The sequence below is a fragment of the Colias philodice genome, chromosome 8 (assembly GCF_061535455.1).
Source record: "Colias philodice isolate Cphi_HAF_F1 chromosome 8, ilColPhil1 Martin Lab GWU primary, whole genome shotgun sequence".
In the NCBI taxonomy this organism is placed as follows: domain Eukaryota; kingdom Metazoa; phylum Arthropoda; class Insecta; order Lepidoptera; family Pieridae; genus Colias; species Colias philodice.
Genome location: NC_143093.1, coordinates 1,290,144 through 1,342,136, shown reverse-complemented (window position 1 = coordinate 1,342,136; position 51,993 = coordinate 1,290,144). Strand labels below are relative to the sequence as shown.

The 51,993-nt window shown below is 33.2% G+C and overlaps 2 protein-coding genes and 1 pseudogene across 3 annotated transcripts; 2 read left to right on the top strand and 1 right to left on the bottom strand.

Annotated features, from left to right (window-relative positions):
* The first annotated feature begins 6,469 nt into the window (after positions 1 to 6,469).
* LOC149486290 (uncharacterized) lies at positions 6,470 to 9,382 on the top strand. The gene is made up of 2 exons (XM_089697907.1): positions 6,470 to 7,877; positions 8,616 to 9,382. Exons 1-2 carry the CDS (start codon positions 6,470 to 6,472, stop codon positions 9,380 to 9,382), a joined length of 2,175 nt encoding a protein of 724 aa, XP_089554033.1.
* An 11,415-nt stretch (positions 9,383 to 20,797) lies between these two features.
* LOC149486289 (apolipoprotein D-like) lies at positions 20,798 to 25,997 on the top strand. Its single transcript, XM_089697945.1, has 4 exons — positions 20,798 to 20,954; positions 23,142 to 23,349; positions 25,102 to 25,191; positions 25,753 to 25,997. Exons 1-4 carry the CDS (start codon positions 20,838 to 20,840, stop codon positions 25,968 to 25,970), a joined length of 633 nt encoding a protein of 210 aa, XP_089554071.1. The 5' UTR covers positions 20,798 to 20,837; the 3' UTR covers positions 25,971 to 25,997.
* Positions 25,998 to 43,809: 17,812 nt separating this feature from the next.
* LOC149486288 (ionotropic receptor 75a-like) lies at positions 43,810 to 51,590 on the bottom strand (annotated as a pseudogene). Its single transcript, XR_016315937.1, has 11 exons — positions 51,582 to 51,590; positions 50,763 to 50,890; positions 50,210 to 50,267; positions 49,869 to 49,981; positions 49,207 to 49,415; positions 48,545 to 48,589; positions 47,918 to 48,102; positions 47,069 to 47,195; positions 44,661 to 44,823; positions 44,091 to 44,282; positions 43,810 to 43,855 (listed from the first exon to the last, which is right to left on the bottom strand). The product of XR_016315937.1 is annotated as an ionotropic receptor 75a-like (transcript).
* Between the last annotated feature and the right edge of the window lie 403 nt (positions 51,591 to 51,993).

The following is a 51,993-nucleotide window of genomic DNA, read 5'->3' as shown; positions in this document are numbered from 1 at the left end:
GAATGAGTATTCAAATGTACTAGAAATTGACTAGAAATAAATAATTTATATACCGCTTATTCCGAAACTGTTCTTGGGAAAAAAAGAAATCATTTATAGATACTTTTTTACATGTCATCACCACATAATAATAACGTTTCCAACAAAATTAATGCATTTCTATTATCTGAAGAACAAATTGAAATAACAATAATACCACAATATATTATATCTACGTAATAAGATAAAGTTTATGTAACTATAACGAATTTAAGGATGTGCTGTGAACGTGCCTGAATGGCCTGAACTAAAGCAGACAACTCAATTTCCATTTATTTATACGATTTAATGTGAAGTCACGATCAGGTATTGTTCCAAGGAAACTCAATCAGGCATTGCGACAGTGTTAGATAAGCAAGAGACAGATAATTTACCGACAAGACTGTAGTTTCTATATTATAGTTCAAACAGATTTATTTGTGGAAATATGGAAAATATTGATGGTATGTATGTGTTGTTTAAAAATTATACAAACGTGAGGGTATACAAGGTATTGTTAATATAAAAGGAGTAGAGTTGTGTGTGTGTTCTTTGTTTTAATGAATAGCTTCTGAAAGTGTCTACAGATGACAACTGATTAATCTTCTTATATATAAAAATGAATCGCAAAATGTGTTGGTAAGCGCATAACTCAAGAACGGCTGAACCGATTTCGATAATTCTTTTTTTATTATATTCCTTGAAGTACGAGGATGGTTCTTATGTAGAGAAAACGTAAACATGTACCACGGGCGAAGCCGGGGCGGACCGCTAGTTGTTAATATAAAAGGAGTAAATAGTTGTGTGTGTGTTCTTTGTTTTAATGAATAGCTTCTGAAAGTTTCTACAGATTATAACAACTGTTGAATTATTAATAACAAAATAAAGAACATACTTAATTCAATTATTTTGACATGAAGACACATTAAAATTTAATTATTATTTGTCAAGGTCATATAAAACCTAGAAATAACAATACATTCTAGTACTTATCTCTACTAATGTTATAAAGCTGAAGAGTTTGTTTGTTTGAACGCGCTAATCTCGGGAACTACTGGTTTGAAAAATTATTTCGGTGTTAGATGGCCCATTTATCGAGGAAGGCTATAGGCTACAGGCTATATATCATCTCGTTATGTTATTATATAATTATATACATAAACCTAACTTGTAATGCCTTCGCATTTGCATTATGGAAAGAAAAAAATGTCATCCCACACTACGCCTGAAACTAATGGAGTAACAGAAAAAGGCATATTTTCCTAAAGTGCCATAATTTTCCTCATTCACGCTTGCTAATGGAAGACGTAACGTATTTCATGCTTTTCAACGAAAAAAGTTATAGAAATCATTGTATACCTACTTAATGTACTACTAGTTCTTCCTGACTGCCTGGATTTGCTATCACCTATGGGTAAATATAGAAATAATAATATAGGGTAAGTAACTATATAATATTATGTCACTCGGAAATTATATAAATTTCTAACGAAGAGAAGTATTTCGAAATGGGTTAGTATTTTTTGATATTATTACAAACAAGGGCAGCATTCTTCTTTAAAATAAAGTAGTGTGAAAGTTTATATTAAAGTTATAGAGTAAGTAGTCTAGACATGTTTATATACAAAATGGAATAACTACTTTTATTTGATTTATCGACGCTTTCTTGGAGCATTATTAAAAATGAACAAAAGTACATGCAGTAGTTGCGTGATCACTACATAGTATAAAACAAAGTCGCTTTCTCTGTCCCTATGTCCCTTTGTATGCTTAAATCTTTAAAAATACGCAAGGGATTTTAATGCAGTTTTTTTTAATAGATAGAGTGATTCAAGAGGAAGGTTTTAGTATATAATTTATTAGGTTTTAGACAAAGCGGGCGAAGCCGCGGGCGGTAAGCTAGTTTTATATAAAAATTAGGTACATTCTTATTATTTATATAGGTACGTTTCTGTATATTTATTGGGCAAATACATCTATTTCAATGATTGATTTTCTTCTGCACATAGGAGATAAACTATCTTGACTTTTCATTATTTTCTTCTAGATTGATCTAGAAAATTTCGGCTGGGATATTTTCTTGCTGTTTACTGAACAGAAGCTGGAGTCTTTGAATTCGTAAGTATTATAGACAGGTGAGTAATATCTTTATTTGAATTTTACATAATATTGTTTTTATTAGAGACCATTGCGATGTTTATCAAAATTTTATCTTAAGAGTAAATAATCACTTTTATTTCACAGAGTTTCTTCTTTTGTCTATGTTTAACACATGACTATTTTAGATAATACTAGATTTCCGCCCGCGGCTTCGCCCGCGTTTTCAAAGGAAAACCCGCATAGTTCCCGTTCCCGTGGGATTTCCGGGATAAAACCTATCCTATGTGTTAATCCAAGTTACCCTCTATATGTGTGCTAAATTTCATTGTAATCGGTTCAGTAGTTTTTACGTGAAAGAGTAACAAACATCCATACATCCATACATCCATACATCCATACATCCATACATCCATACAAACTTTCGCCTTTATAATAGTATTAAGATATTGTGTAGGTCCTAAAGTAAACTTTACTAGCGACATAAATATTAAATATTATAAAATTATGTTATTATTAATAGTACTTGATAAAATATTTACAGTACATAATATATTCCCCAACGTAAAAAAAAATCAACCAAAGGGTTAAACATATCCTGCAATACAAACTAACTTACTAATTTTAATAGCTGCCATTAGTTCAAAATTTTATCTATTTCAATGCGGTTACTCAGCTAGATTGAGATATGTATCGGAACTCAGCATTCAACAGTATCTTATTTGCCGTTATATTAAACCCAGGAGAGATAAACATCCCACTGATCTATACTGATAGGCCGATTCAATTGAATATTTTGGGAATAGGGTTGTCAACAAATTAATTAAATAAAACTAAAAAATATTAAGAATAAAAACAGTTGACTGACCGGTTGGCTTGGTTGGTAGTGTTCCTGCCTTCCAAGCCAGAGGTCGTGGGTTCGATTCCCAACCGGGGCAAATATTTGTGTGATGAACATAGGTGTTTGCTCTGTGTCTGGGTGTTAATTATCTATATAATTTATAACTAAGTATTTATCAGCCATCTGGTATCCATAACACAAGCGAAAGCTTAGTATGGAATCAGATCGTGCCGTGTGTGAAAATTCGTCCTGAAATATTTATTTATTTATTTTGTGAATGTCTGATTTTGGTGAGTGATTCAAGCTCCATCTATAACTAAAAAATGTAATAATACATTTCTCATGTCACAGTGTCTGTAACCAAGCTGTAACCAAACTCCTACGAACGTTCTTTGTAAGTTTTTTTTGTGTATATGAGTAAAAATAGATTACAAACTGTTTTTTGTACCTCGAAAATTATAATATAACAAGTAACACCAATGTGTAGTTCAGCCAGTTTAATTATTTTTATCCGAGAAATTGTTTTAGAAGCGAACGTAAAATAATCTTAATCCTATCTTGTTCATTTCCATAATAAAACTATAACGAGTTTAATTCGCGAAATCATGAAAAAGTGTGTAGATACATAGAGCGAACATTGAAAAATATTACTTTTATTTTCATAATTCCGTGTTGATAGCCCTTCTCTGACTTCTTATTGATGGTGGCTCAGCTATTCGCGGCTGACATAACAAATAATCAGAGTTAGACTATTTTAGTACTGAAAATAACGCACATGCTGCTATAAAATATTAGAATAAGAGTGAAGACATTAAAATTATATTACAACTAGCGGTCCGCCCCGGCTTCGCCCGTGGTACATATGAAAAATAGATGTTGGCCGATTCTCAGACTTACCCGATATGCACAGAAAATTTCATGAGAATCGGTCCACCCGTTTCGGAGGAGTATGCAGACTAACATTGTGACACGAGAATTTTATATATAAGATAAGGTTGTATTATATTACAATAAGGTTGTTTCGTTACCGTGTAATTGATCGTGGTGTCTATTATCGATGTTTGGCACAGAGTATGCAAACAAAGGTTGTCAAATTATTTTGCAACTGTCATGCACCACGACAGTCGAGACCTTAATCTGTGGTCGACACTTGTACTTCCGTATTCGATCGAGCCGCTCCTCTGCTGTGCGCGCGCGGCGGCTATTGAAACACGTGTATCGCATCGGATGATTGGGCGCAAATTCATCGAGTGCTGCAGCATCTCCAAGGTACGTGGTGCATTGTTTTTGCTGCTCACTATTTCCGAACATCGATTTTGTGTTAACGTAATTTTCCCTAATGTAGTAGAAGCCACCCGCTATTTCGGCTTGGTGCGATTCTACATTATTTCTGGTGCCGAAACCAGGGATTTGCGTATCAATTATCATATTCAAAAGCTTATGGTATTACTGGTCACACGTAATTCATAATCTAAAATCAAATTCAATTCCGTTCGTATTAGGTTCTTTGTTTAACAAAGTAGGAAGTTGTTATAAGATCTATTTAAGCAAACACTTATTTTATCGGTGCTTAAATTCAACGGCTTAAAACAATTTCATATTCTAAAACTTAATACATATTCAGAAGTACAAGTCAAAAGTGTTTAATTATTGTAGGAACTAGTTAAGCAATCACATATTTCATCGGTGCTTAATTTTACTTCGGCCTATAGTAATTTCACATTCCAAAACATAATTCATTCACGTTACAGTTTATCCTAACTACATAACTAATATTAAAACGTAATATTAGGTTAAATCGTAATATAAAATAATTTCATTTTATATTAACACTCGGGGGTAAATTGACAATCGAACGTCGAACATTCCAGCGGCTCGCGCAGCGCATCATCACTTTAACTTGTTATTGAAAGTTATAATCTGTATTCATTCACATTACCGTTTCATGCGATTTTCATCCTTAACTTCATATGCGTAAAGGTGAAATAATAATTTCATTGTTTCATTTTATTTCATTGTTTGAAAAATTACATCGAAGATTAACTTTGTTATTTAATTGTTTGTGTTTAAACGTTTTTACATTTTGTTTATTCGATATATAAATTTAAATTTAACAAGATGTCTTCATTAACTAAACATTCAACTCGGAAGTTAGGTTCTTTGAAAAAATTAAAATCTAAATCGGTGGATGAATATTATACGACTAAGGACTTATCGACATTGCGTAGAAAACGTACTATAGCGCTTAAAAGATTATCGAAGGCGTTAGAAATAGGTAATGCAGCTTTGAGTGATCGTTCACAATACGACCTATTTTTATCGTATCATCAGGAAATTAAACAAATCGTTTCAAATTTCGAAAATGCTCATTTTAATATACTCGATCTGTCGGACGACGCGGATAATGAATCTGAAATTGAGGAACAATTCGATGAATTATATTTTCAGATACAGTCTATTTATATTAGTTTAACTAAACATGATACAAATAATTCGATTAACTCGAACATCAATTCATCGAATATCCGTTTACCTAAAATTACATTGCCACATTTTTCGGGCAATATCAAGCAGTGGCCTGTGTTTTATGATACGTTTAATTCTTTAATTCATAACTCAACGTCAATTTCGGACACGGAAAAGTTTCATTATTTAATTTCTTCTCTTAGCGGGGATGCGTTATCGGTGGTTAAGGCGTTCCCTATGACTCACGAATATTATCGCGACGCGTATGAAGCTCTTATTAATCGCTATAAATGTAAACGAACATTAGCTTTTACTTGTTGGCAAGATATTTTAAACACTAACTTCATGCATAACAACGCAACTGAGTTTCAAAAGTCACTCGACTTATTCGATGAAAATTTAAATATTTTAAAATCTATTGAGTTACCGATAGATCGTTGGGATTTTATTTTAGTTTACCATATTTTATCAAAATTAGACAAGAACTTACGCCGCGATTTTGAGGAGAAATATTCTAACGTGGAGTTGCCGTCTTATGATCAATTGAAGGGTTTTTTGCGTTCCAAATGCGAAGCCTTATTACGAGATACACATTTTTCTGGTGTGAACAAATCTTTAAAGCCTTCGACTACTCAAAATCAATCAACGAAACGTTTCAATTCAAATGCACTTGTTGCTATGAACAATAGATGTAATTCGAACGATAAGTCTAAAGTTTATTCAAGTAGCTGCGCGTATTGCCATAAGTCGCATTCTATTTTTTCTTGTCAAGATTTTATTAGTAAATCGATTGACGATCGTATGGCTATTGCCACTCAAAACAATTGGTGCTTTAATTGCCTGAAGCCATCACATCAATTAAAAAATTGCAAATCTATTTTTTCGTGTCGTATGTGTAAGCGTAAACATCACACCTTACTCCATCGCGATCATAACACTAAGATCGAATCAAATCAAATCGGGTCGTCGCTGGTGTCAAGGTCACATTCGAATCATACAGTGCTGTTAGCCACAGCTATCGTTCAGGTTAAGGATGCTTCAGGTAATATGCAATCGTTTCGTGCCCTGTTTGATACGGGCAGTCAGAGCAATTTCATAACAGAATCAGCAGTAAAACTTTTAAATTTAACGCCGGCTTCAACAACCGCGGCAATTAGTGGCATAGGGGAAGCGGATGCACCTATTATTGGTGACGTCACTTGTTCTATCGGCACTAACGGTCGAATTCTATTTAACTTGGATATGCACGTCATATCTAAAATATGTGGCGATCAACCTATCGCTCAACTTAATTCATCAAGTTGGTCCCATATTAAATCGTTGCCGTTAGCGGACCCTGGTTTCGATATACCTGGTCCCATTGACATTTTGCTTGCTGCTGATGTATTCGCTGACTCTGTTCTTAATCAACATATCAAGGGAGGTGTCAACCAACCTACCGCGTTTAATTCAATCTTTGGTTGGCTACTTCTAGGTAAAACTAATATTTCATGTAGTAGTCTGTTGCAGACTTTGCCTGTAATCGATAATGATTTAAATTCATTGGTTCATCGTTTTTGGGAATTAGATTCAGTACCGCAAACTTCAATGCTAACTCCAGATGAGTTATTATGCGAACGTAAATTCGTTGAAGAACACACACGTGATGAATCTGGGCGTTATATTGTTCGTATTCCATTTAAGAATAATTCAGAACCTACATTTGAGGGCTCTCGCGAAGTTGCTTTGCGTAGGTTCTATGCTATCGAACGTAGATTGTCACGTGACGCTTTGTTAAAATCGCAATATGTCGACTTTATGTCTGATTACATCGAAAATGGTCACATGACAGTCGTTCCTGTAGCACAAGTTGGCACAGGAAAATACTACATACCTCATCATTGCGTTCTACGCCCTGACTCTGCGACCACACGCCTCCGCGTTGTATTCGACGCTTCTGCGAAGGATATACATTCTAAGTCACTGAATGACACACAACTTATCGGCCCAAAGCTACAACCGAATATTTTAAATCTACTTTTACGCTTTAGGGAACACAACGTTGTCTTCATGGCTGATGCTCGTCAAATGTTTAGACAAATTGTAGTAGCGCAAGAACATCGTGATTACCAACGCATTTTCTGGAGGAGTTCTCCTGATGAGCCCCTCTTAGAATATCGTTTAAATACAGTCACATATGGATTAGCTTCGTCTCCGTTTCTCGCTTGCCGTACTCTTCGACAGCTTGCTGAAGATGAGGGAGATTCTTATCCACTCGCAAAACGAGTACTACTGTCTGATGTTTATTGTGATGTTTATTATGATTTGTGTTCGCGAGGTTTATTTCCGAGTGAGCTTGTGCACAATGCCTTATGGTGGGCGGGACCGTGCTGGTTAACCCAAAGTAGTTATACTTGGCCTACGGATACAGCTGTTGTCACATCAAATGAGAAGGTCGTTATGGAGAAGGAGCCACGTAAGGTAGCTCTTTCCGCTGAAGAGAGAGCTCCAATCGAACCAACAATAATTTACTCTTTACTTAATCGTTATTCCTCATTTCAAACAATCGTTAACATTTTGGCATTTGTATATCGTTTTATCAATAATTCTAGAAACCCAGCTCAAGCTAATCGTAATAATTTCATTAATAACGTTGAGAGACATAACGCATTATTAAAAATCGTTAAACATGTACAGAGTCAAGTCTTTTCGAACGAAATTGCTAGTCTTAAATCGAACAAACCTTTATCGAAACCTTTTCGAAAACTCAATCCATTTATCGATCGATTAGGTATTCTCAGGGTGGGCGGTAGAATTTCACGCGCAGGTTTAGAATACGAACAAAGGCATCCAGCCTTTCTACCGTCTGATCATCCATTAACGTTTTTAATTATCGACAACATTCATCGTAACTACTTGCATCCGGGCATCAATACTACGCATTTCTTACTTCTTCAACAATTTTGGATCATATCGGCAAAACGTACTGTACGCAATCGTTTAAGCAAATGTATACAATGCTATCGAACTAATCCAAAGCCATTACAACCGTTTATGAGTGATTTACCGTCATACCGTGTTAATCAAGTCAAACCATTTTCTATAGTAGGCGTAGATTTCGGCGGACCGTTTCGTATTAAATTAGGCCCACATCGAGGTGCTAAGATTGAAAAGGCTTACCTTTGTCTTTTTATTTGTCTTACAACAAAAGCAGTACACCTCGAGGTGGTGTCTACACTGTCCACTGACGCATTTATAGCTGCGTTACGACGCTTTGTGGCACGCCGTGGTCGATGTAACGTGATACACGCGGATTGTGGAACAAACTTTATCGGTGCAAGAAATCAATTATCGTCTCTTATGCATCAAGCTTCTAATTTAGAAAAGATCGAATTTAAGTTTAATCCTCCATCAGCTCCTCATTTCGGTGGTGTATGGGAAATTCAAATCAAGGCGGCTAAATCTCATTTACTTCGTGTAGTTGGTGATCAAGTTCTTACGTTTGAAGAACTTACAACGCTTTTCGTGCAAATCGAAGCAGTATTAAATTCGCGACCGCTTTGTCCAATCAGTTCGGATCCAAATGATCTATCGGTCTTAACTCCAGGCCATTTCCTTACCTTAGAGCCTTTGACAGCTGTCCCTGATGAAGATCTATCAAATGTTAATATAAGTCGGCTTCATCGGTGGCAGTTGTTACAATCATTTCACCAGAGTTTTTGGTCCAAATGGAAACACGAGTATCTTAATTCACTAACACAACGCGCCAAATGGACTAAGGATTCTAAACCGCTTCAGATAGGCTCAATGGTGATAATTAAGGATGAAAATCGTGCGCCACTACAATGGTCTCTTGCCAGAGTAGTGGATCTTTTACCCGGTTCTGATGGTGTAGCTCGGATTGCAGTAGTTAAAACAGCGAAAAATCATATAATTCAAAGACCGTTGGTTAAGTTATGCCCTCTACCAATCGAGGACTAGCTTAAATCGTTTATCTTTCTTTAGTATCGTAAGGTATCTAGACATTAAGTTATCGTTAGCAATAAGATATCGTGTCTGTGTAACATCTATCGTGTTATACAGAATCAATTAGTTAGGTGACTAGTTTTTTATCGTAATCAATAAGTATCATCAATAATTATGCGGATCATTCTTATCGTTCTCGTTCCCATTATGTTCTATTTATCGTCTGACCAGAAAATACCATAGGCATTTTGGTGGGCGGGATGTTTCGTTACCGTGTAATTGATCGTGGTGTCTATTATCGATGTTTGGCACAGAGTATGCAAACAAAGGTTGTCAAATTATTTTGCAACTGTCATGCACCACGACAGTCGAGACCTTAATCTGTGGTCGACACTTGTACTTCCGTATTCGATCGAGCCGCTCCTCTGCTGTGCGCGCGCGGCGGCTATTGAAACACGTGTATCGCATCGGATGATTGGGCGCAAATTCATCGAGTGCTGCAGCATCTCCAAGGTACGTGGTGCATTGTTTTTGCTGCTCACTATTTCCGAACATCGATTTTGTGTTAACGTAATTTTCCCTAATGTAGTAGAAGCCACCCGCTATTTCGGCTTGGTGCGATTCTACAAAGGTTGTATATCGTATAAATTTATTTCTATTTACTCAGGGATAATATTTTGTTAATTATACGGTTTGAAATTATTAGAATGTCTGTATTCCTATTCTATTAAGGGCCAATTTTTCAATGCTTGGATAAAACTTATCCGTCCAATAAAGTATTACACGATAATATTAAAATATCACGTAAACTGTGACATTTGTGTGTTATACGGGCAATTAGAATACGTTTTTAAAATGGTAGTTTTATACATTATTCGACGAATAAGTTTTAACCAAGGATTGAAAAATCAGCCCTACGTTAAATTAACTTTACTTATTATTAAGGTTTATTTGCATAATTATAATTTATAAATAACTACTTAACTAGAGTATAAACACACAACATCATTGATAGAGACTAAACCTTGTTAACTATGTATTTAGATGCCAGTTGTTATTTATTTGTATATAAAGACACTTGTGATTTTTGATAGAACAATAAAATAAAAAATAATTAAACCTTACCAGTTATTATCTAAAAATTAACACTAATCTTTCTTACCGCGCTTTCTATTACAGAAAACTGGATCTTAACTTCGTTAAGAAAACTTAATTTAATCTACAAACTGTTTGCTTCAAGTCATGTAGGTAATATTATCTATTATAAAGGGTATTTCATCAACTCATCAAAAAAATTGCATCCATAACACATAATCACACAATATAAGTGTTTATAATATCCTATCTCGGTGTGTGCGACATCCGAATTTAGGGTTCAGGATCTTTCACGAAATCCCGAAAGCCTATTCATGCAAGTCTTCCGTGGAATTGGGTTACGGATCCCATTTTACGAGACTCCGTTAACCAACGGAAAAGTATTGGAATCCCCTTTATGAGCTTATGAAAATATGGCGAATAGAAGGTAAGTACCTTATTTGCGAGATGAATGAAATTCCTGCGTAATTCAAGTATACGTTTAAATTAAATCAGCAATTAATCTGAAATACATTTAAAAATTTCACACGCCTAGCCATAATGTTAATCCAAATATATATAGACTGCATTTTTACTGTAACAAAAGTATCAGGCGAAATATTTCCTCCATTCACGATATTTATTTTGGAGAACGGAACTGTCAACTTAGCAATAAATATAAGGCTATAATCCAGACTGACTCTGCAGTTTAATTTTGTTTATTATTCGAAAGCAGTAGAGTCCATTATTCCTCGTAGCTTAATGACATATTGCCCGTTTGAGTCATTGGCTCGTGGTAGCACGAGGATTTGGCAACCGCCCAAAACGTTGTTCTCAACGTCAATACAACACTTAGAATTGTCGGCAGCTGATAACAATACTTAGGTATAGGAAACAAAGAATGGGGTAAACATTAAACTATGTAGATTGTAGATATAAGTCTATAATTTCCAACGTTCTTGTAACAACATTTAAAAACGCAGAGCTCTTTTACACTTCGTTAGATTTTTCTTTTAATTCCCTGACTTCATTGAACATTGATCCTAGGCATTCTTCAACTATCTTCAAACCTTCTCTGTAATTCCAAACCTTTTCTGTTCTTTCACTGAGCCCTTGAGCGACCTTAATAAAGCACTTGCAAACTTTACGCAAAGGAAAATTCAAGAACTCCCTACAAAGAGTTTCTCTTTAATTATGCGAAGGCAAAATAGACAATTCTTGAGCTCATTAATTACGCAGTAAGTAGGTAAAGTTGATACCCGATAATCTATTATAAAACAAAGTTTATCCTCATTGTAGTTTCAAATTGAATGCTTAATTCGTTTCGGATAAACTCTGGTTACAGCCGTGTTTAGTGTAAGCTGTAGCGATTTTGATAAATAATGATGTTCAAGCTTTAATTTTTAATAATAGATACGAACAATTTTAAATAGATTGTGTTTGCAATTTGACGGCGTTAATAAAGAAAATCGAGATGTTATTTTGTTCTCGCAACAGGAAATTTCTTTCATGAAATTTTTTGTGTTTTATTAGAAAATAATATACATTTTCTAGTAAAACACTGGTTTATGGCTGGAAAATATAAAAATTGGCCATTATTATTAGCAAGAAAAGCAGTAATCGTTTTAACAAAAATCATTGAACCATGTTATTATCAGCATAAAGTAAACTGATAAGTTCCTCTTTAAAGATGCAAAAAATATATCTCAAGGGAAATAATATGACTTCAAAAGACGTATTTTATTCCGATGGCAGGCTTGACCGGAATTTTTTTGATTTATGGCATAGCGCTTTCAACCAAATGAAATGCGTTTTAAATGCTTAAGTGCTTTTTAAATTTCTCACACCGCTGGGAATAAATATAGCATTAGACTGCATTTATTTGGACAGCGCTAGATTTTAACTATGGGCAAAAAGGGCTAGTGACTGGAGCAGAATTTTTTGACAGGAGCAGCAAAATTAAGGAGAGAAAATATTTTGTTAGTGTTAATTACAACTAAAATTTATTCACTTCATAATTTTTAGTTTGCCGATATAAATAAAATCTGTGAAAAATGGCGAATATAAAGAAAAACAGAGCAATGTTACGAAGTCAGTTAAAATCAGCACTGTGTACAGAAGTAAGTAAGTAAGGTGTGTAAGTGTGTGTGTGTGTGTGTGTGTGCACCTGCAGAATTCACTGATCACCCCTTTTTTAGAGATCCCTGATGTTGAAAAATGAAAGTTATACTTTCTCTTTATTCCATAAATATTCCACATAACTTATACTCTATCTTTATTTTGCGTAAAGAGTTAAACCATTAAAATATTATATCTAGGTATTTTATTTTTTTATTTATTACTCTTCAATAAAACTATACATATAAAACTTATTGCTAATATAAGTATATAAAAGAAAAAAAAACAGTATAGTTTATTAGGCGGCCTTATCACTTAGAAGTGATCTCTTCCAGGCAACCTGGGCAAAAGGTAACAAGCTTACTGAAATGACAATGGTAGGTGGTAGAAAAAAAGGTAAAGGTATGTTTATGAGGCAAGCGTACTACTCCTATATTTAATTGGTATACATAATTAAACATCAATCTTACAATTTAGATACATGTATTATGCAAGGATCGACATTTTCTTTCCTCAGATTAATTTTCACGGTTTTCGCCTTAGTATCCGCCTTTAACTTAATCACCGCTTCCTCATAATCCTACGGAACCCGTTCTCACCTCATTAATTAGGGTCCAGTGTAAATTTACTCAGCTATTCCACCCTTAGGCTGAAATAATTGCCCACCGTCAACTCTGAGGAAAATAAGATTTAGTAGTAATGTGTAAAGGTCTTTTGGGTGGACAGAAAACAATTCTGTGACCTTTTATTGCAGTATAGCTAGGTTAAATTACTTCTTTGAATTACTAAATAATTGATTTTGTATTTATTATATTATTTTTAACTGATCCCAAAAAATTTAATTATATAATTATGCTCTGTATTTACGTAGGTACGATCTATATTCATACTTTTAAATATTCATAATAAATTAATCTCAATTATGATGCTCATGATTATTATTCCTCAATTTTTAAAGTACATCCATTATTGAAATTACATCAAAAATTGGTCGGAAAGCTCTCACTTTTAACTTCACGATATAAAATCCTACCTAAGTAAACCCACCCGAAAAGTACTAATGTTTACCCAAAGCACTCCAATTCCCCTCTAAAAACCATTAAACTTTCACATGAGTACCATTAAATAGACTTCCTCGCTCACCATGGGTCACAGTGACCCGGCAAAAATATTCTATAGCTGTACATTAAGGACACAAAGGGCCAAAATTCCTTGTTTTGTGGGATGTGTGAAATATTTGAAGTGTTTGGGCTCTGGCATCTATCCTTTGGGCTAAAACTATTGGGTTTGAAGTAAAAATGTTGCGTATTTGTGTAAGTATGGGTTAATTATACCTGACTCGTAAGTTGACGTGATTTTGAAATCGTTATTTTTAATTATTAGATATAAGAAATCAACCCCTAAAAGTAACATATTTAAACAGTCTCTCTAGTAAAATAGTTAATGCATTAAAAGGACAAAAATTTAATTATGTGACTATACAAAGCTTCTATACAATGAAAATGAATCGCCAAATTTGTCGATAAGCGTAAAACTCGAGAATAACTCTACAAATTCGGCGATTTGTTTAATGTTTTTGTTAAGGCACAGGGAAGGTTCTTGTGGAGAGAAAACATAAAATGGCGGAAGAACAACGTCTTCTGGAACAGCAAGTCATAAATATTATACTTTAAATTACAATTTTCCTTTACACCTACTATCAGCACCTTTGTAGAGCGTCCAAGGAGGACATTATAATAAAAACTAATTAAAATCATAACACATCTTATTGTTATGTCAAATTGATTATTGTATCCATTATAATACACACATTATAAACAGAAATAGGAACCAATTTCGGTGTTATTTAGGGAATCAATTTCAATTAAAGAGAGATAAATAACCTGACCTCACAACCTACAACTTATATGTATGTTTGTATGTATGTACTTGCTACCTCCGTAATGACTGTTGACATTTAAACCCCACTTGACACGGGTTGTGTTTAACCAATTCCTGATTTGGAACCTTTAATTCATATCAAGATTCGCAATTTTGTTTCGACCGGTTAAAAACCTTCCTGTAAATAGAGTTAAAACCGAGTATTGCACGACTCATAATGCGAAGCATAAGAGAGTGTTTTACGATCGAAAAATTTGTTTTGACTTGGTTCCGCAACTACTTAATTAATTACACGATTGGATTACCACGTAATATCCTTAATCTGCACAACATTTTAAAGATAATCTAATGAAGGTTAATTCCGTAACTGGTAAAAATTGATTCAAGAAAATTAAACAGGAAAGAAATGTAGAAATAGAAGAAATAAAATTCCCGTCAATCAACACTTTTTTTCGGTAGAGAGTAGAGACACGATAGCTTGTGTAAAACTTAATTAATTTGATGGCATTATTTTTTATTAGCTATAGATCTACTATACAGAGATTGGTATTGAAAATGGTAATGTTATTAAGTATCATTTAATAGTTATCAACGAAAAACTAAAATCTTCTTTTCGGTGAAGGAATGAGCATGCATGGTCGTGCACTTTTGGATTTTCCAAACTTTTTTTCTATTATTATCAACGTCGTCATAAATTGTAATAAACTTATAAAAGTTAAAATAACTGCATAATGTAATTCAATATTGCTTGAATCAAAATGTTACCTAATTATTTTGTCGCTTACATTGTAGCAAAGAATTCAAATTTTTGCTTGTATAATAAATCGAAATAGCATTTACCGTACATAGATTTATAATAATTACGTCCTCATAAATATTTATATACAATGGAAATAAAAACAGCAAAGCTGTTTTTCTAGCTTTTCATTGGTATTGTCGGTGGTAAATGTTGAAAATATGTAATGACGTTTCAAAAGTGCTTCTAGAAGAAGTCTAATTGAATAAATATTGAGTTTGAGTTTGAGTTTGAGTATTTGCTACCAGGACTTCATAATTATCGTTCAGAAAAAAAAAAGTTGCAAACTGATTTCTTATTTTCGTACGAGTAGGTATAATATATTATTGTAGGGGGTTTTACCTGTTAGAAAATAATTAATTGGATGTCTTGACAAATAAAGTTCGACACTTGATATTCTAGGAAAATTCTACGTTAGATATCATATCAGTATGGCACTTGAGACATAGTTATTATTATTTAGCTAATTAGGTATAAATGAATTTTATTCTATACTATAGCTGCTCAGCGCGGTTTCACCCCCGTGGCTCCACTCCTGTAGGTCGTAGCTTGATGATATATATAGCCTATAGCCTTCCTCGATAAATGAGCTATCTGACACCGAAAGAATTTTTCAAATCGGATCAGTAGTTCCCGAGATTAGCGCGTTCAAACAAACAAACAAACTCTTCAGCTTTATAAATAATATTTGTATAGATACTTATGGTAAAATGTTAAACGGCATTCTTCTTCCTCTTCTGTAGATGTAAAAGAAACTTCACGACTAATAAAGAGAAACAGAGTTAGAGCTGGAGCAAGTGCATTATTTCGTGATCTTTTAGTGTATACGAAAACTCGTATTCAGTGTTGTTCAGTATTAGAACATTGCATAGAATCTTTTCGAACGCACTAAGAACAATGAAGGAATGCTCTACGCACTTTTACACTAAAAGAATTTGACATAGTGGGGTTAGAATAAGCATTCGCTCGTTTGCTCAAATGCAGCGTAACTAAATGATGCTATAAGATGGCTTCGGCGGTCGAGAGTCCCTATACAGCTTACTGCTTAACTCCGAAAGAGAAGAAAAAAATCAATTGCTGACAGAGATAAGCGAAAGTCGCGGGTTCGAATCCCTCTTCACAACATTTTCTTTTCTATTATTTAAAAGATTTTACTATACCTTTAATTGTATAAACATACATTTGCTTACGTGCGTATATTTGAACCAAATTTTGCGTATTATTTTTAATTATTAAAACATATCATGTTTGTTTAAAAGACATTGTCGCGGTAGAAAGCCATTCTTCCTGTATATAGGTTACAAAGTCGTGTTGACGCTTGAATATGTACTGAAAAGTGTATGTGTTGCGGCTAAACTAAAAACATTTATATAAATAATAATTTATATAATTGATATGGTGGGCAATTCTCAATTCACTCATAGAGTAGTCTTCATGTAAATGACGATATTATCATTTATTAATTAATGTTATCACATTTTATTTAAAAACATTGTATTTTACGTTATGTCATCATACATTACATAAGTATAATTATTAATTATGATAAATTCCCTGTTATTTTCCTTCTTCTATTTGCTCTCGGTTTTTAATTAGTACCTAGATAAAATAAGGATATAAATATGATTGGTAAATAAATTTAAATCAATAACTGTATTAAATTTTATTAAGACCAGCTCAACAATTATCGTATTAGCTTTATAATAATTATTAATAATTATTAGTAATTATTAGTACTTCCGTGAGTACACAATCTTTGCATAAAAATATAATTATTACGTAATAATACTTCATTTCTTTCTACATAATAAATTATCTATACTGAATCACTTAGGAAATTATTCAATTATTTTAGCGCCGCTTAAAATCATAAAATTTTTGACTTGACTCATTTTACAGTCGCTTATCTCTATGCTTGATAATAATTTCTTAAGAAAGACGGAATTTTGTTTGGTTGTTGTATGATTATTCTATTCGATAATTGTATGATTATATTCTATTCGATTATTATATTCGATAATCCTGATACAATTTAACCTTAATTATTTTAAGGAAACAATTAAACCTTACTTACCAATATTAATTTTTAAAGTGAAACTTTTATTACATCGTCTCAAACTGTTTGGTCTGTGTAGCGCATGTCGCGTGTATCGCGGCTGCCGAGTAGGTATAAAAGTGAAACTTTTATTACATCGTCTCAAACTGTTTGGTCTGTGTAGCGCATGTCGCGTGTATCGCGGCTGCCGAGTAGGTATACCTACTCGGCAGCCGACCGTCACGCGACATGCGCTACACAAAGCAGTGTTCGGAACCGTTCGAACAGTTTCACTTTTACCGTGGTTTCATAAAACCACACAACATTTTTTATTTATTTATATTGGTAAGTAGTTCCTTATGTCATTTCAGCATTGAGAATGACAAAGTTTTGTATATGATCCTAGAACATCTAACTTTTGTAAGAATGATTCTTATACACTTCTATAATGTATATTCAAAAAATCCTTTTCTAGCCGTGTAAGAAAACGCCTGTTTCCCCACTTTTCCTGCAACACACGTCGCATTGTTTTGAAACAAAAGGTAAAACCGTTTCAACTAATCCTCGGGAGGCTTTGCAAGGCTTCATTGTTCGAAGATCTCTTTTCGGTGCCTTACCGGGAGTATAATGTGGCTTTTGTTAAGCCGAGATTATTTTCAATTTTCACATTGTTGTTGGGAGGCGTGATGCGTTTCATTAGGTTGGATCGCTTTGGGTGTAAGGTTTTGTATGGTATGTACAGATTATTTTATTTTGGGGGTAGTCATATTTTAACTACAAAGTAAACTGGTAGAGTTACATTATCTTAGAATAAATATCTTTTGTAAATATAAAACTAAATGTACGGCTTAAATTGTTTTTTTCTGGAACTTTCCGGATATCGCGGAAAAATTATCACAGATCGATGTTTTTGTTTATGGGAAGTGCGAAATTCTGAAGTGGAAAAAATGCTCTCAGTAGATGTGACTACGGCCATGAAATTATTATCTTAGATACCACAGAACTATATCGAGATAGTTCTGTGTTAGATACCTATTATAAGTTCATAGCAATATAATACTATGGTTGTCTGGAAGACAGCTACCACCACTGTACCTCCATTTTTCTTGTTGCTGCATAACGATTAGAATAACACCATCATTTGAACATATTTTTATTTTATTTAGGTAATGTTCTTTCTCTATTTCTCTGTCTTTATGTATACATTCTGTGTGTGCAATAAAGTATTACATAAATAAACAAATAAATAAGTAATCTCCTTATCTAAAGCCAGATTATTTGCGTGTCATACCTACATACTTATTATTTTTATGCCTTGTGAACTCAGGTAAAGCCGGATGAGCTATTAGTTATAATTTTTATTGGTTTAGATGTTTTGAACAATTTACACCGAACGTGGTACGGGGCACAGTACATTCAATTTCTAAATGTATAAATTATAATACACATATAAAAAGAAGAATCTATAACCAACAGGAAAATCATTAATTATTACCTTTTATCAGCGACTTGTGTGACCTCAACTTTATTTCATTTAAGCATTTGCGTTATCCCGTACATATTTCCATCAGTATAAGTTCGCTCCCTATAAGTTTTATTTCATTAAAAATATTTTTATACCTATAAAATAATATAATAATTTGCTCTCTCTTTTCGCACCATGATAATTACATCCTTAAAAAACAAACGACGAACGAACTAATGCTTCTCTGAAAATACTAATCAATGACGTCACATTTAGGAAATTTCATTGACAATTATGTTTAACATTAATAACCTATATTAAACGACAAAGCACTTAAAAATTATTTATCTCTGTTGACAGTTATCTTGATTAACAATGCTTATATGATAGAGAAAGCCGGGGAATACTAATGATTTATATTATTTGATGTAGTGGATGTTATAGTGTTTTCGATATCTAGAGAATAAAATATATAATAATATATGAGGCTCTTGTCTTGGCTTCAGTTGAACTAAGATAAATGTTTCTATGTATTAAGTACAAAAGCGCTTCATAAAGGAGTTTTTTGAGTAAGTACCTAAATATTTAGGTTATATTTTCAGCCTAGACTCGAAAATTGTGTCATAAATGTGGGTGTTTGAAACCTCGTAGCTCTCGAACGGATGATCGATGTAATTTCCTTTAATTTTTAATCAAAAATCTTGCTTTTAAAAGTAATTTATGGTAATGGAAACATCCATATCCATAATAATATTATAAATGCGAAAGTAACTCTGTCTGTCTGTCTGTTACTCAATCACGCCTAAACTACTGAACCAATTTGCATGAAATTTGGTATGGAGATATTTTGATACCCGAGAAAGGACATAGGCTACCTTTTATTGCGAAATATGTACCACGGGCGAAGCCGGGGCGGACCTCTAGTCTAGAATAATCATAATCATATTCTGATAGATATTATTCATTATACTTTTAGAAAATTTTTCATTCATTTTCTGTACCTTCTATTTAAACGTCTGGAATCGCAGTAAACTGTAGTTATAACTATATTAGAATGGTAATACCGGTTAAACAAACTTCCCCATAGTTACTGAACGATTAGTTATGCACAATCATACGATATTCTAAAGACAATACATAAATCACTGAACTTGAATGTAAATGAGAGCTCGGATAGTGTGAACACTGCTTAACTTGTTCGGTCTGTTACATATACGACTTACGTTTAAGGTCGTAATATAATAAATAAATTAAGGTGTTAAGAGTAATAAGGTATTTAAACTTCGGAATTACTTCAAATATTCTAATTAGTAATGAGAATACAACCAAATCTTTTCTCACAAATAACCACTTCAGAAAGTCACTCAGTATTAATACAAAACGTCAAATTATAGAAAATATTTTATATAATTTGTATTCCTTTAAACATTATATAATTGCAGTATTTGGCAAGATTCTGCAGAGCTCCTGAAATCCAATGAAAACTAGAAAAATATCATTCGGGGTGACAAAAACACTAACTTATATATAGGTCGAATATGGTATAAACCTAAAGCGTAGTGAAAGTTTTAATTAATTCAATGCAATTTGCATATCAAAACGGATTCCTCTACAAGAGCCACAATGCGCAAGAGTATACCTACTATTAATCATAGAGCATTGCTTAAAATCATAGTATGAGGAGTGTTATTTTGTTATTAAATGAAAGTCTACTCTTTAGCAGTAAAATTATTTTAAAATCAAATGAAACCCTCCTTTCTTCATATAAGTAAGTATGTATAATTATTAATTTTGTTTTATTTTTTGTCATGGATTAAAGCTATCATTAAAATCATCCGAGCGTGCTACAACATTCAACAAATAAATTTCTCCTTAATATTTTCGTCATATCCTTTATTCAACTTATTTGCGTATCTAAAAACGATTATCACGCAAAATTCTTCAGTATTTAATACTTCATTCAATACGCACTTGGCTATAAAAATCTAAAAACCATCAGTTTGCGAAATATTTAGTCATCAACTTATCAGATAAGCCATAACAGTATTTAATGGAATAACATCCTCTTTTAACCACAGTATACGTTTAACAGTACAACAAAATGTATCGATTTGTGATAGCAGCGTTTTTGGTCGCCAGTGTGAAGGGCCAGTTGGTGCTCGAAGGACCATGTAACTTCCCGGCAACCACGGCTGTGAGGAACTTGAATGTTTCTGAGGTTGGTAATTTTTATTTCCTAAAAGTGTTTTGTTCGTTCGATAGTGAGAGGGTTAGAGAGTGATACAGTCTATATAGGTTTTACGAGAAACACCGTAAGAAGTAATGAACGAAAGAAAACACTTTTTTAAACTAGCGATCCGCGATTTCATATGACTACCCGGGATATACCACGGGTTGTAGTTAGTATACGCAAATAAATAGAAGGAAATAGTATATAATTACTAGATTTCCGCCCGCGGCTTCGCCCGCGTTTTCAAAGGACACACATAGTTCCCGTTCCCGTGGGATTTCCGGGATAAAAACTATCCTATGTGTTAATCCAAGTTACCCTCTATATGTGTGCTAAATTTCATTGTAATCGGTTCAGTAGTTTTTACGTGAAAGAGTAACAAACATCCATACATCCATACATCCTTACAAACTTTCGCCTTTATAATAGTACTAGATTTCCGCCCGCGGCTTCGCCCGCGTTTTCAAAGGAAAACCGGAATAGTTCCCGTTCCCGTGGGATTTCCGGGATAAAACCTATCCTATGTGTTAATCCAAGTTACCCTCTATATGTGTGCTAAATTTCATTGTAATCGGTTCAGTAGTTTTTACGTGAAAGAGTAACAAACATCCATACATCCATACATCCATACAAACTTTCGCCTTTATAATATATCTAATATATCTAATATTAAGATTAAGATTTTTCAATGCCTTTAAATGAATATACACTGGAAATTATCCTAAATATATGCTATCTGCTCATAAATTTCAGTTTTTCATATATTTTCAGTAGCTCGCTTACTTATGATATGTAATATCACTACACTACATAGTATAAAACAAAGTCGATTTCCCTGTCCCTATGTCCCTTTGTACGCTTAAATCTTTGAAACTACGCAACGGATTTTGATGCGGTTTTTTTTAATAGATAGAGTGATTCAAGAGGAAGGTTTATATATATATAATAACATCCATTAAATAGTGGAGAAGTACTGTTATTTTTGAGGTTTCTAAAGTGATGTCGTAAAAAATTACATTTTTTCCGCTTACATTGCAAACGCAGGCTGAACCCTACGAGTTTTATCAAAATAATGTACTAAGTATTATACACATTGAAAAGGTCTATAGAAAAGTCCGCGATGGTATATGTCTATCTCTTATGGATAACCCACAATAACATTTTTTTATCATTTACTTTTTACGAAAAATAATGGCTAATTTTCGATGCGATTTTAACCAATACAGCATTAATCCTTAACCAATTAAATACCTTGAATACATTGTTCGTTTAATATAGATCTATATGGCCCTTTACACCGTATGATTTAAGTGAATATTTTCGAAGATATTACAGATTTAAAAATTGCGGGACGTAGCGTTTGCGGCGGTACCGGCCGGCCGCCAGGCTATCTATACGAAGTCGGAGCGGGCCGCTATGTTTTTAAATACAACGTTCACAGTTTTTCTGTAGTGTATTTAGTATCAGCATTGCACCCGTGCGAAGCCGGGGCGGGTCGCTAGTACAAAATAAAAGCAATAGTCCAAGTATTGTGTAAAAACGGTTGGTTTACCCTTTTAAATACGTATAGAAATAAAATAAAATCAACCTATATTTTTAATTAAAACCGATAGTACCACGAGTGGAAACAGATAAGCTTTTATACTAGATATGTACTGAAATTATAACTATATAAAATAGTTACACCATACATGTAATTGTTATTGATATAACTTTAATCAGACCCTCAATGCAACTAAACTAGTAAATAAATAAATAAATAAACAACTATTGACGATAGATTGCAAAAGTTAATCATCAAATAGATATATTATCGATAAAAACAATAAACGATTGAAATAAACCTACAAGTTAATAATTGTTTTGCGCACACGAATATATTGAGCTTTTATTAAAAATACTATTGAAATCATTGTAAATTGGTAACTAATGTTGATAATAGAACTAAGAGACTAACATGTTACAAGGTGCCGCAATTTTTTTCATCGATTTGTAAACGCATAGCATATATTTAAATCAAAGGATATATAAACTAGATTGACATCTGAAACTTGAAATCTGCATTAACAAAATCAACACTAATAAAAAAAATTAGCCTTGAAAATATTTACAAATTCTTTATCTCAAAAGCTTTGCATAAATCGAGACAATACATAATCCAGCATCTAATTCTAGTTCTTGGGTGAATGGCAGCAAATAGCAAGAATATCCAGCGCAAATGAAGTAGGCGGCTGCGCCTCTTCCACGTATCAAGGAGTCGTTCAAAACGGTGTGCTGGTCAATGGTACTGTTTTTAACAGACAGGTTGTAAATCGAACTGTCCAATGGGTCAATGGGACATTCAGTGCTGGTGAAAATGGAGTGTATATCTTCAGATATCCAGGTAAGCCACATTTTGTACAGAAAAAGAGAAGTAAGACTTGTGGAAGATAAATTAGGGAGGAAAAGAGACAAAGGTATATGTATTGTAAGGTAAGGTATATGTGTTGTAGCAGATGATGAAATTCGGTAGGAGGAGTAATTGAGGATTAAACTGATTAATTAAGCAATCTGTTGTTGATCAGGTTTAAAATAGGGTGAGGCTTAAATGAAAATGCGAACGTGTTGTAAAGGGTGGAATGAGAGTTATTGTTGGTAATCTATGTATTTAACTGCCATGAAATCTGCTTTAATGTTTGGTAGTAACGACAAAGTAAATAAACGAATATAGAAAACTGGACATTTCGTAAACATTCTGGCTTAAATAATTCGTTTGTTCGTTAACCTCTAAATAATATTATCATTTTTTTATGAAAAACTATTAACTATCTTCTAGCTCCATTTTTATGATTATTTGATCATTATTTAACTAAAGGTTTAGCTAAAGCCACATACTTTTTAAGGTAAATCTAAAAATAGTACCTAGTCTTCAAGGGGTCTGAATCATCCGTATCATCATTACCATAACCATAACCATAAGTATAATAAGGATGCACGTAAAACTATGCTCATTACAATCGTCAATTATCTTGGTGACAACATTGAATATGATGTTTGTGTAGCGAAATAATCACTTGTTCACGTTATCTGATAAAATCTTTTATTGGAATTTAGTTTGCGTTTTTGCTAGTCTTTTTGAGGAGAGGCTTAGCAAACTTTGTTATGCTTTTGATAGATATAGTATAAATTCATACATGTTGAGTTGACTTGTGGATGAAATTGCAGAACCTGTCGTCATGTGTTTGTTCTCATGCAAAATTTATTAGACAATCTAGAATTTGGAAGGTTATTTTAATTCTGGTGTTATTTAGATGTTCTCTTTGAATGCATATGAAATGGAAGAAAATTCTGATTATATTATGATAATTAGCATAAATAATTTCACCGCTCTACTACTTAACACACCTTAACAAATGGTTCAAGGTTTAAGTACGCGTTTTTTGATTTTTCGTCTTAACTAATAATTAAAACAAAGTTCAAGTAAATAAATGTAAAAAAATAAGTAGTTCTCGTGAAATCAAATAACAAATCGAAAATTTTAAACTCACAGACTGTTCAATTAAATAATTGTTAAATTAGTAATTTGAAACAACTAAGAATGGATCAGATCGAACATCGGTTTTACATTTAATATTATGTATTAATGTGTTACTCACAACACGATAAATCAATTAAATGATTCACTAAGTTCTAGGCTAAAGCCCTTGATATGTTGTTTAAAGTAGAATTTACTCAACACTCCAGACCATATCGATGTAGGTCAAATGACCCTTTTCAAAGTGTCACTTTACGATAGTAAGGGAATCTGTTTGTTATCGCCTATCAGTGATATCTTATATTGATCTAAGAGACCGGTAAACAGTTATGATTGACAATTAGACTAGTTCTTACCTACAACTACTCTTGTGTTTTTGGTCATAAATAGATGCATATATTTTTTCGACTGTTAACTGTTTTATCAAATTTTCTATTATTATTTCCAAGGCTATATTTTAATTTAGAGAAGGCTTCCATAATTTTGATAACAATTTCTGCCGTTTTACAAATTTAAAGCCGTAAATCCAAATTTTCCGTATCTAAAGATTGGTAAATGATCAAACATTTACTAGTAAGAATGTGTTTGGTTATTTTTATTTATTGAAGTATTTCTTTACAGCTGGAGCCATGAACGTGCTTGTCCTAGCCACGGATTACACGGGATATGGTTTACTGTACAGTTGTGAACAGAACACAACACACAGGACAGGTAAATCTATAAATATAAAACTCAAAGGTGACTGATATAGTGATCTATCAACGCACAGCTCAAACCACTGGACGTATCGGGCTGAAATTTGACATGCAGGTAGATGTAGGCAGGACGTAGGCATCCGCTAAGAAAGGATTTCCCGAAATTCTTGCGGGAACGGGGAAAAACGGGGATGCACGTACAAAGTCGTGGGCGGAAGCTAGTATATTAATAAAATACATTCTGAATATAGATTTTAATGATATATTTAATCTTGCAATGTTGCATGATGTTTAGGATTTTTTCGCAATACTATTTTTAATATTTAAATTGTTAATTTTTTTTGGAAATATCAATGAAAAATACAGGTAATCGATAAGTTTATCTATTCGGTTAGTTAATTATATTCTTATTTCTCATATTTATCTAGGCATGCATTCAAAAACGTAAAAAAGAGCCAGCAAAATCGACGCCTTACTTCATGACGTGATGGTATTGGACATGAAGGGACCTTGAAATTTCACTTTCTCTGAAAAAAAAATCTATGCACTTTATCTAAAATATCATATCCTTTCACAGTATGGTCCTGGCAAATCAGCAGAGCAAAGAAGTTCACAACAGAACAGATTAATCTGATCAATACAGCGATAAACCTCAACACCGACCTCCGGAACGCCACCTGGAAGGACGTCGGTCACACCGCAGAGCACTGCAAGACGAACTCCGCAATCTCTATATTAGCCTCCCCGATTATACTTGCACTTGTACTGTGTAACATGCTGTCGTTTTTAAGCTAGATTGTAAGATTATATAAGTGTACAGTAGTGTGTTTTTTATTTACTTCCCCAATAAAACCCTCGTAAGTAATGGCAGAAGAATTAATTACTAACCCTTCTTGTCCGTCTGTTATAAGATTGTAATACCTATTGTAATTTTTTTGCAAAATAAAAGGATATACGGAACCCTTAGTATTGCGAGTCTGACTCGTATTTGACCTATTTATTTAATGACTGTTAACTAAGACTGACTGAACTGATTTTGAAAATTCTTTTACCCATAGAAAGTCACTTTTGTGAGTGTCATATTATTATTGTGAAATAAATGAACTAGCTTAGTGAATCTGACATCACTCCGGTATATTTCATGTTATTTTACCTTATCAGTACAGTGAATAACAATGACTTAATCGCTGTTATAAACTTTTCCGGAAACTATTAAAAGATTATATTGTTTGATTATTATTGTCAAGTATTCTGCGAATCATCAGATAAATTCAATTTGTTTCGGTTGAATAAGGGCTGATTTTTCAATACTTCGTTAAAACTTATCCGTCCAATAAAGACGACAATATTAAAATGTCACATGTAAACTGTCAAATGCAAGTAATTAGAATACATTTTTGAAATGGTAGTTATTCAACGATTAATTTTTAACCAAGGATTGAAAAATCAGCCCTAAAAGTAATATTGTTATGTTTCTATGGAACTCTGAACTTCTGGGGGGTCTATCAAAATAGTACCAACCAACCAAATATTACATTATAATATCTCTGAGAAGAAAGTAGAAACCTCGTCGAAATAACTGAAGATTGAAGTACTGCAGGCTTAAGAGAGGGATTTCATATTAGTAATATATTTTTCTAGACTCTGTATTAAAAGACCTGTGTTGATATAGAAGGTTAATTACTGTATCATATTATTATCTGTACATCTTTAAAATTAGGTGATATAATTATATTACACTTGTCAAACATCGCACAAAAACCAGTATAAATGATTTTCAATTACCCCGGGTTCCGTAAAGCTTGCTATACCAAGTTATATAGGTAATAGATTAAGTTTTTATAAGTTAAAGTCTGGAATAACAGTGTGAAACGCCGCATGTAGCCTACGGGGAGTCGCGAAGTGAACTACCGTAGCTTATGTATGGAGATAGTACGGTCAGCAAATAAGTTGAGTTTCAAAATTATATATAGTGCATTCAGGAATTGCAAATGCGGGAATTTTGTCAATACCTCTAAAGGTATGGTATCAAAATAGTTTGATTATATTAGCATACTTTTTTTGTGTTTTAAGAACTAAATAATTCGCTTTACTCCGTCATGTGTAGTTACAGATTTGTATGTTATTCCTGGATTTAAACCCTTTAATGTTGAATAGTGTAAATTTTGAAAATAAAAATTTTACTTTATCTGGCAAAAATCATGTAAGTATGTAAATTGTTTATACAAGATAGAAATCTTATCATACTTTTTGGTTTTACTTACCAACCTGTAAAGACAAAGTAACGCTTCCTGAACTGTTTTTAGAAAAAGTACTTATGAAGTTTTAAGCTATTGCATAGCTTCTATCGCGGGCCTTGAGCGCGGGGTCCGAATCCAGAAATTACGTAACGAAGAACCTCACGCTCCCCACTCCGACGGGCGCGGAGGTGTGGCTTGAAGGCACGCTATGCAATAGCTTTACCGCGGCAGTCCCCGAGTGCCACACGTTTTTTTTAATCTGATACGCTACAGATTAAATTAATTTCTTAGAACTTGCAAATGGACACAAAGAATGTTTCAAGTGCATAATAAATCGATAGCTTTTTAAATATTTTAAATCTTTTTTTAAAAGTAGTTTTCTGCTGACTCTACAAAACAGGTTCGTTAACCTGCCAATGACGTCACTGTCAACCGAGCTACAGGGTGTTCGTGCCCTGTATACATACTTAATGAACTACTTTATATAATATTTGCATACGTTTAAGCACATTATACGTACTTGAAATGGTTCTAAGACTTCGCCTACATAATCGCGTGAAACATGACGGAAGGCACGGTGATGGAATAATTAACTTTGGTGCTAAATCTGGATAATCTACTGTAATATTTCATACAAGGGAAAATTTACTTAATAACTTACTGGCTTATCAACGCACAGCACAACTTACAGTCTACACGTGTCTTGGCGTAGCTTTCTTAGCCTTTAGCCTTCCTCGATAAATGCTATCGCTATTTAACACCGAAATAATTTTTCTAATCGGACCAGTAGTTCCTGAGATTAGCGTATTCAAACAAACAAACGAACTCTACAGCTTTACTACAGATTTGAAAGTTTGTGAGGATGGATGTTTGTTACTTTTTCGCGAAAATACTAATGGACCGATTACAATGAAATTTGTTATGAAGAACCAGAATAAGACATAGGCTTTTTATCCCGGAAATCCCACAGGAACGGGAACTATGCGGGTTTTTTCGAAAAACGCGGGCGAAGCCGCGGACGGAAATCTAGTAATATCATGTTTTAGAATTCACCCCTTTATAGAAAGGGGAAAATATATTTTAAAAACTCCGTCAGTTACATGATGCTAAATCGATTGCCATTTGCGATTTCACACGCTATGTAGAATGTACCCTATAATTGTGTTATTGCAGACTTAAACCAATCTGCATACAAAATAAAGTAAGTAACAGTTTTTTTCATGTTTTATTTATAGACAGTCAATCAATAATGATTTCAAGGAAGGAAGAAAACTTTTTATATGGTTTACATTTTCAGTATTTTTGTTAATGAGAATAGGTGTAATTGTTGATACATTACTTCAAAAAGAGCGTGTGTGCCAAACACACGTGTCAGAAGTGAAACTTCTTTGGCAAGATTATTTATTTGGAAAGATATCAAAATCGTCGCTTTAATCCATGTTCAGTAACTCAAACTACCCTAATATATAATATTTTGACAATAGATTCCTCCTAAAGGCTTCCATGGAGGAATGTGTTTATTTTTGTCGTAGATTTTGTCCACTGATGAAACCGCGGGATACATCTAATATTATTACCTATATTATAAATTTTAATTGGCCCTAATTTAAAGCTAAATGATGATATTTTTACTTATTTAACGTTTGTTATTTAACAAGGAAAACGCTAGGAATGATAAATAGTCCCATTTTAATTATACTGATAAGTCAATTACCAGTAAACAATATTTTGACGAAACTGTAGATACTATTTATAGCCAACGGCGATATTCCAATTAAATTTATCTTACTATATTTCCGCCCGCGGCTTCGCCCGCGTTTTCAAAGAAAAATCCGCATAGTTACCGTTCCTGTTGGATTTCCGCGATAAAAATGTTTTATTCTGGGTCTTCAGCTACCTACATACCACATTGTACGATTACAATGTGGATTGGAATTGGATGGATGGATGGGTGTTACCGATGTAACCCATCCATCCATCCTCACAAACTTTAAGCTTTTCTGTTTAGGCAAAGCAAATATTATAAATTATAATTAATTTTAAGCTATTGCATAGTTTTTATCTCAGACTGAGCGCGGCGACCGAATGTAAAAATTCCGTAACGAAAAAACTTAGCACCCCCCACTCCAACCGGCACAGCGATGCGATGCTATGCAATAGCTTTACCGGGGCAGTCCTCGAGTGCCACACGTATTTTTTAAGCTATTGCATAGCTTCTATCGCGGGCCTTGAGCGCGGGGACTGATTCCAGAAATTGCGTAACGAAAAACCTCACGCTCCCCACTCCGACGGGCGCGGAGGTGTGTCTTGAAGGCATAGCATGCAATAGCTTTACCGCGGCAGTCCCCGAGCGCCACACGTATTTTTTTTATTCTATTTACCTGTACCTATGTGTTATTCATCGAAATAAAATGCTGTTATATATCTTTATTTATTTTGTATCATTGTATTCCATTCATCAAAGTAAAAGTAGTAGTAAATTAGTCTTAATCTTAATACTATTATAAAGGCGAAAGTTTGTATGGATGTATGGATGTATGGATGTATGGATGTTTGTTACTCTTTCACGTAAAAACTACTGAACCGATTACAATGAAATTTAGCACACATATAGAGGATAATTTGGATTAACACATAGGATAGGTTTTATCCCGGAAATCCCACGGGAACGGGAACTATGCGGGTTTTCCTTTGAAAACGCGGGCGAAGCCGCGGGCGGAAATCTAGTTAATGAATAAATTTATTGCATCTATGTCATCTACTTTAAACGATAAACCCAAACTCTAACAAATGCAGTACTTCTAAAATTACGATATTCTCTACCCATAATCGAGGAACTATACGAAAATTGCATTCACTTTATGATAACATCTCACAAACTGAGCGGTTAATTCCTGCACTAAAATAGTAGATACCATACAGCTTCCCTGAAGCGTTTGTAGAAATTAATCCCGTTGTTTACGGAACAAAAGCTCATTGTTTATTCAGAGATCTAGAAGATATGATTAAGATACGACTTGGGTCAGGTTTTTTGTGCAAATGAAAAGATGGGAAGAGCGAGTCCTTTTGTATGTGATAGAAGTGTTGTATATCTGTTGCTTTGATCGATTTTTTAGGGGTGAGTAGATCAGTCGCAGTCGAAGAATTCCAACCAATACCCGCGGCCCCATCATTAAAGCGGCTCGACGGAACACACTGGGGTTTTAGTCGGTGAGAATCCGACATAACCCACGGCTCCTTCCCCGGGGGCAGTGTGTATCTTTGGAAGATTTTCCCACTTAAAAAAAAGGGTGAGTAGATCAGCCACATATCAGCAAGATATATTGGAAAATTTTGCGTTTCGTCATGTATCAGTACAATTTATAAAATATGACGTCATTGATTTAATTTCCAAACTAATGAACTAAAAAACCTAACTACTTTTTACTGTACCAGTGGGGTTGTTGTGGCTTACCTTTACATAAATTGCTGTTCTAAATATTTGACCTATACAGAAATGAAAAACTATCCCATAATTACAACATATTACATGTATTTACTTTCTCTTATCCCGTAACAACGCTCATTATATATGCAAGAACTAAGACGAAGCAAACAATGTAGCATTTAACATTAAAAGTAGAAAAATTTAAACACAATTCAACAAAAAGATTTCTTATTTATGCCAGATTGTAACGTTGATTTGATATATTGCCAGTATAAATCATTTGTTTAAAACTTAATTGAATCGCACGAAACCGGGGTAAGCGACGCCAGCCGCGGTCATTTGTCAGATGGGCACGCTGAAATATGATTGTATTTTTAATGACGTGGCTAACCTTTATTTTGATTGGATACATTAAACTAGGGGTCATTTTAACTCCATAATGGCATTTTTTGTAATAAATCTCATGACATAAATTATTACTTACCTACACAGTTCTGTATTATGCCTTATTTTTGTACCTACGATACGATTTGCCAAACTATAAATAATATTAAGAAAAATATCAACATCGATTCCCATGCAAAACATAATGTTTTTTTATCAACTGAAGGTGCATTATAATCGGTAACAGACGTAAGGCGCGGGACATATACAAGCGGCGCGGCGCGCATCGGGCGCACCGCGGGCGCACTGCCAGCGCGCCGCGGGCGCGCCAGCCGGCGCGCCTCGGGCGCACTGCCGGCGCGCATCGGGCGCGCTGTTGGCGTCCAAAAATGATATTTATATAGAGTGGTTAAATGCATTTTCTTCATGCATAATTTAGTAAAATTATGTTTTTTGTGCTAAAAGAGATTAACATTAATTTGAAAGTAACGATTTTGTTTTGATAATTCCTTGTAAGTAAATAGCGAGGATAACCCCACGATTGCAAATATATCTTTGTTGGAAATGTTGGAATTTACTTGGAAAATTTTATAGTACTTTTAAAGTAATTTTAAAGTAGTACTGGTGTAATGATGGAAGAAAAGAAGGTTAAAATAACACAAAATTTATATTGTACTAGCGGTCCGCCCCGGCTTCGCCCGTGGTACATATTTCGCAATAAAAGGTAGCCTATGTTCTTTCTCAGGGTCTAAAGATTATCTGTGCCAAATTTCATCAAAATCGGTCCAGTACCTAGTTTATGCGTGAAAACCATACATACATACATACATACATACAAACCTTTCCTCTTTATAATATTAGTATAGATAAAATATGGTTTTCAAACACAGGTTTACATTTAAACCATATAAATCTTATCATTAAAATCTCAGTTCAAAAGTATTTACAGTACTGATCATTCCACAATATTATTACAATTACAAATAAATAAAAAACACAATCAAAATCAGGATTATCTTTATTTCTGACATTGTAAATACATGGGAACTTTCATTATGCTCTTCTTCATTTTCACTTTCCCTACTGCCATCACCTGTGTAAATCATTTCATCGATTAATTCAATTCACCTTTAAAAACAAAACGAAGAAGGGTATGTAAAAGCAGCTCTATATAATTCCACACAGAGAGAACACATTTTTGACTGACAGGCTACCGTCTCCTACCACCCGATTTGTTTTTGATTGTGTATGACCGTGAATTGACCTCTATTTGGATGCGATGGGGGAAGCGCGCCTGCGGTACGCCTGCGGTACGCCCGCGGCGCAACCGTGGCGTGCCGCCTCGTCGCCTTTCCAAAATTCTTTCATACAAAATGTATAAGAAGGACGTGGTGCAAAACAGATTCAAGAGGTGCGCTTATGGCACGCCCGCGCCCGCGCCGCTTGTGTTTGACCCGCGCCTAATAAATATTTAATAATCTGTGTGAAGTCTGAAAAGATGAAGTGACGCATTTTATATATATTTCAAGTCTAAAGGAAAGAAAAACATTGCTATATTATAAGCAATATCCGTAAACGAAGCTCCTGACAATTTTAACAAAGATAAATCCAGGAACATAATCCCTTTAACAGGAATCGAACTCAAAACTCCAGAGACTACAGCTTTCCTTGCGACTGATACATCAATAGTTTCAATAGCCAAGCATCAATAAAATGACTGTCTTTTCCTTTTCTTATATTTCAATTACACTATAAAATTTATATTTTTAACATCCATAATTTTCTGAAATGGAAACTTTTTAAAGATTTCAAACACATTTCAAACTTGATATTTTTATTTGTTTATTTTCGATATCAAAACTACATATATTTTATTATAGTTTATAACGGTCTTAGCTATAAATCTGATGCATTTTATATCAAAAACTATTTTAAATAACCTGGTTCGCCTTCAAACCGATTTCACGGTATCTTGGACCCCAAAGAAGATCTCAAGCCAAAGGCAAAGCAAAGATAGCAAAGATAGTGATAGCTGTGGTAATCGGAACTTTTTAAAATTATGCTATAAAATTTTCTTTGAAATTTTTTATATAATCTTTTCTTAATTTGCTCAATTATTATTAACTGTTCCTTTTTCACATGCAAATGAAATCACGGGAAATCTTTTATCATCTATCCTTTAGGGGTAAGATTTTTGAAGTTTCTTCGTTCAGCCGTAAAAACATAACAGACTTACAAATATAATGACTACATGATAAGGTTTTCTACGAGACGTACACGTCACGTACACGTTACGTACGAGAGTATATTTCTGATAAAAGCTTTATGTCATTGAAATGCAATGTAGAGTACCTACTCTACCAAAATAATACTTTATTATATGTATAACTATAAAACTCTATCTTCGTTTATATCATACTCTACCAAAATCACAATATTCTATGTTTATTTCCACAGAATAATGCTCTACATAAAATCAGTCAAAGTAATGCAGACTACCCATCGCTATGTAACTCAGAGCTCAAGTTAAAGTAAGATTTATTGCAGGACCAGCTCTAGTTGTTCGCTCTATCATGTTGCTACTCTGTGGTGATTTTAAAATTGTCTTCGCGATATATGAAGAAAGTTAGTGTGGTCTGATTGTGTACTTCAGCGTATAGGAGAGTGTATATTTTGTGGTTTTTATTTATTTTAATGCTTATTGTTTAGTTATAAAGAAGAAAGAGTTTTAGTTATAAACAACACGAGTTTGTGGACAAATTTAGATTTTCAGATTTATTTACTGGAAAACCAGTCAACTGAAGCAAAATCGACAACAAGAACAACAAAACGGAGTTTGGCTAAAAAAGTGGAAAAAAAAACAGCTGTATTCATTATTTCACAAAATTTCTCATCTCTTAACTAGAAAAAATATCACGTAAATAGCATGGGTTTAAAAGAATACGTGACTATTTCGGAAATCAAAAGCTAAGATTTCCAAACCTGTAAGTTTTAATCATATTTAAATACCATTCATAATTATAATTTTAAGCTAAATCTAGATACAATGATTAAGTGCAAACCAATATGGCATTACAAAACGCGATTTCTCAGAACGAACCCCGCGAAGTGTTACTAACACCACTAACACCTAAAGCAACTTGGATATTCGCCAAATCTTCACCTTTGGGTTCTCATAACATAATACTTAAATAGTCATAAAATGTCTTCTTACTTTGCGAGAAAATTCCGTTCTTTTTGTTTGCTTCAAACGAAAATTACGTTTGGAAAAGGTATTTTCTTTTCAGAAAATGCAGGAGATAAATGATGTAATGCTAATGGTGAAAAATCAAGAAACAAATATAAAATTATTTGATTTATTCACTGGATTTTCATCTGATGAACTGACGTTATAGTTGCATAAGTATGCATTAGTTTTAGATATTACTTATCAATTTACACTTATTTAACATATTCCAGAGCGTCTTTGTGTTAGGCTAAACCATTGGCTTAACTTTTAGGTTTCAACCCAGTCGTTTTTAATAAAAAAGTAGACAGTGGAAAATCTGGTGTCAAATTTGAGCTTCTTTTTAATTAAATCAACTCACAAAATAGCAAATGCAAATAATTTAAAATAACCTAACAAAATGTACAACTAAGAAGCAATTCAACATCTAGCAAACCAAATAAATGAAGGAATAGACTGAAACTGCAGAGCAGATTATACTCCGCTTATATTTGTATAATACGTAGTGTGATATGACGACATAACAGGGCGACAAGTGAGATACTGCAATGTATACCGCCGTTGTTGCACAGTTAATGTTAGGTTGGGGATGCATTGGGCGCGAAATAAATAATAAAGTACAGAAATTTTCCATAATTACATAAAGTTCAAAATTTAAGCAAAATCCTACGGAAACTAAACCACTAACATTTTCGTAAGTAAGATAAATTGTCGAGATCTCGTTAAAATTAAAATGTTAGTTAGTTCATTATAAATTCCGTGATAAAGGTCCATTTTCTTTTTAATCTTAGTTTGACGTTGCGAAATTATCAACAAATCATTGTCAGTACTTACACACAACCATGCACTTATAACCAAATCTGTACAATAAAGTTAGTATATTGCTCGTGTAAGACATAAATATACCTACTTAAACAAGAACCCAGTGTACCCAAACCCTAACTTGTAAGCTATATTCTAGAATGGCTCGTAATACAATGGGCGCTGAATGTTCATTACTGAAAATCAATATCACGACAAGATTGCCTCCAATAATCATTTTATTGGAGTGTTTTGATGTGAACTCTATTGTGTTGAACGATTGGTTTTATCACTATATTCTTAACTAGTTAAAGTCCCGGGTGTTACTCGCGAGAAACTTTTTTAGAATTTTCTTCAAAGCTTTTATTTTTCAAAAGCAATTGCACTTGATTTCAGTAATTTATTGGCGTATTTGATTTGTAAGAGTCGTGTTATCTGAAGTCATATGAATTAGGTACCTATTTTTTTTTAAATCGATTATCATATTATTATGCCTGTAATGTTTGTCTAATAATATGGCAGATCTGTAGAAAATATTGCTCTGAACAATAACAATTTGAAACCTAACCTAGATGTATTATAACAAATAAATATTAATAGGAATGTAACACGAATATCTTCCTCTCACTAGCAGCTCGTGACACGTTATTTATTATACTGCGCAAAAACTACCAAAGGGATTTGGTTGAAATTGTCTATGCAAATAGATTAAACCTGGATAACATTGTTTTTGTTTACAGAATAGGATAGGCTGGTCGATATCCAACATAGTTCAAACAAAACTAGCCTGGGTTCTATTGCACGTAGCGCATATAATATTAATATATACATATAAAATATTTTTGTTTCCTTTCCTCCTGTTTTTGTGTGATTAATAACAAAAAAAATGTATGCGTGTACTAGAGTACACACGTAAGAAGTGAAACTTCTTTATGACCTTAAATATGTCACGAGTATGGCGTAACGTAAAAATGTCACGCGTGGGCGTAACGCAAAAATGTCACGCGTACGGCGTAACGCAAAAATGTTACACTAAGTCCAACCCCGAGAAAGAAGTTTCACTTCAAAAAATAAAAAAAATTAAAGCTATCTCTTTCACTTACATACATAGTATAAAACAAGTCGCTATCGATATCTTTCCGTCCCAATGTTTGCTTCGACGTCTCAACCTATTAGTCCACTGTTGGACGTAGGTTTCTCCTCTGTTTGCTTACCCAAATGTTAAAAATCTTTAAAACAACGCAACAGATTTTGAAGCGGTTTTATAAAATAGATAGAGTGATTAAAGAGGAAGATTTAAGTATAATATAATTTGATAAGTTGTAACAACGCGGTCAAAGCTACGTGGACGCTGTCTAAAGTTTTTAAATAAAATAATTGCCTACTTATCGTTTATAACTTTTGAATATAATTGGCCGTTCTGCTCCACAGTGACCAACAAATTGAGCTTATTTGGAGTTGCCAACAGGCCTGGCGGGTGGCCAGAACAGTCTAACTAGGTAATTACTATACCTGGAACTGACCGAGTTTTAATAATGATTATAGAGTATTTTAGATGCTATTCTGATGTAGAATGGTTAATTTGTTCTATGGATGGATGGAAAAATTATGATGGTTTTAGAACTTTAGAAAAAGACTTGTGAAAAAAGAGCCTCGAACTTTTTCTATTCTTTAAAAATTTCTAATTTATAAAGCAAATCAGTGCTTTCAAACTAAATCTATACTAATAATAAAAAGCTGAAGAGTTTGTTTGTTTGTTTGAACGCGCTAATCTCAGGAACTACTGGTCCGATTTGAAAAATTCTTTCGGTGTTGGATAGCACCATATATCATCACGCTAAGACCAACAGGAGCGGAGCAATGCGGGTGAAACCGCGCGGAACAGCTAGTATTAAATATAGACATAACAAGATTTCAATGTTTTTACAATAAAGAACTAATCTGCATAAAATCTGAATTTACCGAACTCCAACAATGTCATTACATTAAAAAAAGAATGCTTAACAAAAGCATCATACAAAAACTCCTAAAGATGTCTATGTGTAAATTAACATAAGAAAGAAACCTTCGTTAAATGAATCCTAAAGAACGCCAGCATTGCTGAAACCTTAGGAAAAACAAGAAGGTTACTTTGTCTTATAGCAGTATTCTTTCCAGTGTGGGAAAGAGATGGCGCTAGATGAACTAGATAGCGCTGTCATTCTTCCACACTGGTAATAATACTGCTTTAAAAAAGAAACGGGAGTAGGGCATAAGTTAGTAATAATTTACGGCTGATAAGTATTCATAATTCAGGGACCAAGCCAGGTGGACATTTGCTGACTTTCAGAGGATAAAAATACAATTAAGCTGAGCTGGAGGTTCACGTTTTTCATGATGTATGAGACCTTTATTTTAGAAAACAAACACGTTTTAAATTTTAAGTTAACAGTATGTTTTTTTATTTTATTTATTTAACATAATGAACGGTTAACGCAGATCCATTTTGTTGGGTGAATAAAAAAAAACTTAATATTGAAGTTCAGAATGTGTTAAATACACAAACATAGAGTTTGAAGTTTCACAGTGTTTTTATTCATTTTTCTTATATTCAATAATAGACCGTCAATATTTTTTTATATATAAAAGCTTAGTGATAGAGTTTTAGCACAATAATATTTACCGGGTCATCTTGTATGATAATATAATATACAATTACTATAACCGATTGAATTATTAACATAATTTAATAAGAAAAAACTTGCTAAGTACCTATTTATTTTACTTTATTAAATAAACTTTTTTATATAAAATAATTTCAATTCAAAGCCATACATTGCGTATGTTAATTATTATACGAATAAGTTCGTTTAATAAAGAGTAGAAAAAATACACTGAGAGTTTAAATATTTGCACACTACCTAAAAACTGCCATCCTTTCACCCTTAAACATAAAATCCTAGAATACTTTCCTATACAAATACAAGAAAGTTACATTATTAAGTAAAAACTCAAGTTATAAATTTCACGAAGGGTTTCATCTCCAATTCCCTCAAAGGATTTCAAATGTATTTATTGCCTTTGAAACATTTGTACCGCACCTAATAAAGGTGACCTTGAGGTAGTGGCCACATACATATTGAAAAGCGATTTAATATTTATTAGGTTTCCGCCCGTGACGTCACACGCTGTGTCTAAAACCTTAATAAATTATACATATAAACTTTCCTCTTCAATCACTCTATCTATTAAAAAAGTTCATCAAAATCCATTGCGTAGTTTTAAAGATTTAAGCATACATAAAAAAAATGTTTATTAGATGCGTGCTTACAAATAATTGCCTTCTTTTGGATTTTAATGCAAGATGTCCATAGAATCTTTATGTTAAAGGACTTATTCTGACATTTTCCTGTTAAGGACTACAGTCAATAGTGTAGTACTTTCCAGTAGGTAGAGTGAGAGTAGAGTTCTTTAACCACATACAATAATAATTACTTTCAGGACAATAAATAATTTATTATTTCAGGACAATTTACTCACACGGCACGATCTGATCCCATACTAAGCTTTCGCTTGTGTTATGGAAACCAGATGCCTGATAAACATAAATATATAATTTTAAATAAATACTTATATAGATAATTAACATCTATGTTCATCACACAAATATTTGTCCCGGGTGAGAATCGAACCCACGACCTCTGGCTTGGAAGACAGGGTCACTACCAACTAAGCCAACCGGTCAGTCAGAAATTCCTGAGTAATTTATGTATATTAAATAATATTATGAAAGGTACATAATGGTTTATCAGGCTCTACATAATTTTCCCCACTTCACCGTTTTAATATATTTTAAACACATTTTACTTTTAAATATCAGCTAATGGCCATAGTCGTTACCTTACGCCCATCATACCGCGGTAAATATTCTAAATTTTAAGCATATTCTTTGATGTTAACGCTCTTACGTGCTCTTATGTAAATGAAAAATTAATATTTGATATCATTTGCATTTCATTTAGAAGACTAATATTTTTATTTTACATAATGATTGGTTTTCAAAGTACACTTCTTGATTAGCTTATATCGTTGAAGATACTTTAATGCTATTTTTATTAATGATATTGTGTAAGCCCTGTAATATTATTATTACAGGTTTTACACATCATTTTTCGCTTCGCTTCGCTTTCTCTTTAATACATTAGTTACTATAATATGCGTTAGGTACATTGAAGATCAGGGTTCGATTCTCCGAATTAAATTTGCCAAATAACGAGGCCTGGCTTTACATTCTACAAGCAGATCCAATTAATACTACAGACGATAATCGACCTAAAATGAAATTTATACAACCTACGTTCTCAAGAAATACTTGCTTATTTAATAAGAAAATGATTCAAACGTTTCTCTTTTCTCAGCGTTCGTTGTTAACAAAATGTTTCATTTTTCTCAATAAAGAACAACGTATTGCACCATAAAATTGTTTTGCGACGGTCCCACATTTATTTTTACGCACTACACCACCTGGTGCCTGTAAATTATATTGTATTATCATATTTACCGTGTTTTATTGCTACATTTGAAACTAGCTGGGCCCCGCGGTTCCGCTCATATTGGTCTAAGCTTGTTGATAGACAACCATTCTTGATAAATGGGCTATCTAACACTGAAATAATTATTCAAATCGAACCCGTTATTCCGGAGATTAGCACGTTCAACCAAACAAACAAAAAACTCTTCATCTCTATAATATTAGTATAGATAAGAAAGAACCAGCGATAAAAGGTACGCTAATTTCCGCGCAACTGCGACAAAAATAATATATTTGGGTGACAAGATATTAAATTGTCAAGCATAATATTCCATTTATCAAATGTAGGGGTTGGAATGCTTTGGATTCAAAGTAGTTGGTTACAAAATATTCACGTGAATTTATTTAATAATAAATAAATTGTTAGTAGGTCACGTACGTACCTAGGATAATAAAACTTTATCTTTATTAATAGACCTTTTTAAAATTTGCTAAAAGGGAAGCGTGGAGATCACAAAATTGTCGTATTTTCAGTCTTTGACTTCTAGGAGTCTACAATCTGCTATTGAATAAATAACAGAATTAAAATGAAACATTTTTCTAGCAATTTTGTTGAACATAACATTTCTTAATCAAAGCAAGTATGTATTTTTAATCCCCGTCCAACTTTTATGAAATTTCAATTTCATGATTGAAAAGTTAGAAGTCAACATCGCTTCCACTCACATTTCAGATTATATTTTCAGTATTATAATCTCTATATATAAAAATGAATCCCTATTTCCCTTGGTCACGACATCACGCGTGAACGGGTGGACCGATTTCGATAATTCTTTTTTTATTATATTCCTTGAAGTACGAGCATGGTTCTTATGAAGAAAAAACGTAAATATGTACGGGCGAAGCCGGGGCGGATCGCTAGTACGTAATTATTAATTTAATTTAATAACTTTATTAATTTAATAGCTTTTACGATTAAACGTTAAAAAATACAGCATTAACTTACCTACCTTAATGTCGTAAAGAAATATTTTTCTTATAGGCATAATTTTTTACTCTCAGTGAAGCAACTTACAAAAATATTTTACATACACATTCAGCTTTTGATAATTAAATATAAGATTAAATACAATACGAGGACAATCAAAATTCGTATTCCTTTTCAGAGCTTTAATAAACGTTATCTCCTTTCACTGCTTCATATTTCTAAATATAATCTACGTTATGAGACGTTATAAAAATATAAGAATACAAAATAAAAAATACATATTTTGTCATGTAATATAAGTTGTTTATATTATTATGCAGTTAGCCTGCTGGAAATCAGAATACTATTTCGAAAAAAATAACCTGTTGGGTAGGATTATCAAATATGAAGTACCTAGTAGGTACTGATAATTTATCGCAGCAGTTACCTGTTAGTTAGTAATGCTGGAAATCTGAATACTATTTCGTAAAAATAACCTATTGGGTAGGATTATCAAATATGAGTACCTAGTACTGATAATTTTTATAGAATCGCCATTCGTCAATCTTCCATCGAAGAAAATATTATATATGGAATGTGAAAAAATGATCCTACCTATAGGTATTATGAACCCTTTGATCAATTTTCTACATATGAAAATTGCTGACACATGTCAAAAATACAGGGACGTATAATTTATCACAGGAATGCGACCTGACGAAAAAATTCGTATTTATGAACAAATGGACCCAAACCTATTTTGATCACATAGTATAGAATTTGAATTATTTTGTTTAGTTTATTAAAGTTGTGATGTGTTGTAATGTTCGCCTCTTCGGTACAGAGGTTAATTAGTGAAGCACCGAGAGGCCTAGGGTTCGATACCCGGTGGAGAAAAAGAAAAAAAAATGTCTCGGTATGGGAGGACACAGATGGCTATACTTTGCATATTCGATTTTTCCTTTAATCTTACAAAACTCCGTAATATAGTAAAAAGTTGACATAATTTCAAAGATGTTTGTGGTTTCTCTTCCAAAAATCTATCTATATTAAGACCATTTGTAATTTATAGCTCTCAACACCGTAGTCAAGAATTCTGAACAGAACTGAATACCTCACGTCCTAAGCAATAATAATTTAAACATTTTTCACCACTTTCAATGTATTCATATTCCCAACGTGTATAAGGGCTGATTTCCCTTGAGGGTTTGAGGGTCACGAAACACATTACCTTTAGAGATGGCGAAGTAACGGCCATGTGATATTGATCTTTATTGGCATTTATTTATATTGCAAACACATGTAGAGACTAGAGTAACTTATACATTTCAAAAGAGCTTTTTCAATACCTTTCATATGTTAAAGAAGCTTACAAATTTTTATGTAGACTAAGTGAGATGATGAAGATGTGTTAATGTTTTAATAACATGCTTATTGGAGTATTTATAAATTTTAATTAAGGATTTAATATAATTATAATTATTGGTATTAACCATGTTTTAGTATAGCTTAATATCAAAAACATTAAAATAATGTAAAGCTGTTACAGTCACTAAATAAACTTAGTTTAATCTTTGAAGTTTATAAAATTACTTTAATATTGTCAATAAAATTTATGTAAATATTTTCTTTAAGATATAGAAACTAGAGAGACAAAACTGGAGAGAAGAAGAATTTACGGAATTTTTGTATATATTTTACATAGATAATAAATATATTACAATTCTATGGCCTCTAACTGCAGCTCATATTTTGTAAAACCAAGTTCCATAAGCGTTCTACATATTGCAAAAAGACTTATTCATATCAGCTATAATATAAAAATGAATCGCAAAATGTGTTGGTAAGCGCATAACTCGAGAACGGCTGAACTGATTTCGATAATTCTTTTTTTATTATATTCCTTGAAGTACGAGGATGGTCTTATGTAGAGAAAACGTAAACATGTACCACGGGCGAAGCCGGGGCGGACAGCTAGTTTTTCATAAAAATTAAATGCTGATCATACATAACCTATTCAATCCTTTTAGGGTACAAGTCAACGGTTCCTGTGATTCATAAATCGAATCAGACCCAATCTCGTGTCGCGAAATATTTAAGTAGCTTGTCCATATTAAAAGAGGTCCATATTTACGATATATCTCATACTCGTAAAAATACATCCATCATCACTACATAGTATAAAACAAAGTCGCTTTCTCTGTCCCTATGTCCCTTTGTATGCTTCTTCTATCTTTAAAACTACGCAACGGATTTTGATGCAGTTTTTTGTAATAGATAGAGTGATACAAGAGAAAGGTTTTAGTATATAATTTATTGGGTTTTAACAAAGCGGGCGAAGCCGCGGGCGGTAAGCTAGTTTCCAATATTACGTATTAATTAAGTAATCCATCTGTACTCATTTCTCATAAAGTTTGAAGTTTTGTTTGTTCAGATTTATTTTAATAGCGGTATTATGGCAACCCGCCAGCCAACCAGCCAACCTGATTGACTCAGCGAAATGAATATAACGACTTGATTATAGGCTAGCATAGGCTAGGCTAGCATAGAGCATATAAGCTTTTATATTTTAAACTAGATTTCCGCCCGCGGCTTCGCCCGCGTTTTCAAAGGAAAACCCGCATAGTTCCCGTTCCCGTGGGATTTCCGGGATAAAACCTATCCTATGTGTTAATCCAAGTTACCCTCTATATGTGTGCTAAATTTCATTGTAATAAGTTCAGTAGTTTTTACGTGAAAGAGTAACAAACATCCATACATCCATACATCCATACATCCATACATCCATACATCCTTACAAACTTTCGCCTTTATAATAGTATTAAGATTAAACACAGTATTTGATCTAGAACAATTTATTATGTGTCACTTTCTTGCTAATCTAAGATTACATAGATAATAATATTTATTTATCTATTAAATAATTGTGATATTATGATTTCACTTCATAAGCGATGTTTTAACACAGCTATAATGAACCTATGCTGGAAAATAAAGTCTAAGCCTAAGTAGGAATTATTATTCGTAAATGCAAAAGCAATTAAAAAATTACAACAGTGATTAAAATATGAAAATATTCTCAATACGCGCGATACATCTTTTTATCCTCTCGTGCTTTAAGATATCTGAAAAAATATAAAGATACAAATAATTAAACAAATAACAGTTAGAAAAGTCAAAGTTCTACAGTCTAGTCTGTATCATTCTCTAAAAATGATGATATACGATTTTAAAGCACTTTTGTGTTAAATTTTCTATTAAATTCTTAAAAACACATAAAAACATCAGTAATTATAGGTTATCGATTTCGTGCTCGGAGCACGTAAATAATTATTGCAAAAATAAATACAATTACAGTACCTAAAAAGTCCTTACCTCTCAATCAGCATGATAATAGTACCAGATAGGTACCCAAGGGCCAGCAGTAGAAATGCTGGAGCGGCTCCGCCCAGGGCCAGGGCCCTTGGGGAACTGCCCTCGCACTTCATTTCCCGCGTGTTAGTCCGGGAATTCACCAGGCTGATTATACCTTGCTCGGATGCGCGGGTGTAACTGGAAAATTATTTAAAACAATAGTGATTAATATATACCTGATAAAAAATTTATTGACGTCAAAAAAGTGTAAATTATATCAATAAATTAATCAAGTAATAAAAGTTTTTGAATCAAAAACATAAAGAATAGGAATCAAGAACATAAAGAATAGATATGTTTGGGCAAAAAATAAAAACAATTTCAATTTTATTTTATTAAATATGAAAAAGTAGTTAGGTTGAAAGAAAATCGGTTTGATTTTACATTTCATTACTAACGATTTATTAAAATCGACTGCAGAAACGATTTAAAACTTAATCTAACTTTAGTTTTTATAATGCTAAGAAAATAATACCTATATGTTTTAAATTCCTCTCCCAGAAACATGTACCTTACCTCCAAATGAAAAATTCTCTATACGGGCTATTCTTCTGCAAAGAAGTATAAAGAAGAGTCTTGTCCACAGAGAACAAGGAATCCAAGTCACACAGCTCTTTCGCAGTAAACGTTCTGGCTATGAACTTGTTTGCACTATTTGTTTCACAGTGGAATGCATACGCTAAAAACAAGAGAATAGAGTTGATTTTTCAATGATAAATTGCTGGTAGAGTTCTTAGCGACTACGGACTTTTATGCTACACCTAATATACCTAATATACCTGTCTGGTGTACCTTCATAGGAAAAAAAACACAAAAAATGGTAGAGTCAGCAAACGTAGAGCATTGAAAAGAAATACCCAGAAGTGATTTTGTATTGTTTTCTGAGATTTTATATATACCTACTTGAAATTGATGTTTTTGGTTTTATGGCATTCAAATGCTTTATAAATATAAATTTATAAAGACACATAAAACTGAAAGAATAGAATAAATTCGATTGCTCTGGCGGGTCACGAGTGGCTGAATTGGTCAGGTATCCGCCCCGGAATGGCGCGAAAGGATGCGGGTGCAAGTCCCGCCTCGTGATCGAATTTTTTCTATTCTTTATAAATTTATTTTTATATACTTACCAATACCAAGTTACATAACATATTTTACACCAAAGTATAAAGACAGTAATATTTACATAGTTATTACCAAGCAAATATATAATACCTCACCAAAGGCTTTTAGTATTAAAAATTTATTTATTTATTTATTTATTTATTTCTGATTCCTTACAGCTATTCTTACAATAATTACATAATAATTGAACAATACACCAATGAAAAGGAATTCCATTAATTGAATTATTATAATAAACATGTGACAAAGAAAATTGAGTAATAAAGTAGGAGGAAAAGATATAGGTACGTTAAAATAATAAACAAAATACTATTGTGATGAGTGTAGGTGTAGGTATGGTGTGTAGGCTGTTGTGAGTGAGTGTGTGAATGAGAGTATGTATGTATATAATTTAAGTAACAAAAATTCATAGACATTTCTAGTTAAATATTACAGTAAATCTCTTTTGTCTATTCCAATTCTACAATAAGTACATAATTTAATAGAAACGTTATTTGACTTCAGGTTATAAGACTTCTCCAGAGTTCCTGAACTAAAATTGGCCATAAATTTTAAATTTCTCTTTGTTAGGTCTTGAAAACTTGTACAAGTTGTAATTATCAAGAAATGTTTCTTTGATACACGAACCGGCTCGTCAATTTCTTTATGAGGGTAATTATTAAAACTTCCAAGCATTCCTTTTATATACTTTACTTTGTAAAAATGTCGACAAAAAATTGTCAAATTAAAAGTCAAGTTAAAATTAAAATATAAAAATAAAAAAATGTTATTTTCTCTTTCTTCGTTTATATATTATGGAGTGAATGTACATAATATAATGTGACGCAAATTTCTCTGTTCAATAGTTGTTAATCTTTAATTTTTAGTTTAAATTTTCTGACTTAAATTACGGTAGGTACCAAAGGGATCAAGACCATCTCGAGTAAAGACAAAATGAATAAATTATTTAAATGTTTTAACATTGTCTGCGAAATGCTATGGGAATACTACATCTTGTGAATAAAATGGTTACTTCAGATTCAGCATTCAGTCCATTGTCTTAAATTACTAACCCACTAAAACGAATGAGCCTCAGGGGTATTTTTTATTAAGTTTGAGTACATAGTAACAAAGAATTATAACATCAACTAGCATTCCGCCCGCAGCTTCGCGTTGTCTAAGAGCGTATACGCATTATGCGGGTAACCGCATTGCGGGTAGCCGTCCGGCTGACCGCAAGCACAATTATGTACGTAATATTCATTTCTATGCGCACTGCGATGCGGCTACCGCAGACCGCACAGTGCGCATAGAAATGAATATTACGTACATAATTGTGCTTGCGGTCAGCCGGACGGCTACCCGCAATGCGGCTACCCGCATAGTGCGTATACGCTCTTAAACTTTACAAATTGTGTACTGATTTGTTCCTCTTGAACTGACTCTATCTATTAAAAAAAACTTCATCACAATCCGTTGCGTAGTCTCAAAGATCTAAGCCTTTGATCTAAGCATATTATATAGGTACAGACAAGGGAAAATGATTTTGTTTTATACTAGGTATACATATAGTGACTAGTATCAAATCTAATACATATTATATAAAATTCTCATGTTTGAAGTTAAAGTCCTCCGAAACGGCTTGACCGATTCTCATGAACTTTGTGTGCATATCGGGTAGTACTAAGAATCGGACATTTATTTTTCATCCTCAAAAATGGATCTAAGATTTACTAAGAGAGCTTTAATAAGAATAAGGCAGAACAACGTTTTCCGGGACAGCAGTAGTAGTAGTATCTGTGGTAGTAAGAAAAGAGTACCTCCAGTCCTGACCATCTCTATCCCTTCAGCGGGTGACGTTATCTTGATGTTCCCTCTCTTCTTTACCTTTCTTTTAAACACATCCTCTGCGGCATGCGTCCTCTTGTTGTAGTAATAGTCTGGTAGCTGTTAAGGTTAATCCATACTAATATTATAAATGCGAAAGTAACTCTGTCTGTCTGTCTGTTACTCAATCACGCCTAAACTACTGAACCAATTTGCATGAAATTTGGTATGGAGATATTTTGATACCCGAGAAAGGACATAGGCTACCTTTTATTGCGAAATATGTACCACGGGCGAAGCCGGGGCGGACCTCTAGTTATAAATATTTAAAAGTTTATTAGTGCGGCTTAATACATTGTTTATATGACTTTTTATGAGTCATTTTAATTCATATTCTATTACCAAAGTTACATTGTTATTAAAAACTGACCTTTGCTATTGAAATAAATGTTATCTATTTGATATTTATAAATATAAATTAATAAAACGGTATGCGCCAAAAAAGCCTGCGGGTATTCAACAATCATCGCTATATTGCAGTCAATATAAACCAAAACATTCTCATGAATTGCGTAGCGATTATATCGTAGCAAAAAGACAATCACTTCTTCATTAATCGTAGTTCAAACATTCAAACATCAATCTTTATCATAGGTATCAACGTATTTCTAAGCGAATCTTTTTCATGTTAATTAGATATTATCTGACTGTCATCGTAATCATCATGGTCATCAGACCATCTAATATTATATTCTCACTGCTGGGACACGCCTCCTATTCGGGTATCTATCATTAGATATCTAATGATCATTCCAATACTACCAAGTTCATCACAGCCAAACCTGAAGCCAAGAATGCGTGTACCCCACATCCTCGAACACCGGCTCCAGGCTGCTCTCCATCAGTTCCCAGAGCGAGTTGATGGAGGGAGGTGGACCGTTCAGCAGCCAGCTGACCACGCTGCTTGTGTAGTAGTTGAATATGAGCACGCAGGACACTCCAGTTACTAACACTGTCAGTTTCCTGGCTGAAACATAAGTTCTGTCAGTTACCTGACTGATATGTAAGTTACTAACACTGTTAGTTTCTTGGCTGTATTGTAAGTTGAGAAATTAAAGACTTTAATGGATTTTAAACACGATTTATTATATACTTCAAAGAAGATACAAACATAAACACATACCTATATATAACAGTGATACAGGGGATGTACTTTTTTACATTAAACGCATAAGACATTAATTAAGTTTCTATTTTTTAAGTTAAATTGTAATTTTTTATCTACCAATGCCTATTACAAAGTAAAAAATAAAACATTTTTGTCATTATTTTCTAAACGCGAATGCTTGAAGTAACCTTAATATTTAATAACATCTCCAAATCCACTCATATTTTAAATCTAATTTACTTCGACTGACGTAATCACAACCACTAAAAAATATACATTTTTATTTCAAAAATATATTTACCTGTAGAGTTTCTTTTGACGGCACCCTCGTTGACATCTTCAAAAACTAAAAACAAGAAATTTTAATTACAAACTCGATGCTTTAATTTTTTCCTACGAAATTACAAGCTGTAATTTCGTACTACAGAAATATATATTTTTAAGTATTTCGTTTACAGCGGCTGTGTATAATTCATGAACTTTCGAAAGGGAAATACGAGCTAGGAAAGAAATTTTTCTCATGTTCTTTTTTAATACCTAGGCACTAGGCAAAACATATTATATACCTACGTAGGTATGTGTGTATGCCTTATATGGGCATATAGATGTATGTGTGCGTTCAGAAATCGGTATTAGTCATTTGAAAAAAGGCAATTCTATCTTTTTCTTTAGTTTGTCCTATAAAATTACTTCTTTGAATTCAGTGGTCATTATTTCAGGTGATATTATAATATCTACATAATATTTAGTTTCGTATCAACGTATTTAAAATACCTATATACCTAAGATACCTATAAATATATTAAAGACTAGCTATGCCTAGCGGTATTTCTCCGGCTATAGCTTTCCATGATAAATATAACACTAAAAGATTTTTTTTTCCTGAAAATATTACCGCGCCAAAACAAACAAATATTGAGCGTTACATCAAGTATAGATTAATAAACCAACAAAACAACATACATTGCTGGCAAGTCAAAGCAATAACAGAGAAGAACGCATAGTGCCACGCCAATGGACGATGTTCTAACATCGCTGAGAGCAGCAGGCCCAGACCACACAGGGCGATCACAGCTACCACGCACCACCACACACCAGTCGTGAATGGTGTTAGAAACTGGTTCTCGAACTTTCCAACCCCTGTGGTTGGTATGCGGTAGTAGTATCTGGCTCTGAAGAAAGATATACAAGTTTATTTTAGGTTCTGCGTTTATTTGGTTTTATTGGAACTATTTATTATGGTGACAATCTCTTTAACACAATGCGTTTTGTTGAGTGCTTTTTAATCATACTCGATGCCGATCAATATAAAAGTTACGATCTGGCATAAGTCAGGGGATTGACTATTTACCATTATCCCGTAGACACAACAATTAAAAGAGAAGTAAAATTCATCAGGCCACATGGGCATAAAACTACAATCACGTTCAATCTAAATATTACTCATAACTACATAACATTTGGGCTTAGTAAGCAATATTTGAAACTTTTTTGTTAACCTTAAATAAGCTCTAAATACTGAAATTATGATTTGGGTAAAATATCATTGTAACTTCATTCGAAACATATCATTATATTTTCTTTTTCCTGGAATTATTTTAATATTAACATATAAAAATACTTACTCAACATGAGTAACGGGCTGATTGATAACATCATAATAGTTTATGTGGTACGGAAGAAGACGAAGCAAGGGCGTTATGTCGATATCTCCGAAGTGGAGGGCATTTGTTACTGCCTGAAAGAATATTCACAGAATAGGCCAATTTTATATTCGTCATGGCATATACTTATAATAAATGTATAAGTCAATACCCACGACTTTTTACGATGCAAAGAAAAGGATTACATTTGCAGGAAATATAGTGTAAATAAAGGTAAGAAGGGATATATGAATAATAGGAAAAAATAGATTTTTTTTTATTTCGGATTTCATTTAAATTATAGTAGTTTATTGTTTACTTACATACGGACTCTCTCGTTTGTAGTCACCCACCCATCTATCACAGATGCTGTAATTGAACCTATAGATACAATAATTACAATTAATTTTAATTTTACCCGTGGTCCACCGCTACCAGACTTTGACTATTATAGAGACAGACCATTATAGGACTGATAATTTGAAATAATTATGCGGGCCATGGATCGGGAATAGAAGAAAATATAATAATCCTATGTCTATAATGGTCAAAACATGGCATCGATGGACCACGGATTAAAAGTACTTTTAAATTAATTAAGTGCCCGTAATTAAGAGGGCTATAGCGGGGAGACCGAAGACCAAACCTCTTCAAACCCAAACATTTATTTATTCAGTTAGACTTCTTCTAGAATCACTTTTGAATCGTCATAACACATTTTAAACATTTACCACCGATTTGGAAAGCAGTATCTATGGAGAAGAACCGGCAAGAAATTCCATAGTTGGTCTTAAAACAAGTCAATATTACATTACAAAATATGTAACTACATAATATTATTTTAACATAATAATGATGACAAAGACTACTACTTACTTGATATTATGTATAGATGCTACTTCAACAAGGACCATGCTACTGGATTGCGTTACTATGGAGATACCATCGGCAAGCTCTCATTCTAATATCATTTCGGGTCTGAACTCTTCGGGTTTACCTTGATACTAAAAAAATATAAATATATTTATAATGTACTAGCGGTCCGCCCCGGCTTCGCCCGTGGTACATATTTCGTAATAAAAGGTAGGCTATGTTCTTTTTCAGGGTCTAAAGATTATCTTTGCTAAATTTCATCAAAATCGGTCCAGTAGTTTATGCGTGAAAACCATACATACATACAAACCTTTCCTCTTTATAATATTAGTAGGTATAGATTTGAAAAATAGTACCAAAAATATTTTAATTTCTATCTTTTGATTGCATTCCATTCAAATGGCTAATACCAGAGACTTTCTTCAATCAAAAATATGTGTCCAGCTATCAGCTATCAATTTCCTATCAAAATTAGTTCAGACAATTAGAATATTAAGGAGAAAATATATTTAATGTATCACTTTACTTGACGGCATGAAACAGAAGCTGAAGTAAGTAGTAAACTCTTTATTAAGAATTTTATAAGAAACTAGCGGTCCGCCCCGGCTTCGCCCGTGGTACATAATATTTACGTTTTCTCTACATAAAAACCATCCTCGTACTTCAAGGAATATAATAAAAAAAGAATTATCGAAATCGGTCCACCCGTTCTCGAGTTATGCGCTTACCAACACATTTTGCGATTCATTTTTATATATAAAGAAAGAAGATTGCTCTATATAGAAATTTATATTATTGCTATAAATTCATGCAATAACTCACCACAATCATCAATCTCAAGTGAATACCCTCAAAATCGAATCTACGGGTGTATTTATATCCTGGCTTTATAAATAAACCTGTAAGAGTAATCTCTTTTCAGCTTCATTTTATAGTAAAACTAGCGGTCCGCCCTGGCTTCGCCCGTGGTACATATTTCACAATAAAAGCTAGCCTATGTTCTTTCTCAGGGTCTAAAGATTATCTGTGCCAAATTTCATCAAAATTGGTCCAGTAGTTATAAAGTCCATACATATATACATACTGTAGGGGCTTGTTTTGTGCGGGTGTAATGAAAGATGAATAACTACGCAAAGGTTATATTTCGTTAACTACATATATTTATTCGGTATGTAATTAATATTCGACCTAATGCGACCAACCCGCGTCCCGACAAGCCCTTAACTAACTGTGC

Coding starts and splice junctions, on each gene's coding strand:
- LOC149486290 (XM_089697907.1), top strand. CDS start 6,470: ATGCAATCGTTTCGTGCCCTGTTTGATACGGGCAGTCAGAGCAATTTC. Junction 7,878..8,615: donor CGTTATGGAGAAGGAGCCAC/GTAAGGTAGCTC, acceptor CAACAAAAGCAG/TACACCTCGAGGTGGTGTCT.
- LOC149486289 (XM_089697945.1), top strand. CDS start 20,838: ATGTATCGATTTGTGATAGCAGCGTTTTTGGTCGCCAGTGTGAAGGGC. Junction 23,350..25,101: donor GTATATCTTCAGATATCCAG/GTAAGCCACATT, acceptor ATTTCTTTACAG/CTGGAGCCATGAACGTGCTT. Junction 25,192..25,752: donor GAACACAACACACAGGACAG/GTAAATCTATAA, acceptor ATCCTTTCACAG/TATGGTCCTGGCAAATCAGC.